A 71224-nucleotide genomic window follows, 5' to 3' on the forward strand; every position below is an offset into this window, starting at 1 on the left:
CTGAGTGAGCGGGGTGTCTCATGTGACATATATAGCAGGATGACACCTGAGTCACCTCACTTCAACTGCAGAAGCAAAAGCAAAACCAGTTGGGAACAGACTTGCCTTACCACACCCACGTTTCTTTCCTCCTCCTTTACCCAATGGCAACTGTTCTACAGTTCATTCCAAATAACAATTACAAAATGTCCACATTTTCTTATCTCCTGATTGGCTAGAGTTGCAACCAATCACAATGCTAGAATTCTCCACTTGAGCCGTTGCATGGGCAACGTCTCCATCACTTGCAGCGTGCCTGACATGTCTTGATAGCAAAAAATTTCATTACACCTCAATATCACTGTAATATTTGTATGCAATATTATATATATATATATATATATATATATTATATATATATATATATATATATATATATATATATATATATATATATATATATATATATATATATATATATATATATATATAATTTGCATGATATTCAATAGATATGTTCCTTAAATTGTGGCATGCTGTGTGCTTACAATGATAATTTGTCTCATCCTGGTACTTGAGTTAAATTCCTAAAAATGTTGCTGTGATATTGCATGTCAAGTAATATTTCACAGAAATACTGTGGTGTGACAAACTTGCTTACTATGTCAAGTGTGCTGCAATAAACAGATGCTACCCAAGTGATCTCTGGAGTAAAGTGAATGATTCCAGCATTGTGATTGGCTGCTACTCTCACCAATCAGGATTGAGCAAAAGAGTTGTGGGCATAGCATGTTACAATTCTTATTCAGAAAATACTACATATTATGATACAAACTATCTCCTAGTCTGGCAACAGCAAACATACTATTCTTTCAAGCGGAATTTTTTTTGCCCTAATGACTCCAATTCCAAGCCTTCTTTTAAACAAAATTGGGTGTGCTGGGAACTGGTGTCACTTCTGGGAGGTTGTAGCTATATGAATTTTTTTACATTATAGTAGTATGGCAAATATCAGTCCTTTCCCCATCCTCAGGGTATAACTTCAACTGATAATTAATATTATCAGAAAAGCACACAATTACAAACACTATTGTCTCAATGAGCAGTTCCTGTTGAGGATTTTCATGCTTATTTAAATTTCCCCCAAAATGTGATAGATTATCTATTACCATATTCATCTATATTTGATTCTTCCAGTGGACAGAATGGGTAATGGGAACCACTTACAGGCATAGTTGAGATGAGGAACCACATGGCATGCCTATTGATGATAATGACTACAATCAGTCCAGTGGCAATAACCATCACATCACTTATTTCTCCAAATCAAGGCTGCTTCCCACACAGCAATGAACGTTCATTCAAAGGCACCCAGATGCCCAGGTAAGATGTTAAATGTATAACCCTTGTTTCCACCACACAAAGCTGGCATTTCATGACTGACTATGAGCATCAACTCATTCCAGTGTCAGGCATTAACAAAATCTAAAACAGGTCGATGAGCCAGTGAGCCACACTTCTGTCATGTTCCTCCACCAGAGGCCAGGAGATAGAAACAGATTAACAGGATAACAGCATAAATGTTCCTTAAGAACACAGAATGGAGGCCTTTAAGAATATAACTTCATCTTTTTATCTATTAATTTAACTTCTTGCCAAAATCAGTTCATGACCTACTTGCTACTAGAATTTTTTGCATCCCTAAACTATTTACTTGACAGTTTTTGTTGAAACACTATGCCAAAAAACTTGCTGCACTGCTTCTCTTCTTTGCATCACCTTAATGAATATAAATGCTTTATATATCCAGTGCTGTTAATAGTGATGGGTTTCGAGTCTCTTGCCACTGCTGGACTTGAACCCATGTGCTTCAGGGTTGAAGGAGATTGTGGATTTCCGTGCACGTGGGCAGTGCTGATAAATCCAGTAAATCCAATTGCCAGTTCCTGTCACCCGAAGCACATGGGTTAAGTATTCCATCACTTTAAAAGTACTTGACCTGTTTATTTCTACCATCTGAGTCATGTGACCACATTGCATATTATTTATTTTGTCATTCTGTACATTATCACATTTTCATCACCACTGTCCTTTGCCTCAAGCTAAGACTATATGCGCCAGTGTTTTAACTCTACAATTCATTCCGCTCATGCTTGACCATCTCAATAACAGCTGCAATGACTCCTCCATATTTGTATTCTGGCCATGTCAAGAAAATGGAGAGCACAAGGGTTGATAAGTGATAGAATGTTGATGGGAGCAGGCAAAGGTGATCTTGAGGATGAAGACCGACGTGAAATGAAAATGGAAGCATATGAATGGTGATGCTGATGGGGAAAACCAAGTATGAGCTACAGGGTGAAAGATATGATGGGAATGACAGACACTGAGGAGCTGGACACTGTCAGACTGAGGTAAGGGGTTGTATAATATAAAATTAACCTGATTTACCCTCCTCTTTGCTCTTGGCTGCTTCAAGCCACTGATTGGGCCCTAACAGCTGAATGTGTGGGGCTACTCAATAACTTTGTTTCTTTTGGGTTTTAGGTTAGGGTTAAGTTAGATTTTCCCCTGTCTATGAATCATTATTAACAGCTGAATTCAAACCCAGTATTGATAGAGCATTAGGAAATGAATGAAGTCTAGCATTCTGGGTTTTAATTACTGGAATGGACCAAGCCAAATCCTGTAAAACATGAGCAGATGGGAGCAAGATGACTGCATCCTCAGCAAGAGCCAAACCCAAAGAATACTTGCATTGTGACCACACAAGCCAGCATGTGAAGGATTTTCCTTCAGTTCCTTTGTCTAAAACAGATCCATGGAGGATGGATGTATGTTCAAATACTACACAGGAAATAGATAAAATAATAATGAAACAAACCTTTCCTCATTTTAAACATTATGGTAAAAAATGAGTATACATAAAGTATACTAAATAGAAATGCAATAATCTCAAAATAGTTTTCCATTCTATGCTGCTCTTAGACCAAACCTAACACTGGCGCTTTCAGCTTCACACCTTATGAGAGGAAGGTTGCTGTAAATTCTTCCCTTACTCAAAAAAATTTAATACTCTGGACTAATCTACATTGTAGTAGGTCAGTGAAAAATTAGAATAACTATCACTTATAAAACTTTACACTTGCATTCTTTGAGGGTGAGCAACCATACCTGAACATCACAATCACACTGTACTTGTACCCTAAACTTGAAAAATAGTGTGTGAACTGTACACATATACTTAATAACAGCTTTGGTCACACAGTATTGACTTAATTTCTGCAAGACTTAACTCTCAGTGAATAAAATCAATAAGGATGTACTGCAGAGATGAAGGTGGTTCTCTAAAAGTTATCACAGTGCTTTCTGGAGGGTTGAACCATCATTGCCAGCTCAGTACTGACCATAAACATTTTACTCCTTCATAAGTTTATAAAAAAACAATAACAATAATACTCAACAATCCCACTTCTTCAAAAAATCTGTTAATGATAATAAATAATAATAATGTCAATATAGTGTTCCAAAGTAAAGTATTGGCCAAGGAACCTACTATAACATTTACATTAACCCTTTTCATCCGTGACGCAGACGTCGGCGTCACAGTATGGAAAGGGTCAAGAGGAAATGGAAGAGGATTAATCCTCTTCTAAACCTCTCAATCTTCCTCTAAATTCCTCTTCCATTTCCTCTTGAGAGGTTTAGAAGAGGACTAACCCTTTCCACACGGTGACGCCGTCGGACGTCGGCGTCGCCGGAGTGAAGGGGTTAAGGAGACCACCATTGTAAAGACCTGAAAATAGTATGTACAGTTATCTCAGTGAAATAATGACTCAATGTGAGTGAATTATACCCCCAGTTACTGTATACTGCTGGACTTGTTCAAAATACCTAGACTAAAAAATAGTGACAAGTATCATAATAGTGCAAATGGGGTTAAGATGGTTGTGTTAATAAAATACTTGTGTATATGCACTTCTTCATTACCTAAATCATTTGCACCCCCACCAGCCTCGAGTATCAATCTGTCTTGTCGTGTAGGACAGCAAAATGATCCATTGGTATTGAGTTTAAAGCTATTTTTTGTCATATGTCACTTCCCTTAGTTACCTGCCCCAGTCAGTGCTGCCAGTAGCCTTTTATTTAAATTTTACTGAATGAATGCTTTGGATATTAGCTGAACCAAGGATCTCTTATAATCATTTGGCTGTTAACAATTTACTTTATGCTGGCAACTCTATAATTTGAAGGGATACTGTATGGTTTTCCAGATATATTCCAATGCACTTGCTACATATAAAACTCCCATATCAAAAGGATTTAACTATGCAACATTAACACACTACCCCAAACCTCCACCTCTCTCAATAGTCACAAAATCAATATACCTTTATAAAAATGAAAGCTGTTCTGAGCTCAGCACCATGAAAAGAAAGGACTCTTCTCTTGGAATGACTGTGTGAAAGTGTCGCTGAAGGACCTGAAGCGAGCGGTGGTCCCCACACGGCCCTTAGACCTGCAAACAAAAGGCAAAATAAACAATGCATCCCCACAAAGAATGAAACCTTACACTACAAGACTTGAGGTGGCTTGACTGAGAAGAGAGTTCCTTTTTGGAACATAGACGGACATCCTTGAAATCTCATTATCATTTCACAAGTTCCTTTCTAATATGATTAATAGTTATCCTTGAAATCTTAAAGGTGATTATTTCAGTGAGCCTCAGCTAATCATCTTGCTATCCCCCACCCCAGCCTCCCACCTTTCAACAATGACTGCAGGCATCTGGACCAGCTGCACAGGGCTCTTACTGTCCCTCAGGGCTTGGGTCAAGTTCAACACCTGCCCTCGCATGACTGACATCTGACGCTCGAATATGTGACGGTCAAATCCTTTGTCAGTCTGCAAGAAAAGGAAAATTTAGTAATATTCATCAGGTTCCTAAATTGCAAAGTATTATGTGAATATCAACAAAAATACATGTAATTACAAAAACATCTGACCTGAAACAAATTATACATGTCATCACAGAGCTCTTGGACAAAGTTCATATCAGACAAGGGAGGCAACACCAGTTCCCTTGTTTCTGCACTGAAGGGAATCTTGGCCCAGGGCAACCAAGCCCAGTGGTAGGGGTAGGCACGCCAAGAATCTGGATGCTTGAAGGGGAACGCCAGACCGTTGTCAATAGCTGCCACTCGCACCTCTGGAGGCTTCACCATTGACCAGTCCTGCAAGTAAATACCATAGAAATACATCAAACACCAAGAAATACAGTTAAAGAGCTGCTATAATTTGATGAACAATTCATTAGAACAAGTTGGTTTATTGCATCACTAAACTGCTCTCTACTCTGTAGCTTTAATATGCATCAAAGATATAGATGTATATAATATGTAACAGCAATAACAAATACATCCAGTGGAAATGAGCTATACAAGAAATGCATGTGGTGTGTCAGGATGGGGTGGAGAAAGTTATGGTGGATGAGAGGTTCGGTGCTCGGCCCACAGGTAATTGTACTGAATAGCATGAATTGTGTTAATAAAACAAATCAACCATTAGCATTATAGATTCCTTACCTCCCCTTCCCCTTCTTCTGCCAGGTCAGGCTTCTCATACTTGATCAGCCAGTTGTCATTGCCACGGTCAGTATTTCGGATGATGTAGTCGAGGATGACCAGCCTTTCAAACTGAAGCTGGAACTGCTTACTAGTGGACTCTCCCAATGGCTCTGCCTCAAAGCGCCGTAACCAGTAGTCTGCATCCTTGAAACCCTGAAATGGTACATGTAAGGTAGAGGTGGGATCCAATACTCTCATAAGAGTTTACAGTCTCTTTCTCCACCACCTTTTGACCTTACTAGCTTTTTAGTTATGGTAAACCAGCTATCCATCAAGTCTGTGTGGGCATGGAGGCTGGCCAGTGATCCAGAAACACATTGCAGTAATGAGTGGGCTGGGCCCCTTTGAGTTAGCATTGTATACATATATGGTCACAGCAGTCAAGAGAAAGCTTTTAAAACACAAAGTATTTCCTTACCTCAACAAATACTTGAAAGGATCCAACTTTGGGAGGCAGGCCAATCCTATGGAAGTGACGCCCCACCTTAGGAAACCTTTCCGACACCATCTTCTTTGCCCGGGACTTTTCTCTGTCTATTCTTGTGTAATTGAATGTTTCACTTGCTAGCTTTACTACCTGAAATGATGGAAATAGGTGTTGAAAATTCAAACAAAAACTTTTGAGGGTACAGAAAAATGAAATAGAACAACACAGCTCTGTGGGAAACATGAATAAGGACGCTATAGCAGAAGACAGCTACTATGCTCAAGCCACAGGAAAGTATTTTTTCCCTATCTGGCTTAAGTGCTGCTTAAATAGAACAAATTGCTTCTTTCCAGTGACATATCTATCAATAAAAAGAAGCCAAACAGCTATTCTAACACACTATGTTGAAAACTATGTCATGGAAGCCATCACTGTTGAGATCCTACAGAACCATATATAAGAACCTATTGAGATGACACAAGCACAAATGTAATGCTCATCCATCACAATTATGTAAACTGATACAGATACACACACTGGATTCCCTCATCACATTTCTTTTTTGTTATACATCATGATGATTCACCATGCATTTGTGAGAAAACTTTTACCTTAAAGAGCATTCAACTGATTATATCAACCTGACTAAAGCATCTCTACAAAATGCTAAATGCAAAACTGATTAAGAATATATGTAGTAATGATGATAAAGAACCCTCACTCCTACAAACCCTAGTTTTAGGAACAACGTTGAGCTGCAGCTTCTGGTCAACCAAGGATGCTCCAGCCTCTGACAGGTAACCCTGGTTGGGTACGAGACAGGAGCGGCCAAAGCAGCAGGGACAGCACACCTTGTGTAGCCACTTTGTCCACTTGGGGTTGAGTCGTCCATATGGCTCTTCATCTTTTGGCTTATACACAGCAATAACTTTCTGGAGAAGATGATACTTTATGAGGAAAAGATCCCATTGTATTTGGTAACTTATGGTAATATGAAGATTACTTAATGTAATTAAGATCATATACAGGATACCAAATAAGAAGTACCACTAATAATCAATACGGCTACTTTCAATTCTGTACTTTATGAAGTTTTTTACAATCCGCTCATCTTTTTGTCGACAACTTACCCCAGAACTGTTTTTTACAAAGTAGCTTCCACTGGAGCCTTGGTATATCCTCTCTGGGTAGATCCCTGTCTCTATGGATGTCTCCGCTTGCCTCACTAGGTCTGTGAAGTACGGGTCATCTGTGGAAAAATAAATATATTAGCACTTGAACAAAGAAACAAATCTGCCAGACTGGAGAACCTAATGGGCAAGCTGATAAAAATGATGTGCTTGTGACCATTAGCTACTGATGAAAAAAGATAGCCACAAACAACCTATCATACAAACGACCTAATGACAATGTTGAAAAAAGTTTTAATTGTTTAAGAAAACTCATACTCATACTAAGAACTCACAGCCTGATCATTAACCACTGACTCGTACAAAGAACTCGCATCCTGAACAATTTTATCAATAGCTTGAAAAAAAAGGACACTTAACACTACAAAAAACATTAGCACTACCAAGGCTGGAGTACTGCTGCCACCTGTGGCCTCCATTATCTGATCCTCAATACTAACACCTTGGAAGGTCCCAAGAGAACATTTACCAACAAGATCCTGGGTCTGTGACATCTTTTAGTTACTGGGAAAGGTTAAAAAATCTCCAAACCTACTCCCAACAATGGAAAGGGGAGATACCTATTAGTTTATACTCGGAAAATCCTTGAAGGTTTAGTACCATACATTGGGCAGTGGCTACAAGGAAATCCTAAGATCTTCAAGGCTGAATACAAGTACACTGCTTATGGAACACCCTTCCAGCCAACACAGTCACATGGTGCAGCTTTCCAAGTACGATACATCAACTTGTGTTCAGTGTGCCAGCAGTTTTCTGGTCCACCCAACCTGTCACTATAAATCCTTGTTTTGCTATAAGAAAGGATGGGCCAACCAAGTGAGTGAGCCAGAGAAAGGTTTATGCCACACGCAGGCTGTCAACGCTGAGGCACAACTCCTCACAGAGCGGAACACAACTCTCCGTCTGCTCGCATCGACAAATTCCAGGACAACCAAAATATCAGATGAGTGAATAGCCTGAGAAACCTACGCCAGGATAGCAAAGCTCCCTCCACGACACCCTCCCTGATGGCCCCCTGGGAGCAAGAGATGAGGAGACCTGGGAACTGTGGTGGCCAACCTCAGCTGTGCCAATGACAGGCAAAAACTACTTAACCTGGCCAGTGAGCAGTGCCAGCAGCAAGCAGTGCCTGGCCAGTGAGCAGTGCCAGCAGTGAGCAGTGCCAGCAGCAAGCAGTGCCTGGCAAGTGAGCAGTGCCAGCAGTGTCAGTACCTGGCCAATGGTTGAAGTCATCCACGTCGTGCCTGGTGCCGAGCAGTGGCTGGCTCTCACGGTTGCTCCTGGGCGAGCCCATGCCCGTGTGCCCCGCGGGGCCGAAGGTGACGTCAGGCAGAAGGGCGGCGGCGCTGTCCTCCGAGGCCTCCGAGGCGGTGGACAGGGAGCGGATCCTCTCGTCCACCACGCCAGCAGCAGCAGTCACGGCCGCCACGGGACTTATTTCCTCCGCGTCTGACGTCATTTAGCACATGAGTTCCCTCACCGTGAGTCAGCAGCCTCACTCAGCGGTCCATGAACGCCTCGAGGTGCGGCATTGTGCACAGGGTGATCAGCTGACTGCCCACCACAACACTGCACCAGCACCCGCAGCCATGACACTCCGCCCGTGACGTCACCAACAGATGACGACCACGAGGACTGACTGCGCACCCCCAACACACCCTAGCAAGGCATCACGGGGTACATTATCCTATTACAAAGCCCGATGAAAGAGCGAGGAATGAGCGGGTTGCCAACATCTCCGAGGGCAGGGGGATGACAACAACAACAACGCGAGGCACACCAAGAAGGAATGAGAACGTAAAACTTTTCCTCTAGTTTAGACAAGAGATGACGGAGGAGGAGTAATGGTCTTAATTAACTTACAAACTTAAGCAGGAAAGACAAAGAAAAAAAAAGACTAGGAAAGGGGAGACAGAATGGCAAGAAGAACGCAAATCGTACACACACACACACACACACACACACACAAACAGCGGGGAATACGTGTCGTACTGTAAATTAAGTGTTGTATAACTAAAAAATACAACATATAGCCTTTTCTTAAGAGGGTGTTCATCAGGAGCGAAAAACAACATCTCAAGACTTATAACATGGTAACATATAGTGCAATCAGTTAATTTGATGAGGTCATCCACAAAAAAATAACGTACCCATCACCAGGGGTCAATCTGAAGGCCTTCTAAGTGCTGCAGGCGCCATCGGCCATCACAGACTCAATAAAAGCATGAAAGCACGAGAGGAAGCACTATGACTATACAGTCTGACATAGTTAATACAATGAACCTCGGCCTGCTGCATAATGTATAACTCTTGTAGTTCAATATAACGTCACGTATGCCTAAGAGAAGCTGCTGTATTGCCCTGGCGATTACAATAGTCTCAAATTTGACGTGTATTTAACGCAGTGATCCTTTAAGCTGACATTGCTGTGGGAAGAACTCGTGACCGAGGAACGTGACTCAACCTTGTGCGAGATCACGGGGCGAGGCGCAGGGGACAGGAGCAGGCTATCATATGATGTGCTGCGACCTATACTCATCATGGACCTGCTATACCTCAAAAAAAGGGAAGCATACAGTAACACTTCCTTCTGTAAATGTTCCTATACTCTCCTATACTGTCCTATCTTTCTTCTTTAACTTCTTTCTCTTTTTTTTCTTTCATTCCTTCCTTACTTCCAAGAAAAATGAAGAATACAGTAACAATTTCCTCTGTAAATGTCTCTGTGATTTCCTACCTGACATCATTACTTTCCTTCCTTCCTTCCTTTCTTTCTTTCTCTTTCTTTCTTTTTCTATCTATCTATTTATCTATCTATCCATCTTTCTTCCTTCATGCATTGCCTTTGTTATTCACTATTTCCTCAGCATAACTCCTCTAATCTAATCTAATCTACCTATCTACATTAACTTATAGTTTCCAGTACTGTGGCAGACGTCGCAGGCTCGCAGCTGTATCAGTATATGCCAGTTTACTTTCCTATGAACGTAAATATCTGCGGGGTTGTCGGCATGCACTAATCGACCTCCGTCCTTGCCTGTAAATTGGTCTACAACCACCTACAGCTCTAGCAGTGGGTCGGTATATTTTCAGACGCTTCCGACTCTCACATCGACTATTTCCAAAGACCGAAAAGGAGATCAGGCGCGTTCTAATGAGAGTTTATGGAGGTTCGTGGCATAAAAGAATGATCAAACTACCCCTAAGGATCATATAAAACTACCTCCATCTGCAAATGGCCCAAACTCCTACGAAAGCCTTGTCAAACTTGGTCAAATGCATGGGTGTGGTTAGGTTCCTACGTGTGTATGAATATGGCCCCTGGACTTTAATTCACTCAGTGCCAAGCGGAGAACAGTTAACATTCAATCAGCGACTCGCGGGGCCGCCAGCCTTTTAATCAGCGACTCGCGGGGCCGGGCATCAGCGACGATTTGTACCCTCCTGCGCGGCGGGCATTTAACTCCCAAAAATCTCATTCATTTGAAGCAGCTTTTAACACTAACATTCCACTCCCTGCTCATTTAATTAACACTCAAAAGACATTCATATTAAAACTATTACACTGATTTATCACTTTACTTGGAAAAGACTTAGGGTATCATTTTCTTTGTGTTCTTCCCAAACTACATTGCCTAACGTGGGAGGATCGATTACCCCTGGGGGCGCCTAACAATATGGCTGTCACATCACACCGCGGGCCTTATCACTCCCAGCCTCCGTGGTGATTACCGGTGATACGTGCCCACACTGGCGACAATGTATACCTAGTAATTAACCCACATCTTTCATGCTTAGATATGTGCTGATATGCCGCGGTGAAATGATTGCCCTTGCTGGAGAACTTGCTGGCGGTATTTCCAACTGAACACTGGAAGCATAGTAATGACGGCTTAATTGATGTCGGTGACCTAGCTAGTGACCTAAGCTATAATATAATACTGAAGGCATGTTGCTGAAGGCTTAATGTAGGTGCAGTCAACTTTATCTGTCTACCTTGCGACCTAATTAATTAAGTTATAATCCAAGAATCATTCCCAAAGATGGAGAGCTTCCGGTTATTTCCGGTTAAACCCTAGGGGGATGTTACGTAAAGTTTAAAAATGCAGGTATAATAAGCTCATGCGGCGATAGTAAATATTTCAAGACTTTCTATATATTATATTCGTGGTGGGCAAATCACTCAGTACGCCTATGAAAGACAGTTGGTGGATATGTGATGGGACGGTTTCCATCTTAAGAAAATACAGCAAAGATATGCCCACCGAGCCACACCCTCATGCTCATCCCACACTCTTTCCTCGTATAACGCGTGTGACTTGGGTGTGCAATGGCCGGGGTGCGGGGGGAGCTAGAAAGCCATGATTGAGTTCGTCTTGCTCCCCAGCCACCAATCAGGCATCAGCTGTCGCCACGAAACTTTATACCAGTTAGGCTTACAACACACAAGTGGCTGCTGTCTAGTAGTCGGTCATACCCAAGTTTGTGCATCCGTCACACTTGTCCCTTATCAAGGTTTCATCGCTCACGCACGTTCTCTTACATTATTTTTTTACACTACGTTTTCTGTCCCTCCCGCTCTACTTTGCCCGGGTAGACGACGATATACTAGCGTCTCTGTAGGGGAAATACATGTGTTAAAGTGTGTGATACATGGAAGAGCAAGAAAAGAGCAAGATATCTTTTAAGGCGAAGTGTCGTCACATGAGTCACAAGAATGGCAGTGTAGCCCCTCAAGGCTCGATCCCTCCCTGGCTGGCGGGCGTACGACACACACACACACACACACACACACACACACACACACACACACACACACACACACACACACACAGAGAGAGAGAGAGAGAGAGAGAGAGAGAGAGAGAGAGAGAGAGAGAGAGAGAGAGAGACTTTTCCGTTTAATTAATCTGATAAGAATGTGTGTGTGTGTGTGTGTGTGTGTGTGTGTGTGTGTGTGTGTGTGTTCCATAACTACCAGATGAAAATTTCCTAACACCAAGCTCATTGATTTACACAGCTGATGCGGAAAGTTTTTTTTTTTTAACTGTAATGCGTGCTGAAGAGCTTAGGTGACACACACACACACACACACACACACACACACACACACACACACACATTGATAACCGATATACGTGTGACCTTCAGTTCCAGAGATGACAGGATGATATGGATACTAATTAAGCCTGCCTGCCATTGTTCAGGACTGTTAGTAGGGAGAAGCTCATAACATCAAGGCTAGGAAGAGTAACCAAGGGCAGTGTGGACGAGCTTGAGGCGTGGTTTTGAGGGATGGTTGAGTAGGTAAACGTCCATCACACTGTTATTATGGGACAAACTAGTTAAGCCTGCCACCTTTCAGGACTGCTCGTAGGGGGAAGCTCGGAACATCAAGGCTAGGAAGAGTAACCAAGGGCAGTGTGGACGAGCTTGAGGCGTGGTCTTGAGGGATGGTTGAGTAGGTAAACGTCCCTCCCACTGTTATTATGGGAGAAACTAATTAAGCCTGCCACCTTTCAGAACTGTTACTAGTAGTAGGGGGAAGCTCACAACATCAAGGCTAGGAAGAGTAACCAAGAGGAGTATGGAGAAGCTCGAGGTGTGTTCTTGAGGGACGGTTGAGTAAGAAATTGTCGCTCACACTGCAACTATGGGACAAACCAATTAAGCCTGCCACTATTCAGGACTGCTCGTAGGGGGAAGCTCGTAACATCAAGGCTAGAAGGCGTAACCAAGGGGAGTATGGAGAAGCTCGAGGCGTTGTCTTGAGGGGCGGTTGAGTAGGAAACTGTCCCTGTTACCCTGTTACCCTTGGCATAATGAACAAACTTGGGGGTGAAACTCGATCCAAGTCGTCATAAAGGAAGGCACTAATACTACAAGGTACAGTATCACATAAAGGCAAAAGGTAGTGGTTATTGGTTAATACTGTTGCTAAATTTGTGTTGATACTGCTAATATTTTTTTCAGGTAATAAAGTGGAAGGTACGGTGTGGTATCAGATAAAAAGCAACAGGTAATGATTTATATAGTTTGCAAATAAATTAACAACAGGTATAATGATTTATATAGTTTGCAAATAAATAAAAAAGATGTGTTAATTGATATGATAATGTTGTGAAAAGTTGGAAATGGTAATGCTTTTGATATCGTTGTTAAATGAAAATAATGAAAAAGCTAACTGATATTGAATGTTTTTTTTCTATAATGTGAAAAATATAAAATCAAATGCTACATAGGAATGATTTTCGGTAGGTTCATAAGGTATGCTAAATCCTATGTCGGGCCAGTAAAGGTTCGTCAAATATATAGAGAGTTTACTGTTATTCCATCGCGGCCTTCAGACACACAGGGTTTATGGGTGGTGGCGGCGGGCGAGGACTCCCGTGGTGGCTAATGGAGGATCGATGCTGGAGGGGCGTGACCGGAAGCTAAAAAAAGGTGATAGAGGATGCAAAGTGCGGCTTCCCCAACAGATGCATGAGTGTGTGGGGGACAGCGTGGAGGTGCGTGATGGTGCGGAGCATGACGTGAAACAGACGGGGGAACATGACTATCGAGTATCAAGACACCTCTCCACCCGAAACTGACCTCTCTTTTGGCCACTTATATCTATAGTTTCTTTTATAGGAGTACCTCTACGAAAGCCTTATCAAATGTGGGTAGAGGAGCCTTGTCGAACTATCACCTGGCTCAAAATAAACTATCCATGGGAATACTAACACAACCTCTACGAAAACCTTATTAGATTTGGATGTGTGAGCCCCGAATGGTTTGAGAATATTAACTGCAGGGAACCCAAAAGACTCACAACAGTGGAACTCTGACGACGATGATAATGATGAGGCCACATAGGCAGCAAGTGATACGCATAACCAGTATAGTCTTCAAACGGTTCTTCCTGCACCCAACCCTGTAATACTCTTAAGCACAGACTATTTCTCCCTTTGTTTAAACTAGCGCAAGTCCTGACCTACATCATAACAGGGCCGTGCATGACCAATGAAGCCTGCTGCTGGATCTCACGCACGGCACACAGACAGACAGACATGCGAGGGGGCCATTACCTCCACTTTCCCTCATTACATTACATAAGGTTTTCCCTTCTATGTTAATTTTCTTGTGTATATACTTGTGGTGCGTCTCTTTCCAGCTTGTAGGAGAAGAGGAGGAGGAGGAGGAGGAGGAGAAAAGGGGAAGAAGAAGAAGAGGCATGATGAAGAAGAAGGAGAAGAAGAAGAAGAAGAACAAACAAAAAAATAACACTACATTTTATAATTTTCCTCATACACGATTCATACCCAGAAATAAGATCTCTCACATCCTTAAGTTAGTTCTACGCACACGAACCGCCCTATTCCACTTCTAACTCTTCTTATAATCTTCACCAGAACATCTTCAACCTCTATAATACCAGTTCCCTAATCCTTTTCTACTCGCTTCCTCTCCCTTCATGTAATACCCATCAGTTTGCTCTCCAATACTGAACTTACTGCTACTACTACTACTACTACTACTACTACTACTACTACTATTGCTGCTACTACCACCACCATTACTCTATGTACTTCAGGTATTCTTCTCTAGACCTTCCATAACCAGTGCATCCTACCGACCTTCTTAACATACGACTGATCAACTTGGCAGCGCTCTAAGGATGTGACAAGCCGCCTTACCTCCCTTACACCCAGCCAAAGCAATGTTATCCTGACGGGACTGACACGTTGGCTTGGCTTTGGGACTTCACTCTATTAATACCTAGGAGTGTTACGAGATGGTTCCCCTCAGTCATGCTCCTTGTATTTCCGTTTTTGAAGTGGAGAACGTTGGGAAAGGCCTTTATCTTGGAGAGAGAGAGAGAGAGAGAGAGAGAGAGAGAGAGAGAGAGAGAGAGAGAGAGAGAGAGAGAGAGAGATGCCAAGTTTTCAATAGTAATCCCGTTCAAGCCGCACACAACAGTCGTCTGCAATAGAGGAGACGTTACGTGATACAGTGAGGCCGTTCTGTAACCCTTAGATAACGTGCCTGGGGGAAAGACTCCATTCAAAAACACACATTCAGCCGCTCGTCGTCCGCCAGTGCCGATTCTTGTGGCGTGTATCTTATGGGCAGTGTATTATAGAGTCTGACTAGTACTCTTGGGCGACACGAGTGCTCAGATAAGCCAGTGAGTGCCCCGGAAGCAGCATTGGGTGTATAAAGAAGTCCAAGCCAAGGGTTGTGTAGCTTTTGCCTCCCCGGTTCGCTGCGTGAGTATCTTTCAAATCCAGGTTGTATGTTTAAATTAAGAAGGAGAACCGGTTTGATAATGAGGGAAAAAAATCAGGTAATGTGTGATGAGAGGATATTGGAAGAGATGCTATTACTACTACTACTACTACTACTACTACTACTACTGCTACTGCTACCACCAATACTGTACCTATCTTTATTACCACTACTACTACTACTACTACTACTACTACTACTACCACCAATACTGTACATATCTCTATTACCACTACTACTACTTCTACTACTACTACTACTACTATTGCTACGGCTAAAAAAAAGTAGCAAGGATTTATTCCCATTAATTAAGACATTTAAAGCTCACAACTCACGGCTCGTAAACTACCTGTGATACTTGTACTCTCTCTCTCTCTCTCTCTCTCTCTCTCTCTCGGACCTTCACCTTGTCATCCTCGCATTGTAGGTCTTCCCCGAACACTATTCCTCCCTCACGTGGTTCACCTTGATCCTCTTTACCACCCTGTCCTCCCTCTCCCCTCCTCCCTCTCACTTCCTTACTCCGAGTACACTTTCTTTTCCTTCTTCCCTCTTCCGTGCTGCCTGGACTCCCATTATGTTACAGGAAACTATGGACCGTATTCCTATATGCTTTGGACTTTCACAACAAGTATTTCTAAAGGCCATAAAAGAGATACGTTGGGTTCTCATAAGTGTTTTTTTACGTTCATGGTGTGGAAGTCTTGTTAAGTTATCACCAGGCTCATAAAACTACCCATGGCTATACTAACACACAGCCTCTACGAAAGCCTCATCAAATATGGGTACATAAACCTTGTTAATCTATTACTTGGGTCATAAAACTAGTAAACTACCCATGGAAATACAAACACAACAACCCTTACGAAAGTCTTATCATAGGCGGGTATACAGAAGCCTTATCAAACTATCACTATAGGCTTAAAAAACTACCCATGGAAATACTAACACAACAACCCTTACGAAAGCCTTATCATATGTGGGTATACAAAAGCCTTATCAAACTATCACTAGGGTCATAAAACTACCCATGGAAATACTAACACAGCAGCCTCTACGCAAGCCTTACCAAATGTGGGTAAACACAAGCCTTGCCAAACAATCACTAGGCTCATAAAACTACCCATAGAAACAGCATATAACTAATTAAACTAACTAAAATGGTTACAAATTGGACCTAACAAACTAAAATGGTTACTGGTTAGACACGTGTATGTAATCCACCGCTGTTGACGCCATGAGTTGGGAGGGAAGAACTGCTCAACAGGAGACGGAAGAGCAGGCTTTGGCTCGTGTTGTGTCTGCTGTTGTGCACTTCCTGAACTTGTTGGTATTCGCTTGCAAGGGTCTTTCCGGTATAGCCTTCTGGTGATGCGTGACGCTTGATCGGTGTGTTTTCTTTGACGCTGGTGACGGAGTGTGTTGAAACGTGAGGATGCGGCGTGTATGGCGAAGGAAGAGGAGAGCAAAGAAAACAAGGAAGGAAGACAGGACAAGGAAGGAAGGAAGGCAAGGAGGGAAGACAAGACAAGGAAGACAAGGCAAAAAAAGGAAGGAAGGCAAGTAAGGAAGGCAAGTAAGGAAGGCTATATAAGGAAAGAAAAAAGGAACGAAGGAAGGAAGGAAGGAAGGAAGGCAAGGAGGGAAGACAAGGCAAAAAAGGAAGGAAGGCAAATAAGGAAGGCTATATAAGGAAAGAAAAAAGGAACGAAGGAAGGAAGGAAGGAAGGAAGGCAAGGAGGGAAGACAAGACAAGGGAGACAAGGCAAAAAAGGAAGGAAGGAAGGCAAGTAAGGAAGATAAGTTAAGGAAAGAAAGAAGAAAAGCAAGAAGGAAGGAAGGAAGGAAGGCAAGGAGGGAAGGAAGACAAGAAGACGGATCAAGATAGCATCAGTGCGTGGCGTCAGTGCACGGCAGGAGGGTTGGGTGGGTGGGGCAAGACCTCCCCGAGTGTGGATCCTCCACATCTTTGTACTATGCCTACCGATGTGCTGAACACTCTATTTGTTTACTGAGCTGACCTTCGCGACCTTGTACACCTCAGGGATTAACTTGGGTCATATTCTTGAACATTTCGGAGCCCAAGCATACCCCATTTGACAAGGCTTTCGTAGAGGCTGTGCTAGTATTTCCATGGGTAGATTTATGCCCCTGGTGGTTGGTAGTTGGGCAAAGCTCCTGTAGCTACCATGGACGTGATGAAAATATAAGTCATGGGGATGCGATTCATCTCCTTTTCGTCCTTTGGGAAGAGCTGTACTCGGTGGCGGAAGCGTCTTAGAATGCCGACCTCAGAACTGTTAGATACACTCGGCTAGGCTTTATCATTTATTCCTTTACGTCCTTCTAGCCCATTTTCGTTCCCGCCTAGTAATGTTCCGTCAAGAAAGAGAGTAAACTTAATATTTCACATAGCAGCCATAAGGGTATACGCGCTCCTCTTCTCCAGAATACTAATACTGTCAGCTTCTTGATAGTTTATTTTTATTTTTATTATTTTCATTTTTGTATTTCTTTATTTACGTTTCGCCTATTGCGTCGGTAGGGTTTCTTGGTGGCGCCTGTCGCTCGGCCCCAGCTCGTTATCTCCCAGGCAAGTGGTCTTAATGGTGTCATCTTGCTTGGCTCATGCTGCCCTCAGGAGCTCATCTTTGGTCCTCACTTGGGGAGAGAATCTAGAGTTCGGGTTTATGGCAGATGGTCTTCAGGACAGCATGTGGGTAGTCTTAGGCCAGGATGAAATAAAAGTGGCTACAAGACTTTAAGAGCAGGCTACCTCGGGGTATTCAGCATCTTATAACCAGGTGCTCAAAGCATCTTGGGAGACGTCATGCACAAGTGTCTACTACGTATATTAACAGTATACTGTCAACTGCTCTTCTCAAGCAAGACTACTTCTTCAGGTGATTGTCCTTCGGGTCATATTCTTAAACCTTTCGGGGCCCAAGTTCACCTATTTGACAAGGCTTTCGTAGGAGTTTTGAACATTTCCAGTAGTAGTTTTATGACCCCGGTGGTAGTCTAACCCTTCTTCTGTACCATGGGCCTAAAAAATACTCACTAGAACCTGACTTTTTTTTTTATAGCATCCTTTTTGGCCTTTGGATATAGTTGATGTAAGAGAAAGAAGCGTCTAAGAATACCGACCTTAGCTTCTCCCTTTCTAAAACACTGTTGCTGTTGCTTGAGAGTGTCTTCAGCTTCTAATGTGACATGCTGTTGCTTTACTTGCCTTCTGTTATCGCTGTTTTTATGCCCTCTGTTCTGAAATAGGTAACTGCATACACTTCTTCCACTCTTCCACGATCCCCTGCACATGATATTTCAGTCCCAGGGTATGATATGATATTTAGTTTCGTGGTAGTGTGAACAATTTGTGTGCTGGAGATGACATTGTATTCATGTTATTTCCTCATGTCTGTGATTGGAAAGAACTGTATAGGGTAACCTGTGATGGATGGCATACCGGGTGAGTTCAAGGTTGCGTGGTAGTGTGAAAAATCTATATGCTGGGGACAAGACAATTAAGCCTTCCACTCACCATTGAAGCTGTTGGAGATGATGAAATGGTCCTGTAGGATGTCTTGGTCCAAAAGTCCACTGGCAAGGTCGGCTGTCATTTTCATATCTTGCTGGGCGTGAGTGCACCCAGGTGTCGGCGGCGGGCGGCCAACAGAGCACACACACAGGTGGTGGGGCCGAGCATCTCACGGCTCCAGGCCTTCCACCATGGTTGATAGTTTGTTAGATTGCTTTACACACTGCTGGTTACTTGGGTCACTCGCTTGGTTGCTTGTCTATCTGTTACTTGGTTCTTGTTGTTCACTTTAGTTCAGATACGAAGATGTAGGGATCGAGTTTTGCACTTGTTTTTGTTTGTTTGTCTCTCTGTCTATCCCTTGGTTTGCCTGTTACTAATTGTGCTCGTTCTTGTTCTTGTTCCTAACTTTAGTTCAGACACGATAAAAATTGTAGGGGTCGAGTTCAGCACCTTTATTTTTGTTGGGTTTGTTTAACTTATCTGGTTGACTTTTTTTTTGCTTACTTGTTTGTTTGTTTATCACTTTCACTTTGGCCCTGGAGACGTATAGTAACGAATTTAGTATGCCGTAACTTTTTATTTGTTTGCTTGTTTGAATAATTGCATCGTTTTTCTATTTTTTTTAAACGGCGAGGGAGGCAGGTCAAGGCCAAATAACAGGATCAACAACAACTGCTCCGAAAAAAGAGAGAAAAAAAAAGAACGAGGTCAAAAGAGATGTCTATTTAGGGATTCTCAGTCGCTTTTCCTTGTAGTAACGAGTCCAACACAACGAGATTGACACATTATACTTTTTTTTTACTTATCTGTTTATTCAACTAAAGCACATCCTCTCCGAAACTCTTGCCCCATACCAGCTGACGGTGACTCGCAGTGTGCTCAGGAGCTTGATTAGATAATGACTCACACAACACCAGCACCGCGTCACACATTTCCCACTGTCGGCCGTAACTGAAGCTACACAATAATATTAACGAGACTATACACGAGGTCAACCATGCAGTGAGCTAGTTATTTTCGGGCGGAGGGGTGTCTTGATACTCTCCTCTTGAAAGCGATGAAGTTGTGGGCAGGAGGAAATACAGACGAAGGAGGAAAGACAGACGAAGGAGGAAAGACAGACAAAGGAGGAAATACAGACGAAGGAGGAAATACAGACGAAGGAGGAAATACAGACGAAGGAGGAAATACAGACGAAGGAGGAAATACAGACCTGACAGTTTCCCTTTATATAAAACGCTGCACCTTACGAAAGAGAGTAAAGAAAAAACAGTCACTCGGCCCTATAAACAACACCAGCACGTCAGACAGTTCTCTACCTCGACCCAAATTTAGGATACACAAGAAAAGTAACGAGACATACATAAACGAGACCAAATATGAAGCCAGCCAATTATTCGGCCCATAACACCAGCACGAGACATCGTTCACTGCCTTGACCTTAAAAATGAGCTACCCAAGAATACAAGAAGAGGAGGATACCCACGCAGCCTGTCAGTCCTTCGGCCCTACGGCCTACACGTGACAGTTTCCCTTCGTACAGAACGCTGGACCTTATGAAAGTGAGTAGCGATTAGCATATATTTGGAAATCGTGGTACCATCAAATCAGAGGAGTATATGGCGTTGTCGATACCTGTGTAGCAGGACAAAGATCCGGACCTTCATGTCCCTTGTCCTCCCTGTCTTACTCTTTGGCTGTGAGACACGGACACTAAATAGGGACTTGGAGAGGCGGATTGATACCTTTGGTAATAAATGTCTACGCCGAATCTTGGAATATCTCTGGAATGACTTTGTCAAACCGGCGACTACTCCGTGAGCCTGATTCGACGTATATTGCTTGCATAGTCCGTCAACGCCAACTCTAGCTATACGAGCACAGGGCACGTTACCCAAAAGCCCGTCGTGCTCATTGGGTTGTCTCTCTAAGAGATGTAAAAGTCTCTGTAAGAGACAACCCTGAGTGGAAGAGGCCAAGGGGACGCCCACAGAGTTCGTGGCTTGAGCAAGTCGATAGATCCTGCCAGGAAGTACTCAGGATATGAGAGGGTCCCGCATGGAGACTCGCCCGGAGGGACCCCCGGACTTGGCGTCGCAAAGTGGGCGAGGTAACGCACCCCCCGGCGTACGCTCCCACTGATTGATTGATTGATTGATTGATTGATCTAATCAGTTCCGGCAAAAGTGAACAGCTTAAGTCAAGGGGGGATTGGGGGGAGGGGGGAAGGGTAAAATTGCACACCTAAGGCAAGAGGGAGGGACTGGCAGGAGGGGGAAGGAGTGGAGGGGTGAAAGTTCACACCTGCAGTCAAGGGGGAAGAGCGGGGAGGGATAAAAGTGCACACCTGAAGTCAAGGGTGGGGGGTGGGGGGTAGGGGAGAGGGTATCTTTTTTTTCATGAAAGAGCGCACACACCACAAATGGGTTTTTACTTGCAGCTGCTTCACCCATTAAGAGGAGGAGGAGGAGGAGGACGACGACGACGAAGAGGAGATAATTGCAACCTATGTACTTCTCCTCCACCTTCAAATACCCTCCTTCCACCTTCAAATTGATGGATGCATATGGCGCCAAAACTCGTGCAAGAACATTAACATTACCGATAATAACACGTGCTAGTAACTATCAGCTACACCACTCACCGATACACATGATCTTGTTTTTAGTATATATAAGTGTATTTCTCAACATCTTAATTAATGAATCGCTAAATGTTGTAACTATATCGTGTTAATTAAAATGATGAGAGAGTTATGAGTCCGTGATTGAGGTGGCAAGAAATCATATGTATCTCAGCTCAAGGTAGGAAAAAAAAATGAAATGGACCTCTCTTTTTGGCCACTCTTCTAAACTCTTTTTTTTATTTTATATATAGGGCAGTGAAGAGCGTTTTCTTCTTCCTCATTGTTTCTTTTTTGTCCTCGAGTTGCTTCCTCCTCCTCCTCCTCCATCTGAATGACTGTAGTTGGAGAGCCTTGTAGATGGGTCCGGCGGGTAGGTTAATACTTTTCACATAGGGCAGGGACGCATCGAGAAAAGTTAGAGGACCACTGACTGCTCTGTACCAGGCTGCCTGACATCTGCTCTCCCGTATAAATTAATCCAGTGCGGTCATGCTGGTCTGACTAATAAAATCATTAATATGCATGATAAGTAATATAGACAACACATCCCTTTTTCTATTTATTCCTAGTTTCGTTCACCGTTTGCCTTTGCTTATACGATGCGTTTCTCTAATGTTCGAAGTGAGTTGTCGCAGCGCCGCCTCCAAAGTTTGTACTCTTTTTGAAATGTGATACAACTCCGGCCACTTGTAGGATGGCATAAACAACACTCTCTCTCTCTCTCTCTCTGCCTTGCTTAAAACAGTCTCAGGCCACAGTTGCAACAAAGCGCCGCTCACATAGCCTCCAATTATCAGGTGGCCTTATTAACCTCACGTGCTTCTTAACAAGCCTTGTTGGGGATCACAGCTTCCTTATAACAGGCTTCTATTCACCTAACGCGAGGAGACAGCTTCCTTCTAACAGGCCTCTATTCAGCTAACACGAGTAGACACCTTCCTTCCTTCCACCCGACCTATATATAAGATGAGAAAACAAGGTTGAAGATATTAGTGGTTGAGAGATGAAAGTAGAACCTCAGACTGATGACAACTTCCTTTTATAAGAGACCTCTTTACAACTAACACGAGTGGACACATTCCTTTCTTCCTTCCAACCGCCCTATATATAAGACGAGTAGACAAATGTTGAAGATAATTGGTAGTGGAGATGTGATAGTAAAACCTTAGACTGATGACAGCTTTATAACAAACATCTATACAACTAACACGAGTGGACACCCTCCTCCCCTCCTTCCTTCCAACCGATCTAAACATGAAACGAGAAGACAAAAGTTGAACATATCGGTGGAGAGATGAAATTAAAACCTTTGCCAGAGCAGGTCGGAGTACACTAACGTCATGTACGGAGATGAGGAGAACAGTGGGGTAGAGATTTGTCCTTATGATGATAAAGTTGAGGTAAAGAACATCACGACTGAGCAAGAAACGTACGTGGGGCTTGAGGATCCGTGAGGCCATGCAGGAAGTGAGATTCGGGGGACAAAACACGAGATAAAAACATTTTCCCGGAGTCATGAAACAAAGGAGTGAGGGAGGGAGGTAGGGAGAGCTGGGGACGGGGAAAAGCCTTGGCAGGAGGAGAAGGAGGAGGAAGGCTGAGATAGTGATTATTTTACCGGAACAATGACGTAGGTAATGCAAGCAGCTAATACGTCGTAGAGAGCCGTGTTGCATCAGACAGACGTGCCATGGGGCTGATGAGACGGGAAATTGGGTTTGCATAACTGAGGTTTGTTTATTACCGCGAGATTTATTGGAACACACCCACACACACGCACGACCACACCAGAGAGAGGGAGAGCGCTTCGTGGAGTGTAAACAACTAGTCCACTGAAGTTTATAAGCAGTTGGTCACCTCTTGAATGTGAGTCATTGAGGCTACAGACAGCAACCACCGTGACGGGTTAGGTAATGGTAACTGCGGAGGTAAGAGGGTCGAGTGTGGCTTCATACCTATACACTATCTCTATACTGCTATGATGCTTCTTACGTCGACTGTCTGAACGTGAATATCTTGGACAGGTTGCCGTGAAAGATTGGAAAGACTGGATATTGGAAACCGCAGCGCCAATGGTGATAACACAGTATATTATGGCTTCATATGTACACTGCCTCTACTTACTATGATGCTTCTTACGTACGTCGACTGTCTAAACGTGAATATCTTGGACAGGTTGCCGTGAAAGATTGGATATTGGAAACCGCAGCGCCAACGGTGATAAGAGAGTCTAGTGTGGTTTTATATATACATTGCCACTAGTTACTATGATGCTTCTAACATCGACTGCCTGAACGTGAATATATTAGACAGGTTGCCTTGAAAGATTGGATATTGTAAGCCGCAGCGCCAACGGAGTTAAGATAATACAGTGTGGCTTCATATGTACACTGCCTGTACCTACTATGATGCTTCTACCGTTGACTGTGTGAACGTGACTGCACTTACTAACTTCCACACCAAAAATACCAGAAAACAGCCAAAAGACCAAAATGAAAGCAGCGTTAACCTATATCCTTAAAAATCAATGCCCGCAGTTTTTGGATCCTCTTCGGCATCATCTGCAATTTTTTTATATACATCCCCGCCTATAGCGCCGGTAGGCTTTCTTCAGAGGCCAGATGGTCGACTCAAGCCCGTCGTGGTGCAGGCAATTTTTTTTTTATAGTGGCGCCAGTTATGCTTGGCTCATGCTTTCCCCCCGGAACTCAATCTTCATTGACTGGACGGTTTCTTCTAGAGTCCGGGTTGATGGTGGTCTTCTGGACAACATGTGGGTAGTCTTAGGCTACTCGGCGGTGACTGAAAAATCCCAGGTGGTAGCGTGGGGATTTGAACCGACGTTGTCCATCGCGTGGTGAATGTGAGCCCAGCAGGCTAACCACTCAGCCACCGCCTACTTCAGAACAAAAGTGCCTTTCCTAACGTCTTCTGATGATGATGCAAAAAGATTAGCTGTTGGATTCTTTGCTAATGTCTTAGAAGTCGTGTGAAGACTTGGCATCAATTATAACAGAACAAAATAATCTAGGAATACCTATTACTACAAATCGACTGTACTGAGTATCTGGAAATACGGTTGATGGGAGTTACTCCGTTATCTATTATTATTTTACACGCCATGTACTGTAATTACCTCTGACGCGAACGGAGAGAGAGAGAGAGAGAGAGAGAGAGAGAGAGAGAGTTTCCCCTCAAGCGAGAAGGCAACACCTACGTAATTCCGCCAAAGCACTGTATCATCTCTTAATAATGGTTGCCGAAGCACACAACCAACCACCGAGTTTCTCTTCTCTCTCTCTCTCTCTCTCTCTCTCTCTCTCTCTCTCACATGAGCACGTGCGGTAGGCTATACGGCGCGGTGTGGGCTGCTGCATTCCACGTGTTCATGCAGTGTAGCCAGTGACTCATCGGTCGGAGAACCTGTTACGTGCTGGTTTGCTTTTCCCGGCGATTACGTGCGAATGGAAAAAACATGTGCGGGGTAATACACGGCTCTACTTATTCCTCCTTCTCTACTGCTCTGGGTGCTTGTCGAGCGAAGACCAAGACGATTCCATAAGGTCAATGAGACCGTCTGCTGCATCCAAGTGACATAGGACTTGCTGACATAAGTTGTGCATGTAGGCTTGACTTCCTACCAATATGAGGCTGTTCATCGGGTACTAAAGTCAAACTAGGTGAGGTAGGACTGACAACTATCGACTCCTTTTGGCATTTTTCCAGGAGGTTGAGGGTGACGTAACCTGTATATATAATCTCGCCTATAAAGCATGACATGAATACCCCCCATAAGATAACGGCCTTTCCGTGTATTCGTGTTGACTTTCCTGTGTTATCCTCATTCATCATATTTAAAGCAATAGAATCAGCTCAAGGACTAAAAATATTACAAAAAAGCCAGCAAAGCGCAAACCTAATACGATTGAATAAAGGAATGCTTTAAAAAAAAAAAAAAAAACTTATCTATCACATACACGTCCGGAGATAAGAGATATTAACCCGATGAGACTTATTTTGTAACATCCTTCTCCCCGTCCTGTAAGGGATAAGAGGTTAACTTCAAGACTCAAACGTAGTGTCAACTACGAAGAACGTTGATAAGATTCACGTAGTTTCTGACTCCTTTATCACCGTTCTTTGACGAAATTGACGAGGTTGGATCTGAGTGAGAGTTTGAAAGGCTAACGTGAACTATGAGAAGGCCTGGAATAGTTCTTGATAACGCGACCGTGTAATTCTGTCTTCGTATTTCTCGTGTTCAGAATATACCCACCTCGACTGAAGAACAGAGACAACACTAAATAACATAAACCTCATTACGGTCTCTTATTTCTCGTGTTCAGAATATACCAGCCTCGACTGAACAGCAGGAATAATATTAAATAACATGACCGCATTACTGCCTCCTTATTTCTCGTGTTCAGAAAATACCAACCCAGAATGAGGGACTGGAAAATACTAAATAACATGACCACCTTACTGTCTCCTTATTTCCCCTGACTGAACAGGAGGGAAAAAACTAAATAATAGGACCACATTATTGTCTCCTTCTTTCTCGTCCTTAAAAGCTATCAACACGGACAGCCTAACACAACCTAGGGGGTGGATACCTAGGCCCCACGTAACGAGTAGCTTGCCCGGTAACCTTGCCCCACTAAAGGGAGGTTGGCCCAGGTTGGCGCGCCTTACCACGATGGAGTCCTATTATTTAGCATCACCAGGACAAGGATAGGATTAATATGTCAATTTTATGCTTGGCTTACCATGGGAGTGTACGGATGGTCATACTTGTCCTACCTGATAATCACCTGTACTATTAGGTATTTATCTACCTATGTCCTTTGAGCAAGTGTACAAGGCTGGCACAAACTTTCAATAGCTAACATCAAGTATTAAGAAGTGGGATGCAAATAACTTTCCCTAAGTGTGTTTTCCTCACCATGGAGATGTGCACAGATGTTTAACAGCAATCCCTCATTACTATTGGTGTTCTTCAGTCGAGTATGTGTGGTATAGGCTTTGAAATTTTCAGTGGCTAACGCCTGTAAAGGGCAAGGTTGAGATTCACTTGTCAGCTTTTTGCTCAGCTCAGCACGGAAGACGGACTATGCGGATGGTCAGTCACGATCACCTTGTACTATTAGCTCAAGGACCGTCTGTTGATAGAGCCCATCCCACCCAGCTCCCTTCCCCTCCTGGACCGTCAAGGCGAAGTCTGCCAGTGAAAGCGTCCACAACTTCCAGGCCGAGACACTGAGTCATTCTACACACACACACACACACACACACACACACACACACTAGGCCTCTAATGCCCATACAGGTCCATATCTCTTATCAGTGGCTAGTCTATGTACACTTTGCACGATAAGTTTTGGCCGCGGTATCCTTGACTTTCAACAAATACATTTACACTTCAGCTTTTTTATCTCCCTCTTCTACCCCACACACTATAAGCCTATAGGCCTCAAATACACAGAGGCCCATGTATCTTCACTCCGTATTGCACTGTTAACACGCGGACAAAGTTTTGACAGCTGTATTCTTGACACTTGCTCGAGAAATATGTTTACACTCCAGGTTTTCGATCACACGTATCCGTCATCCCGGTAACTTGTTGCACTGCACTATACACACATAGTAAGTTCGTTCATAGCCACCTTTCTTGTGAGGAATATACACTGAAGGCAACACGCCGGGGCTGCAGATCTCGATTCTCGTCTTCACCACCACCGCCGCAGCACCAGCCAACGTCAACTAACTCCGGAGTAAGCGGCGGAGCCTGAGCGCGGCGCGAGCAGTGGCTGGGAGCTCGGTGCATCACCTTCCTCCACCTTGCTCATTGGCCAACTCTTATTTCCGCGTTGCCATCAACCTTCAGTAACTGGATGCACACTGAGCAGATTACATGGACGTCGATACTATTATTTGGAATTCCAAACTGAACGAGAAAAGTGCTGAGGGAAAGCTCCATCTCCGAGGCTGGCCCGTGAAAGTAAGAAGCAGCAAATATTGCCTCGTGATATCTTTCACCTGCTGCCCAGCTGGCTCGTTAGCGATGCACGTTGTTACAACACTCCTGAATATCGCTTTCCTGGCGCTACATTTATCGCTAGCATCGACAAGCAACACTAAAGACTTCAGTAATGAAACAAGAATAACTTTATGTAAGATCATCACAGGAATAGCTTTTGCTCGTTAATTATGTAAGTAAACGTGCGCGCATGCATACGTCAGTCAAGGTGGATGATTCATTTGAGGCCAAAATAAACCGTCCTACGCATTCCCTCGTCCTTTTCCATGAAGACAGATCGATGCGGGCCTGCTCCCGCGGCCTGGCGCCTTCCCTCTCCGCCAAGGACCTTGCACGCTCTGGGCTCCCGAACCACGACCGGAAGTGAACGACTAGATATGAATATTATTCCGAGTACACTCCCACCTGCCGCCTTGGCATTACAGAGCACGGGGCGCCTAAACACGAGGATAACTTCTGCCTCCCTTCCCCTCGTCTGCGTGCTCAGCTTCATGAATCATTCAGTGTGTGTGTCTTGCGTTGTCTTAAAGGACGAGAGTTTAATACACGGTAAGATAAGGAGGGAGAGGACACGCGTTTCCTCTTATTCGTGAAGGGGTTCTTGCCTTTATTTTCAGTCATTACACACACACACACACACACACCATCTGGCATTAAGGCTACGCTCCCTCGATCCCTCCCGCGTGTTTATCTTACCGAGTATAGATTATTTTATAAAACTAGAACCTTTGCTGGTGCAGGATGGAGTGAATAGACAAACACCAGGCAAGATAAGGCTGGAAAACACTGGGAAATGCCTTTGTCCTGCAGTAAACTGATAATGTCTGATAATGATGCTGATGATACTGATGATGCATTCGAATTTTACACTATGAAGACCTGGGATAGTTCTTGATAACGCGACCGTGTAATTCTGTCTTCGTATTTCTCGTGTTCAAAATATACCCACCTCGATTGAAGAACAGAGACAATACTAAATAACATAACCTCATTATACTGTCTCCTTATTTCTTGCGTTCAGAATATAACAACCTCAATTGAAGAGCAGGGATAATACTAAATAACATGACCGCATTACTGTTCTTATTCTCCTGAGTGTAGCCTAATAGAACGTACAGATATTGTTTTCGAATGTTCTCTTCTCATTATGGCAAGATAAAAATGGCGAGAAGTACTAAAGCAATATAAAATGAAAAAAGAAATAAGTATTACTATAAACATTTGGAAATATTATTAAGAAAAGCCTCGAAAGTACTTGGTGATAGGTGTATAAATAGCCTAACAGAAATCAACTTGTAATGAACGCATAGTTTCCCCCAGCGACACACATAATGATTGCCTTTCTAAGTGTATGCTGGTATGGGGCAGCGGTAAAGGTTAATGTCCCATATTCCCAAGAGCGCAAGGGAGGATAAGTAGGTTCGCCCATATAGAGTGGGTCGACCAGTTCCTTTCTCCGTCTCCTTTACCTTTCCTAGTTAAATTATTCCGTATTACCGAACACATAAACCACGAGAAAGGGTTCCAAGGTCACCTTCTTGAATAGGTCAGCACCACACATATTTGACAAGGCTTTCGTCGGAGTTGTGGGCATTTCCAGAGGTAGTTTTATGACCCTGGTGGTAGACTGATCATTCTTCTGTACCACGAACCTAAAAGATCACTCATTAGAACCCGATTAATCCCCTTTTTGTCCTTTGGAAGCTTTTGAGAATACCGACCCTGTTCATATTAGCCGAAGAAGGAAAATAAACAACATCGTACGTGACTCCTTCCAACACGTCTAGCGCCTCCCTCACAATCAATACTGGACGCGATAGACGTGCACGAATGTTTCCCGCTATCATTAATTTGCATGCACGGCAGGCAATGACCCGTGGTGTGTGTGTGTGTGTGTCACTTCTTTAATACTGAGTTTGAAATATGTCGACTTAATTCTGTGAAAATCTATATAACAATTCTAACTTTCTCCGCCTCCAAAATAGAATTAAAATTAAAAGCCAAACCAGCCACATAACTGTTAATCAAATACTAATATGACGTTTAAAAAATCTGGCGACTTTCTGTGTGTGTGTGTGTGTGTGTGTGTTAACTTCGTCGTATTTATATGTTGGTAGCAAACACACAGGATTTGAAATAAGTTTGTGTCCCCACGTCTCCGTATCGCCTTTTACTCAGAGCTCTTCTTAAACACACTGAGCGCCCTTCCACAAGTACAGATTTAAAGTCGTTTATCATAACCTCACTTCAGTATATAAGTACGTAGGCTGGACAACACGCAACCAATATATGAGGCAAACAATCCTGATGTCTGCATGCTAATATTCTTGGTAGATGAATATATAGGGAGAGGTAAGGAACGTTATGAATAAGCTACATAATCATCAAGTACTTACCTTCGAATTCCTCGTTCCAAGAGAGCTCCATTTCCTCATCTATCTCCATCCTCCGGGTTATGTAGACTCGTTTGTTTGTTTTGTTGAGTAACTTTCTTCTTTAACCTTTTTTTTTAATCTTTCACAGTTGTTGTGTGTTGCTATATCCTCAACCTCCTTTCGTCATCTGTAAGAAAAAAAAATATATATGGATACCAATGCAACAAACCCACGTAGACGCTTCGGAGTAAACTATACACACATTTTTTTTCTTCTGATAATTTCATGTCTTTACAGTCAGCCACTTTGTTGTGTTATGATAGTCGTTTTGTGATGTTAGAGATATATAGGCCTACTCTCGTCATCTGCAGGTAACCATAGGCATCCTTTGTACTTCCGAATCAACATATGACTCACTATACAACTCGGTACAAACAAAACAGTTACTCACGATAGCAGTCACATTACACTTTTCAACCACGTAGCCACAGAAAATATGATGAGCACTTGCCGAGCAGCTTGAAACGAAAACCACAACTTAATACATACAAAACAACTTGCAATAGAAGTCACATTATAGTGTCCAGCCACGTAGCCACAAAAAACACTAGGAGCACTTTAATCCCGAACAGCTGGCCGGATTCTTTGGTCTTTCCCTTGCTCGCTCGCTGCTCTCACGCCCTTGACTGGCTGGTGGCTGCCTTGAAGAAGAGTCACGCTGGCTTCACATTCACAACTTGGGAGTGACTTCGAATAAAACAAAGTATAATGTGCCGGCTATTGAAGGTTATGTGGCACCGTGGTAAGATGAAAAGGGGGATGTGACGTAATACGTGTGGGAAGATGTGATAATTATATGGAAGGGGAGTGGGTTGCAAGGATTCGTTTATTAAAAGCCGGAAATTACACAACACTAGAAATTTGGGGATTCTGTAATGAGAGCAGCCGTAAAGCATTCTTAATTAGCATTCAATGATCACGCCGCTGGTTTGTATATATTTCCAATTTAAAAAATGGACAGCATAATGAGTGGGCTAGGCTATTGGGTCATAAAGCTAATTGAATATCACGTAATTTTTTCTTCTACTGATTTCTTGTAGCTTGTATCTTTTCATTTATTCAGATCTTATTTATATTCGGTATCTTATTAGCTATTTTACCTTTTACTTATTTCCTTTATCCTTGATTATCCATCCTATTATGTATGTCGATTAATTGCGGTTATATACAGACTTCGGAACTCATAATATTTGCACTCTTCCGGCTATATTCTTCTATTGTACTGCGTTGAATAATGATAATAATGATACAATGATACTATACTGCTACTACTACTAGTACTACTACTACTATCATAAACTTGCTTACCGTTATAACTCTTTAGATAAATTTCAATGTCTAATTTGTGTCTTATTCAATGGTTAGCGTCCAGCCCAAGTATTTCTTATTATTAACTCCACATCCTTCGTTTTAATTCCCTTCGTTCACTGCACTCACTCTACCTCACACTTCCTCCCCTCACACCTTAATTTCCTTCACTCTTATCTGCATTATTACCTGCATGGGCATATTCACACTGATTAAGCTCCTCACACCACTTCGCTCGTTCGCATTCTACCACTGTAAGGTTCTTCTACTCCTCTACAATATGGTTCTATACTCTACTAATGTAACTAAAGTTCTACTCAACTGTAAGGTTCTACCCTTCTACCCTTCTACTGTAAAGTTCTTCTACTCTTCTATTCTACTGTAAGGTTCTTCTACTCTTCTACTGTAAGGTTCTTCTACTGTAAGGTTCTTTTACTCACTGGAAGAGTCAAAATAAAGTGGTCCTCGGTTTCTGGGACACCAACGTTCTCTGTCTCAACGTTTTCTATCTCTCCGCTGCACTGAGACCTCGCTAAAGCAACCAGTGCATGTGTGAGTGAGTGCTTGTCCCAGTGGGTGTGCCGGAGGTATTACGTCAGCTCTCCGTCAGTAGTTGTGAGAGTGATCCTCTCGGTGCTGCTGCTTGGCCTAAGAAAGTGAGGGCCGGTGAGGACTGTTAACTGTGCGGCGAAGTCACTATACCGGGTCGCCGGCCAGCTACTTTTTTTTTTTTTTTAACCGTGGCTATGAAACTTTACATCCAGGGTGAATGGCCATCAGCCGGTTTTTAGTTCTTAAAGTACACGTGAAGGATGAATGGCCATCAGTCGGTCCTGTGCGTACATGTAACCTACTGTGACTACCTCTGTGTAGGCTAGCTGACTCGTGACAAGTGGCCTGCAGGGCGAGTCGTCTGCACATAATAGTAATTCGTTAGGACCCCATTGCATCAGCTTAAAAGGTCCACTCGTCCTGGCCCATTACCATAAGCTCGTCACTAACTGCATGTCTGGTGATTGAGTCAGGCACCATCACCAAGCCATCACCAAGTGTCTACAGCTTGGAGGAAGAATTATTATTCCTCCAAGGTCTACAGCACAAGGAAATCTTTCTCACCACCCGTCAAAATAACTTTGCCGAGACATCATTAGGTCTATGCTTTACTCAGTTTACTGCACAATAGATCTTTATCTTAATCGTGGCGTCTTTAAAATACACTACTCGAACTTAATATAATTTTATAGTAACTTATATTAATTCTAGAGGTAACCCATTTCAACTTATGCAGGCATTCGTAAAACATCTCACTTTATATTATAACATTTAAATACTGCAGTATATTTCAATATATCATGTATTTGTACTTAGAGTTAGGAATCTATCACAATATTACGAATCTAACACCATATGCATGCGTGATATAATAATCTTTATGTCTGTCTGGCTGTGTCTAATGCTTCATTCCCTCCAGAGCTCTCACCAGGAAGGTGGTAAGAAATTGCTTTGGCTTCCTTTGCCAGACTTGCGCATATATACCTTGATAAAGGGATCCCTGCCATTCCTACCATGCCCTCACAAGGGCTGTGCCATTAGGGCAGCTTCTTTATAACTACCCAGCCAGCACACCTGACTCATCAATTCTCATCCCTTCCCCATGCCTGAACCCATCAAGTGTTTGTCACCTCTTCCACTCACACAAGACAATCACATTCCATCCATACATGTAATCTTTGCTGAGTACTTCTATTTTACCTTGTAGTATGTATATTACCCAAGGAACTCAATAATTTGAATTATTTTTTTTGTTTGCATCCCAAATATGAGTTTGTGGATGAAGTAGTACCTACATGATAGAGGTGCAGGTTCCTGAGATGCTGGCTGGTGCAGTTTTGCTAGCTAGATAATCATCTTATTGGTACATAGAGTTGTAAGCCTTTTTTAACTTTTACACTCCTGCTATGATTTCACAAACCTGTTACAATCAATCACAAGATTTAAGGAGTGCCAAAATAATTAGCTTTTAGTAAATTATGTTGCCACTAAAAGCTTCCATATTTCTCTATTTGTTTTCAGTCTATTGATCTTATACAATTTCTTTCAGAATGTGCTCCATTCTGCATCACGTGGAGATCTGTGTGAGGGAAGAAAAGAGGCTAATCAGTTTACTGATTAGAGGCTTTGGATTTACAATTATAGGGCAACGATTGACCCCCCTAGCCTTGAAGTGGGTTCTTAAGCATGGCTCTGCTATCTTTGTTATCACAAAGAGACAGAAAGATTGCAAACTTCAAGACAAATCAACAGATGACCTCCATGTTAACCCTCACCATGAAAAGGAATGTGTTCACAGCAATGGTGACACTACTGATCCTGAGCACTGGACAGTGTTTTGTTGCCAAGATCAGACATCTCATGCCATTGACTCTGTGTTTAATGCTGCCCTGGAGGTGAAGGACGTAGATGAAGTGACCAGGAGAGTGAAAGAAAGAGGTGGTCATGTACTAAGGGAACCAACAAACATAAATGACAGCCATGGCCAGGTCAGGTACTCTATTGTGACTTCCTGCCTTGGTAATGTTGTTCACACACTAATTGACAAGAAAAATTACTCAGGTGAATTTCTTCCTGGATTCAGGATTCTTGGAACAAATAATTGTGAATCTTCTTTAGTGAACTCTAAGTCAGAAAATGGATGTCACACAAAAGAATTTGTATCAAACCCCTGTGATATTAGATCATACTTGGAAGAATCTACAAGAAATGGTGAGGTCTTGGAGGAAACAGCCACACAAGTTGGGGGCCCTGTGTTCACACATGTGGATCACATAGCATGTGTATGTGAGGTTGGAAAATCAAAGGAATTAATGGCATGGTATGAATACTGTTTTGGTATGAAGAGGTTCATGACAAACCGGTAAGTAAGACAGCTAACTGTTTTGATGCCAGAGTGGGTTACTTGTGTATCTGAGGCAGTGTAAATGATCATTGGAGGAAAATTCAGATGATCTTATGCATGCAAAGTTTGAATAAAGATTATTTTCAGTCTCAAAAGAAATGTAAAAAAATGTATATATATAAGAATGAGCTCATCCATTTCTTACAGTTACTTTAGTTGAGGTATATAGAGCCAGTAACAACATAAATTATTCAATAATGAATTCAATCATCAGTAATGAAAGTGGAGAACCTAATATTTCAAAACACAGAATCAATTGAAACAAAATTCAAAGTGAAAAAGAAATCAAGCAAGATGAGATATATGGAGATCAGTGATGGAGACAAATTCATGATGGCAAGCTTTCTGTGATAAATGACACATAATTGTACGTGCTTCTGTGCTGCAGCGTGACACACTTATGCCTACAGGGAGGAGAGTGAAGAGGAGGGCTTGGTGCTTGGGGAAGAGATTGGCATGCGCCTCAAGGCAATGGAGTACTGGCGGTGTGCCGAGGTGGGCCTAGCAGTCCCGTCAGCCACCCTTGAAGACTCAGAGCTGAAGATGGTCATTGCTGAACCTCTCAGTGGATTTGGTAATTTTTTTTTTTTTATCAATTTTGTCCAAGTGTCAGGAAGTGCAATATTTGACCCACTAATGAAAATAACATACTTGGAGGGATCAGATTTTGCTAGAGATGGTTTTACACAATTATATATGGTAAGTTTCCATTTGTTGTGTTCTGGCTCCATGTTGCATTGCTGCTTAACTAAATGTTTTCCAGAGAATAGCCAGATTAACACCTTCCTGAATGCTCACAAGGGCCCTGGGATCCAGCACATTGCCCTGCACACCCCAAGCATGGCACCCACTGTCAAGTATGTGTCCCAGCAAGGAGTTGTCTTCAGAAAAGCTCCTCCTACCTATTATCAAAAGGTAAAGGACTTATTCTTGAATCGATGGACTTTTGTTTGTGGGTGACATTGTTAAAGTGTCAAGTTTGAATGTTATATAATTTATATTAGCCTGGAAGTGACAATTTAAAAGGTAATAAAGAACTTTGGAAAGCTCAAATGAAGAGTGGGTAGTCTCAAATAAGCAACAAAGGGTCAGCAGTTTATGAGTCTTGCTATTAACCTGGTAGCTGCGGGGATCATGTTTCTTAAAGGCTCCTCTAAGCGAATTAATGAGAAAAAATCATCACTCACATAAATCAATATATAATAAATATCAACACATTTGTGATCAGTTTATGCATCCTCTATTTTGGAGGGTTTATGTCAATATAAAAATTTGTCCCGTCGCTGGTACACGGTAAAGCCACAAATTTGGCCCGTTGCTGCTACCGGGTTAAGCAGCTGTAGTTGCTGTGCTGTGTATGGTACAGCCATCCTATTTTTTTTCAAGCCTTTCACAAATTATTATCTTTTTATACCAATATTTACCACTTAAATAGATGTTTCAGCTACTGATCAAATGATATAATACCTAACACTGCATGTTCATCAGTAAATGCAAGAGTTCCATTTCTATGCATTTACTCAGATATAATTTTATGTTTAGGGCGTAAAGCTGGAGGAGATCACAGCAACCGGCCATGAAGTTGAGCTTGATCTGTTTCAAGAATTGGGTATCCTATTGGACACGGAGGATGACATTTTCTCGGACATGAAAGATGGCCAAGGGAAACAGAGGTAAGTGTTGTGTGTTAAAAATAAAGTAAAATTACAAATGAACATTTAGACTTTGTTTCCATTAACAAAATGGTGGAATATAAATGTATATGAATGAATTTTCCTGTAAAGAAAGAATCTTTTTCATATTCTAATGCTTCAAAAGATTTTTATTTTTTATTTTTTTAATATTCACAACCATTTAAATGATCCTATCTGCTAAGGATGATTGTATTACTCTCATGCTGGGAAATATTTGTTGATGACTTGCAGAGAAATCAGTGACTCACTAACACATATTTCCACTTCAAGGTACCTCATGCAGGTGTTCACGACTCCTATCTTTCAAGAGGACACCTTCTTCATGGAGGTGATCCAGCGGTGTGGAGCGCGAGGCTTTGGTGTTGGCAACATCAGTGCACTCGCCCGCTCCATCATTCTCTACCAGCAGCAGCAGCAGCAAAACAAACTCAGGTCACCTTCCACAACATAAGTTATACAAGTACAGTAAGCTGGTCAGTTATTATTTCTCCTTTCTTGTTTTCTTAATAATAAATATTTAAATGTGCTAGGTGCAATCTCATTTATATGCCAGTATCTGCAGTACATGGGCTCAAAATATATGCACAAATGCAGGGGAAGCTGTGGCTGAGCATTCAGCTTGCAGCTGTGGTGTCTTGAAAGACTCAGGTTCAAGTCTTGCCTGCTGTTACAAGCTGACAATTTTCACTTATTGCGGAGTTGCCAAAGACAGCCTACATGCTGTCCTGATGACCACCTATCAACTTGGACTCTAGTGAAACTCCCTAAAAGAGGATCAAGTGGAGCTCAGGGGGCACCATAAGCCAAGCAAGAATGGGGTCACTTGCCTGCACTACTGACGGGCTGGGGCCAGCCAACAGGCTCCATCATGAAAACCTACCGTCACTATAGGCTGATTGTAAATAAAAAGTACACTCTCAATTTAACAAACTTTTTGAGGCGAGCCCCAAAGTTGATATATTCAATAGTTTGTTACAATGGAAGGTATCAATGTGAAGGTATAGGTGAAGGGCACTGTATCATATAAAAGCAATAGGTATCGTTTACAGTAGTTGATGTTATTTTGTCAAATAAAAATTTTGTTGTTAAATTTGTTTAACTTCTCCCACCACAGTGTCATCAGGGCATGTAGACTCTAGACTTCTGTGCTTCTCAAATTCAAAGTGCTATTTTGGGATTTTTTTGTTAAAAAAAAAGCTGCTTTCATCCTCGGATATTCTCCCAGGAACCCAAGACATGCAGAGCACGCCTTGGGGTACTTTCCCAATAACCGAGAACACACACAGTCTAATCCAGCCGAAGACAGAAGTGGAGTCCCACAAATATCAGAGTATTGGGACCTTTGTTATTCCTTGTATATTTAGAAATGACTTTATGAAAGTCTAAAGTCCAAATGCAAAATGTGTGCAGAAGATGTAATAATCTACAACCCTGCAGCAAACCAGACAAACAACAGCAAATACAAGAAAATAGAAACGATGGGAAGATGAACAAACATAACTAATGAAGTTCAACTGTGATAAATGAAAACTCATGTAGGGAGGTAGAACAGATTTGGTGAAAATGATATCTTAGAAGAGATAGTAAAAAATGATTTGGCCTAACTCTTTAGTAACAACCTAAATTTTGATAAACATTTAGATGCAATAGTTTCCAGACATATAACTATACTCAGACTTGTCAGTGTAAAAAATAAAAAAAATTGGACCTACCTAAGAATTGCTGGGTAACAGGGTAACAAAAGCTAGGGAGGATGTGTAGGATAGAATCACTTCTCCAGGATGCTGCCAACAACAACACCAGAGTTAATTTGTGAATGTGTGTTGCACTTGTTTGGCATAAATAGACGATATTTTATCATATGTGTGGGAAAAACTTGAAGTATAGCATGAATGTGTAAATATGCAGTAAATTTTCGTGCCAAAGGCAAAATAAAAGAGTGGGACTGTAGATGTGGACTTTAATTACCTTACAAATAATAATTCACACAGTCTGTAGAAGAGATTGCAGAGTGGAAAAAGTTACAATAAAAGAGAGAGGAAAATAATACAACAAAAGTTTTGCTCCTCTTGACCAACAAGCAACAGACTGAACATGGCAGGGCTCCACATTTTCATTCATTTCAAACCTCTGCCATCTTCCTCTCCCTCCCCTTCCATGGAGATTGTTTGTTATGCATAAATAATGAAATCCCAACTGCCCTTACATCATCATCCCTCTACTTTTGTTTCATCCAACTCTTCTCCCCTTCCTTTCTTTGAGCCAAATACCCTCCTCTACCACTTCCTCCTCCTTCCCCATTTCATCTTACTCCCTTTCATGACACTTTCTTCCCCTCATCCCTTCCTCTCTCCTTTTCAGCAACCGTCAATGGCCACCAGTGCCTGCTTCTTCACCTCCTCCACCGTTTCCCTCAGACTCTCACTCACTTCCTGCAGTCGTTCGCTCTCCTCGGCCAGCCGCTTGGCACACCTCAGCAGTTCATCGTTACGCTCCACAAACTCTGTTGCTCTGAGGAATATTTCGTCTTCCCCGGCATCCTTCCCTCCTGCTCCAGTTGTTGCTTCCGTTGTCTCGATGTTATTTGTGCTTCCCCGTCGATCAACTGAACTTCCCTTGTCATCTGGAAATGGTAAACATGAACCTCATTACTTGCCACCCAGAATGGTTATTAGACACGTTTATGGCAGGTGAGAGGGGGAGGGGGTGTGCAGCCATGAATTATATAAAATTTTCAATTTTTTTTCTTATGGTTCTTAAGAGATTTGGAAATTAAGTAAATGGGATTGCTTAATATCATTATAAAAATTTTATGAAAAACCTAAAGATGCTGGTATTAGGAGAGACACAACATCAGACTTATCCTTTAAACCAGCAAACCAGCTATAACAATTACAATCTAATCACATCAGGTAGACCCTGGGTGACTGCAGCAAAGAAGTTAAAGAAGCAGTGTACACAGCCTTGATCAGACCACGTCTGGAATATGCTAGTAGTGCCTGGAACCTGTACACAGAAACAAAAATAATCCTAGAGAGTGTTCGACAACACACAGCACGTTTTGTCCAGCAAGAATACAACCGAGTTTAAAGTGTAACAGACATTGTCACTAAACTGGGCTGCAACACCCTACAGACTAGGCATACTTTCCACTCTATGGAGTTGTTCTACAGTGAGCACTGGGGCACTATGAATATTGGCATGCCCCGGGACATTGCCAGGGCATCAAGACCTGCCACTAGATAACAGGGCCACCAGGAGTCACACAGGTAACCAAGTACAAAAGATGACTGCTACCTGGACAGTGTGTTTCCAAGAGCTTTGCACATGTGGGAAAGGCTGCCATTCGGATTGCCACCATGAGTTCAGAAAAATATGGAATGCAACATTTCACTTTCCAATACAGAACAAATCTGTATTTTAAGGGAGGGGCGGCAACCCTAAAATTTTTCTACCTGCCCTGACTGACAGCCGCTGCCTGCTGGTGGAGGCAGGAGGAAGGGATATCATGTTGCATACTCTACATGTATTTTAGGATGACCCTTGACAAATACATAATTTTAGGAAATGGCTTTTTGATTGATCAAAAAATGTGCTCACTACAGTTTAAAAATACAGAATTTTATCTGCTTGACCATTCAGACAGCCAAATGTGGAACAAATGGCATTCTGTATTGGTTCAAAATGAAATCCAACATCTCACTCATCAATACAGAAAGAATCTGTACTTTAACCATTAAACCGCAGGCTTGTTTTGCCGTGCCTGTCCTCCCATACAGGCATATTCAGGCAAAAAACATACCTCACTTCAACCTTTCATACCTTCACTCCTATTTAACGTCACATGACTGAATGAAATATCATTGTAAAGTACATATAATTAACTGTCCTTTGACGTTACGTTAAAGACTATGTGACCATTGGGAGAGCGAGTACGGAATATTGAATTAGGCTGAAAGCACATATTTATAGATAGTTTTCCACTCCTAGTGGATTTCCCTTCTATAATTTAGTAATAAAAAGCATAACTTTTATACAGTTTGTGAAACACACCCCAAAAAACAACTTCCAAGCCTTCTTGATGCCCTTGATGGGTGTTGAGGTCAAAGGGCCTCTATCTTGTGGATGAAATTCACTGGAAGGTGAGAAGGTGGGATGTCTAGCATACATCTTGTCAAAGCTAACACAAGGCATACACTAACCAATTATTAGTCAAGGGAGCATGTTTGGGTATTGTTTCAAAGAAAACGACATGCTTACCTTACTTCACCACAAACAAATTAAATTTGATGGTGCGCTAAGTCAAAAATTGCCTTGTCGACTATTATCAACACCCGCAGTTTGAGCCCAGGCACCAGCTGTCGACGCCCGCGCTTTAAGGGTTAAGGAGTGGGAGGCAACCCTAGTTGCCATACGCAGCTGTCACAGCACAGAATCTACAGGGCTTTAGGCTGGTAGCAAGGCCAGCCATAAGTCAGATCTGGATCTGGATAATAATGCGCAGGGCACTTTTCAGGTGCATAACACGCATATTTGGGTTGGCTGTTGGGGGGACGGGCATCTCCTCCTGCCCTGAGGTACCTGTAATCAATAATACCAAGCCAAGCAATGTCACACCTGCATCCCGGAATGTCAGCAAACTCTTTTAAGGATTTCTACACTCAATATTCGAAATAATATCAGACTTTTCCCTTTGACCAACCAACAAACTTCAATAACTATCAGACTCTTCCCTTAAACCAACCAACCAACTAAACCAGGCGAATCCTAAGGTGAGCTGCTGTACCTAATATTGACTTGGCGAGGGAGAACACGACATCGGCCTTGGTGGAGTTGGTGAGGTCCTCCTCCATCTCCTCCCAGGACGGCCGCTGCGGGCACGGTGGCAGCTGCGCCGCCTTGCTCCTGCCGAAGACCATGGCGAGGGAGGGCTCTTGGGACCGCCTCAGAGGGACAGACAACGGCGATCAGGGCCTCCTCGGAACACCACAGCAGCCATTTACCAGTCTCCTTCACTCCTGTCTATAGTTGTTGAGTTTCTTTTTATTGTTCAGTGGGTTCAGGGTCTAGTTAGGCCAAGGGAGCACTTAGGTGTTTTTATTTTAAAAAGCACGGCCTCGAGCGCCCCAGCAGGGGTTTGTTTTGATGAGGCTGCTCTTGCTGTACAGGTGACCCGTTGGAAGTTGGGAGTCACTCGGTACTCACTGTCGATGATGCCTTTGGATCAGCGTTCTCCCGTGCGATTCTGCCGACGTGTAACAAAATGGCGCGATATGGGATTGATAGTATACCTTTACTTTCTCACCAGAATGTGGAGTCCTGCAATGTTCAGTCTGTCGCTTGTTGGTCAAGAAGAGCAGACCTTTTTTATTACTTTTTTTTTTCCATTCTGCATTCTCCCTTGTTTACCTGCAACAATAAACTATCAATCAATCTCTCCTTTAGACTGTTAATCGTTTGTTAGATTAATAATTAAAGTCCACAACTACCCCATTAATTTATTTTGCTTTCGGTACAAAATTTTACTGCATATTTACAACAGCAAATACAAGAATAGAAACAAGATGAAAGTTAACAAACATGACTAAGTTAAACTGTGATAAATGAAATCATGGAAGTGACATCTTACAAGAATTTGGCCAAAAGTAAAAAAAAGATTTGGCCAAACTTAGTAACCAACCTAAATTTTCATAAACATTTTGATGCAATAGTTTCCAGGCATATAACTATACTCACTTGTTAAAAATGAAAAATTGGACCTACCTAAGAACTGCTGGGTAACATGGTAACAAAAGTAAGGATTTGTAGGATTGAGTCACTTCCCCAGGATGTTGCCAAACCACAACACCAGAGTTAATTTGTGAATGAGAGTTTCACTTCTTTGGCGTAAATAGACGATATTTTATTATTTGTGTGGAAGGCGTAAATAGACGATATTTTATTATTTGTGTGGAAAAAACTAAAGTATAACATGAATGTGAGTGAACGAGAATGTGAGCAAGTCAGTGAGTAACAGAGTGAGTAAGTGTAAGTGAGTGCATGAATGAGTGAATGAGAATGTGAGTAGTCAGCGAGTGACAGTAAGCGTGAATGAGTGAAAGTGAAAGAGTGAGCGTGAATGAGTGAGGGAGTGAATGGGTGGCTAAGGAATGTAAGTGCGTAAAAGGTTACGAGAAGATAACACTGCGAGCGAATGAGTAAATATCATGAACGTTCGAGAGTTACTGAAATTCCACCGCAAAAGCCACCATATGTAGCGTGGAAAGAAAATAAAGCTAAATCCCTTTTTGACGACCACTATGGTCGTGATGGTATGTGTCAACGTGGTAGTCGTCGAGCGCTGGTCCCGGATGGTAAGGCCTCGGGACAAGTGAACACTCGTTCCGAGGTTTGTGACCAGAAGGGTGTTACTTATGTGATTAATTTTGGAAGGTGGGAGGACTTCCGTGTGACCCACTTGAGACAGCATTAAGAAACTGGATGGTGATAATGTACCATGGGGGGGGGGGGGGGATGTGTAAGGGTTCAGTAATCTCAAATGAGCAGCAATACAGGTTCCAAATGAAAACACAGTAAGGTTGTACGTATATATGTATTTGGTTTCCTTTTTCAAAGGTTAGCGGAGTACTAAAAAAAATGACTGACAGGCTGTATGCCTCAAATCTAACTAGCTACCGGCACAAGGGAGATTTGGGGAATACACAGAATGCTTAGCTCTGGTTGCTGGAGGAGAAGCCGAAGCTGGCGTGAGTGTCAGGCTCGGCAGGGGACGTCCACGATGGGAATGGGCGGTCCTGGTGATGGACAGACGGGCGCCGCTTGATGTGGAGATGGAGCGGCTCGGGTGGTGTGAAGAGGCGGGCGCCGTTTGATGTAGGGAACAGCTTGGGCTGTGGTATATCGGCCCCCAGGGCAGTCGAGGGGCAGGTTACCCCGCCATACAAGTTCCCATCCTGTAGTCAGTCTCACACAGCAGGCAGTGGGTAGTTTTTCGGGGTGTGGGGAGGGGGGGGGTCGGGGGCCGAGTGGAGAGATAAGACACCTCTAACCAGCCCGCTTCTCGGCGTTTTCTCGCTGCCGCTCCGTGCTGTCGGGGTATTCGTCTCCTTGCGTCTCTCAAGCAATTGTCTCTTGCTGCAGTGGTGCTTATCTCCTCACTGACCAGTGGGTCTCCTTGCCCTCGCCTTCTCGCCTCTGCTCCTCGCTAAGCTCCTCCCCCTTCTTCACGTGACTCCCTCTCGGCATTACAATCAAACCCTACCTACCTAACTAGTTATTGGTTTCTTAGGAGGGGTTCGAGGCTTTGAAATGAGGGATTTCAGTAACTCTCGTTCATGATATTTACTCATTCGCTCGCCGTGTTATCTTCTCATAACCTTTTACGCACTTACATTCCTTAGCCACCCATTCACTCCCTCACTCATTCACGCTCCCACTCATTCACTCTTTCACTCATTCACGCTTACTCTGTCACTCACTGACTTACTCACATTCTCATTCACTCATTCATGCACTCACACTTACTCACTCTGTTACTCACTGACTTACTCACATTCTCGTTCACTCATACGAATTCGGACCGTTACAAATGTGTAAATATGCAGTAAATTTTCATGCCAAAGGCAAAATAAAAGAGAGGGACTGTAGGTGTGGGCTTTAATTACCTTACAAATAATTCACACAGTCTGTAGAAGAGATTGCAGAGTGGAAAAAGTTATCATAAAAGAAAGATGATAATAATACAACAAAAGTTCTGCTCCTCTTGACCAACATATTGTTATGCATATTAATCCCAACTGCCATTACATCTACTTTTGTTTCATCCCACTCTTCTCCCCTTCTTTTCTTTGAGCCAAATACCCTCCTCTAACACTTTCTTCTTCTCCATCTCATCTTACTCTCTTCCATAACACTTTCCTTCCCTCATCCCTCTCTCTTTCCTTTGCAGCACCCGTCAATTTTCTGCATCAGTCTATCTGTCATTTTCCGCAGTCGTTCAGTTTCCTCGGCCTGCCGCTTGGCACCCCTCAGCAGCCCACCGACACGCTCCACAAACTCACTCACTTTCAGCCTCAGTCTATCTATCATTTCCTGCAGTCTTTTGCTCTCCTCGGCCAGCAGCTTGGCACCCCTCGGCAGCCCATCGATGCGCTCCACAAACGCAGTTGGTCTGAGGAATATTTCGTCTTCCCCGGCATCCTTCCCATCTGCTCCGGTTGTTGCTTCCGTAGTCTCTGTGCCATTTATGCTTCCCTGTCGATCGACTAAACTTCCCTCGACAGATTTCAGATATTTTTCCCAGTTTTCTGAAGAGATATGGAAAGTATTCAAAGTAAATGGGATTGCTTAATATCCTAATTAAACCTTTATAAAAACCCTAAAGCTAATCTGCTGGTATTAAGCAAGACAATATTGGATTCTTCTCTTAAACCAGTGTAACAGTCCGAATGTGAGTGAACGATAATGTAAGTCAGTGAGTAACAGAGTGAGTAAGTGTAAGCGAGTGCATGAATGAACGAGAGAATGTGAGTAAGTCGGTGAGTGACAGAGTGAGTAAGTGTGAGCGAGTGGGAGCGTGAATGAGTGAGAGTGAATGAGTGAAAGAGTGAATGGGTGACTGAGGAATGTAAGTGCGTAAAAGGTTATGAGAAGATAACACGGCGAGCGAATGAGCGAATATATGAACGAGAGTTATTGAAATCCCTCATCTCAAAGCCTCGAACCCCTCCAAGAAACCAATAACTAGTTAGGTAGGTAGGGTTTGATTGTAATGCCGAGAGGGAGTCACGTGAAGAAGGGGGAGGAGCTTAGTGAGGAGCAGAGGCGAGAAGGCGAGGGCAAGGAGACCCACGGGTCAGTGAGGAGACAAGCACCACTGCAGCAAGAGACAAGCTTGAGAGACGCGAGGAGACGAACATCCCAACAGCAAGGAGCGGCAGCGAGAAAACACCGAGAAGCGGGCTGGTCAGAGAAGCAGAAGCAGCCCCCCCCCCCCCCCCCCACCCCACGGACTAAAGGATGGGAGCTTATATGGCGGGGTAACCTGCCCCTCGACTCCCCTGGGGGCCGAAATACCACTGCCCAAGCTGCTTCCTACATCAAACGGCGCCCGCCTCTTCACACCACCCGAGCCGCTCCATCTCTACATCAAGCGGCGCCAGTCTGTCCATCACCAGGACCGCCCATTCCCATCGTGGGCGTCCCCTGCCGAGCCCGACACTCGCGCAAGCTCCTGCTTCTCCTCTTCCAGCAAACAGAGCTAAGCATTCTGTGTATTCCCCAAATCTCCCTTGTGCCGGTAGCTAGATAGATTAGAGGCATACAGCCTGTCTTTTTTTTTTTTAGCACTCTGCTAACCTTTGAAAAAGGAAACGAAATACATATTTATATACAACCTTACTGTGAGTGTTATCATTTGGAGCCTGTTTTGCTGATCATTTGAGATTACTGAACCCTTACACACATCCCCCCACCCCCCCCATAGTACATTATCACCATCCAGTTTCTTAATGCTGTCTCACAAGTGGTTCACACTGAAATCCTCCCACCTTCCATAATTAATCACACAAGTAACGCCCTTCTGGTCACAAACCTCGGAACGAGTGTTCACTTGTCCTGAGGCCTTACCATCCGGGACCAGCGCTCGAAGACTACCACGCTACCACATACCCTAACAACCATAGTGGTCGTCAAAAAAGGGATGTAGCTTTTAATTTTCATTCCACGCTACACCAGCATACCAGCTATAACAATTACAATGTAATCACATCAGGCAGACCCTGGGTGACTGAAGCAGAGAAGTTAAAGAAGCAGTAGGAGGTAGTGTCTTATATAATTGTATTTCGTAAAGAATCATTATAACCAAAAAGTAACTAAAATGAGTTCTTTTTCTTGAACACAATATTAAATAAACAGAACAATAGTATGAAAATACGTATAGCCTCCGTTGCCAGATTGTCTTACTCAGAGCATGGTATTTACCTGTTTCTGACTACTAACTATTGCCAGGAAACCTCAGGATCTAACATTTTTAACGATAACTGAGTTTCGTTATTTAAGCCCAGAAGACAGTTTAGGGGTAGGAAATAGAGAAATATAATCGACTGAGTAAGACAGTCTGGCAACGTTGGGTCTGTGATCCGAGGCCTGAGGCAGCGTCCACGCCATTTTGCGGGTATCACCGAATCAGATACCAGAAATAGCATATTTTTACTGCGCAAAGCAGATGGTGTCACTTATTGTGACTTTGTGAGATTTCATATTAATCTATTTGAGTATATTTCATGGTGGCTAATAGTTGGATAATAATTTGTTCTGTTTTACTGACGTTCGCAAAAATTTCACAGCCCCCAGTATCAATAAGAGTACTAACAGGAAAGCCATTTATTTTCGAAGGCCTTACAGATATCTCTAGACACTTACGAGGTGCAGCTCCAGCTATAGCAGCCAGCAGCATGGCAGCAGAATACTTTGGGCTAGAGGGCCGCTGCTTCACTGTTTCTCTGACAGACACACTTTGCATAATGCCCTTGCTTTTTACTCTTCAAACACACAGCTTCTTTACCACGGACATTGGTTTCGTGGATGCCAGTTGTAGCATCGCCTTTATTTTCACCACAGGCTAAATCCTCCACCTAGCTCTAGAGTCGGCACTGCAGCGTTGATAGGTTCTGCCGTAGAATAAGAGGTAGAATGCCTCTGGGCCATTTCCAGGGTGAGGGCTGTTCGTAAGCAGTCCTTATAAGTATGATAAACTAATAGTGATCGCTATTCTTAAAGCCATTCTTTTAGAACACAAACCTCCATCGCCCCTGCAGTTGTCAAATCTCTCTCTCTCTCTCTCTCTCTCTCTCTCTCTCTCTCTCTCTCTCTCTCGGGGGCTTCGTGGTGCAGTGGTTAGCACACTCGGCTCATAACCGAGAGAGCACGGGTTCGATTCCCGGGCGGAGTGGAAAAATTTGGGCGGCTTTTCCGATACCCTACGCCCCTGTCCACCCAGCAGTGAATGGGTACCAGGTATTAATCGGGGGTTGTGTCCCGTCTCCTGGGGTCTGTTCTCTTCTATAATTCCTTTCCCTTCTGTCTATCTCCGGCATATGACCTCAGATGTTGCGCCGACTAAGCGAAACTTTCCAACTTTCTCTCTCTCTCTCTCTCTCTCTCTCTCTCTCTCTCTCTCTGTGTGTGTGAATAATAGCCATTGCAGTAGAACATACGCATCGTAGCCGGGTACAGAACATATTGCTGCACTAAATTCTAACATAATCCCCCACGGCAGTGTCTGTTGCTTTCTTCTTCGCTCTGAGAGCAGAGTTCTTGAAACACCACACTTTGTCATTTTATTATTTTTGTTCATAATTTTATTTATTTATCACATATACATATACATTTGGTCTACATCTACCCTTTTATTCTTATTTCTATATATGGTTTCTTAAGGTATTAATGGACCTCTCTGCTGGGAAAGCACAATCAGGCAAATCTTGGATCCATATTCTTAAACGTATCGGGCTCCCACTACGATTATTTACCAAGGTCACAGAGAAGATTAACCTGTTTTTATGGGCGTTTTACCCGTTCAAGGTGCAGAGGTCGGGTAAAACTGTCACTGGTATCACAACACCGCTCATGAAAATCCTAGCAACTTCCACGAGAGGCTTTTCAAACAGGCGAACTGAGGAGCAGAGACGTTTAAAAATCCGGTGTTTGGTCTGATAAAGCAGCCGTGCAAGAGGAGGGGTTTGGGTGGGTATGACTTAGCATAGTGAGTGTGTGGGTTAGAATTTTGTAAGAAGTGTGCAAGAGGAGGTACACACGATCAAAAAGTACCGCGCTTCTAGGTCTGATGGTTTCGGTAACAGTTAGTACAGCTCGTGATGTCCCTGGGCTGCCAACGGCGTGAAGGATCAAGAGTCATTTTTCAGTATCTATCGTCTGCGGATTCAGTAGTTTATACACGAGACATGCACCGATAGTTTTAGTTTTTGGTCGTGTGTATCTAATGGCAGGTAATAAAAGCAGGAGAATAAAAAATCGTCCAAAACTCGCGGCAGAACCTGCGGCTGAGCTTCGAACAAAGTCTTGCCATGGAGGGCAGCCGCTTACTTGCTCTCCAACTCTATGGGGGCAGAACTTCTGAAATGGTACAGACATTGGAATTAAGTAAGGAATCGATGATGACTTGTATGACCCCTTAACCAAACTGTTCGTATGAATGTCATGTTAACCCGGTAGCTGCGGGGATCATGTTTCTTAAAGGCCCCTCTAAGCGAATTAATGAGAAAAAATCATTACTCACGAAAATCATTTCATAATAAATATAAACGCATTTGTGATCAGTTTATGCATCATCTATTTTTTTTGGGTTTATATCATGGCAAAAATTTGGCCCGTCGCTGCTACCGGGTTAAACTTTGCCTGTTTATAGTGTATTAGACGAACTGAATCGATATAAACCTACTATCCATATCTGAAAGCAACTGAAGACCAGTATCTTGAAAGCAGTAAAACCAAACAAAACATAACAAACAAACTGGGGCATTAAATATAGAAGTGTCTTCAAAACAGTAAAAAAAAAAGTAGTAGTTTTGGGTCCACTGTATGTCAGCACCTTGGCCCCGTTCCGTTTCCTTCGTCACTGATTCCTTGCCCTCTGACACTCACATGAGCACGGACGCTGAGCTTTGAAAACATCTACCATCATCCCACTTATAGGCCAAAATAACGGATGACTGCACGAGGAAATAAAATACCCAAAGACATTCATTCCCTGAGACTAATAGTCTTGCAGTATCCGGATGACTTTCGAATTCCAACTGATCACATTTTTGGCATCCTTCTCTGTTCTTCTTGTATAGGAGAAGCGTTATGAAGATTTTTTTTTTCATTTATCCCTTTAGTTTTTGATCCTGGCCTGCCTCCTGTACCGTGAAAAATAAAGAAAATACCTATATCTTGAAAGGCGACAAGGTCTTCTTCCTGGAACTCTTGAAACCGTGACTATACGACCAAGAAAACTTACAAAGTACAAACTACTGGAACGTCAACATGCTGGAACTCCTGGAATAGTGACTACGAGATCGGTGAAGACTACAGGACACGAATCTCTTGAAATGGTGACTTCACGACCAAGAAAACTATAGGATACAAACTAATGCAACGTCAACATGGTGGAGCTCCTTGGATAGTGATACGAGACCAAGGGAGACTATAGGATACAAACTAATGTAACGTCAACATGGTGGAGCTCCTTGGATAGTGATACGAGACCAAGGGAGACTACAGGACGCAAACTAATGTAATGTCAACTTGCTGGAGCTCCTGGGATAGTAATTACGAGACCAAGGGAGACTACAGGACGCAAACTAATGTAACGTCAACTTGCTGGAGCTCTTGGGATAGTGAGTACGAGACCAAGGGAGACTACAGGACGCAAACTATTGTAATGTCAACTTTCTGGAGCTCCTGAGATAGTGTTTTATGAGATGACTGAAGACTACAAGACACATTTAGCGGCAACATGCTCTCTACACTCTACACTGAAGGCAGGGACATAGTGCACGGCCGCATATAAACAAACTACGAGGAAATCATTAAAGGTACGCCATGCATTACAGGAAACTCGTCTTACGCCTCTTTTTTTTCCTTTTCTCTTCTCTTTACGTTTCACTGTCCTCTCCTTTTCTAACATTCCCCTTTCCTTTTTCAAATACGCTCTTCTCTTTACTCTTTTCCTCTCTACTCCTTTCTTCTCATATCTCCTCTTTCCTCTCTCTCTTTCCTCTTTACACTCCTCTCCACTCCTCCGTGGCAAGTGAAGGTGGCGTAATTTAATCTTTTTCCTTCTCCTATGAATGTAAGGCAGGTCAAGGGTTTCCGTTTTCGTTAATATAAGTAAACCAATTAAATCAAAGAGAGATTGAGTGATGTGATTTTTTAGTGTAATTTGAACATGAATCTCTCCTCGTAAGAAGCCACGCGAAGTGAAGGTGTCTAGTTCATGATAATACAATATAGCATGTATGATAAGATGTATAGACGGGATTATATACGTTACACTCTATATAAAGCATAAGCGGAGTAGACCTCTCTTTTGACCTCGCGCTATTTTTTTCTTTTGCCAGAGCAGGGTTTAGTGGGATCTTTTTTGTTGATTCTGTGTTTTTTCCCTTGAACTACCTCCCTTGCCGTAAATAAACAAATAAACACGAACGTAAGACGAGGTTCCTATAGGAGTAGCTACCAAACCGAGGCTACAAAGGCATCAACCATCGCTCACTTCTTCTTCTGCTTCTTGCCCGCGAATACTAGGAAGACGGCACCACAGGCAGCCACGGCGAAGGCGACCACGAAGACGATCATGACGGTGAGGTAAGTGTCTCGCTCGTACATGAGGTCGTCGTATTCATCCCGAGTTGGCTGCCACGGTAGGTTTCCATCCTCCTCCAGGGCGATATGCCATCTGTTGGGGGAGAGAGAGACAGATGGTTGTGTTTCAGTGCGTTACAGTAAATGTATGATAATGTAATGATACGGAACGGAACAGTACGAGAGAGAGAGAGAGAGAGAGAGAGAGAGAGAGAGAGAGAGAGAGAGAGAGAGAGAGAGAGAGAGAGAGAGAGAGAGAGAGAGAGAGAGAGAGAGAGAGAGAGAGAGAGAGAGAGAGAGAGAGAGAGAGAGAGAGAATGCATTTTTGTGTCAGATGGTCGGAAATGCTTTGATGTGCGGGAGCGGGAGGAGTCGCAAGCCTTTGGAGGGGTCGCATATAAAAAAAAAAGCTGGAGAAACTCTGCTCTATCCAAAAGGGTCATGCAAGAGGAGGGGCAGCAGAAAGTCACTCACCTCTGCGGAAACTCCAACTCCACCGTACACTCATCCTGGATCAGCATGAAGTGGTGTTCCGTCGCCGTCACTGGCAGCCACTCCGGGATGCCGAGGTCCTTCCACCCTGACTCCTCCGGCGGGGTGGGGTTACTGAACGGGGGAGGGAAGGCGGGTGTGAGATGGGCATACAGGGTCGTGATGGGTGATTTGTGTGTGTGTGTGTGTGTGTGTGTGTGTGTGTGTGTGTGTGTGTGTGTGAGATCTTAAACTTATGAAACTGATTTTTATTCCACTTATATAGGTCTTGTACACACACACACACACACACACACACACACACACACACACACACACACACACACACACACACACACACCTCCCTAAACCCACATCCTCACCCCTATAACAAACACACAAACACACACACCCGTAAATGGCAAAGTTGGTCCACATTTTCGTCATGCGGTCCATAACTGTTATCTGGTGTCCCTCCATCACCCCGGGGAAGGAGAAGATGTACAGCAGCTCGTCCGCGTGGGTCACACCTGCGAGAGATTAAAGCCACAACACATTCAGTCCAGTGGGGGTCTTACAGGACTGGACGGTACAGTGTTGTGAGGCGTTCTGTTTCCCTCATCTCTGTTCTCTTCCCCTGTTCATTTTCTCGTCTAACTTAAGTTTGTATTGAGGTATATGAATGAGTTAAAGGGAATGATATAAGTGATGTAGCTGGTGAAGGACTTATAGCAACGAAATAAAAGTGTTAGGGCTGTAATAATGGATATAATGGGAGTGATTCAGGTTCAGGCACGTAGATGATGAGTGGAAGAAATCATGAGGTCGTATATAGTTGATGAGTATTCGCTTGGGACTCGTTTCAGATGGATGATTGATAGACTTATGAATAGAGAGGGAAGATGTGATAAAAGAGATAACCTGCACCCCTTGTATGTCGGTAAATGTGATAAAAGAGATAACCTGCACCCCTTGTATGTCCGTAAATGTGATAAAAGAGTCAATTATGTGTGTATATGGTGGTTGACCTCTCATAGTCTCCTTACGCCCTGCTTTATCGTTTTGTAGAGTGTAGAGGTGTCAGCAGGGGGAAGAGGGAAGACTAGTGTACAGCAACGGTGCCAGATTATCGTACTCAGCCTCCCATGTTTGTCGATTTCCGACCCAGAAACTGCCTCCTCAACCCCAATAACTGCCTTCATATATAGTTATCGTTAAAAGGGTTAATTATTGGTGTTTTTTTGGCAATAGCAATGGCTCAGAAACCGGTAAATACGAGGCTCTGAGTACGATAATCCGGCATAGGTGGTGTACAGACGTGTGGTGTAGGTTTGTTAATTTTTCTGATGCAGTTGTTTACAGGGCACCTTATCTGTGTACCCGCGGCGTGCTGGGGGATTGCGTGTTTGGTTTGTTTGTGTTTAGAGTGCTCAGTGATAACACGGCCACTAGCGCCTCACCCACCTGGTCTGAAGGGCACGCCGGTGAGGCCCATGAAGAGCCACCTGTACATGGTGTCGTCTGATTCGAAGTCGAAGCTGTAGTGGAAGGTGTTGGAATCCCCGTGTTTGGCGTGCAGCTTTGCCGTCTGCCACCCGCCCGCCTTCAGGAAGAGCACACCGGCCGCCTAAATAAAGGAGATCAGATGACGTGTTTTATTTGTCCGTTATTATGTTTGAAGTGTTACTACTGTTAACATGTAGACAACAATGCTGGTGAAGAAAAATGGTGCAGTCTGAAGTCATTTGTTCGCGTTTAAAGAAGGTAATTCATGGTGTGGGACTAAAATCAGACGCCTCTGGAAAATGCAGATAAACATTGTCCAGTGAGTTAGTTGTGTCGTAACATTGATTTGGTTATTAACGAGAGAGAGAGAGAGAGAGAGAGAGAGAGAGAGAGAGAGAGAGAGAGAGAGAGAGAGAGAGAGAGAGAGAGAGAGAGAGAGAGAGAGAGAGAGAGAGAGAGAGAGAGAGAGAGAGAGAGAGAGAGTGTGTGTCTGTGTGTGTGTGTGTGTGTGTGTGTGTGTGTGTGTGTGTGTGTGTGTGTGTGTGTGTGTGTGCTGTGGCTTACATCAACGTAGCCTGGAGCACATTCCGTAAAGTTGCCCCGGTCGAGCTCCCCCACGAAGGAGTCCATGATCGCCTCCGAGACGGCGTTGGTGTAGTCGTGGACACCTGGTGAAGGAAGCAAGGAGCAGAAGCTACAGTGATACATGGGGGCTGTTTTCACGAGGGGTCTAAGTTGCTTTATTTGCCTGAAGAGGAGGCAAACCTATGTAAAGGTAGAGTTAGGGGGCGTTTGCTAAAGATCTTTGATGCCTCTCTAATTGGGTTAGCGGTGGCAGTATGGTTAGCGTGAGGGCCCCGCATTCACTTCATCCTGGACGACGCGGGTTCGAATCTCCCGCTACCATTTGGGATTTTTCAGTCACCACCGAGTGGCCTAAGACTACCCACATGGTGTCCTGAAGACCACCCATCAACCCGGACTCTAGAAGAACCGTCCAAGTGAATCAAGAATGAGTTCCGAAGGACAGCATGAGCCAAAAATAGATGGTGTCATATAAACACTTGCCTGCGCCGTAACGGGCCATAACCAGGCCCCTGAAGTAAGGCTACCACCACTATAGGCTGGCACGTAAATAAAAAAAACAAATGAATAAGTAAACCTGGCCGGCGCTGGGTCTGGCCAAGCAGTGGATGACTTACCGAAGCAGTTGAGCAAGTCGATCATCATGTCATCTTTGAGGTACACGGAGTCGTTCAGTTTCCCGTTGGGCTTCAGGAACTCTGTGTACATGACTGGCGGGGAGAGAGGAGACTGACGTTGGCGTGGGAAGCAGAAAACACGTCAATTGTAAGAGAAACTCACTAATTATAGTTTGCATAGTATAGTGTTTGTGTTCTTACGGCTCTCCCTACTGAACTATGTTTAATAATGTTCATTAAATAATGCTGTTTCCAAATTCATACACTGCTCTTGCGAAGCAACGTGTCATGCACTTATCGTCAGGATCAGCCGTCTTACATTTTTTTCCCTCAAAGTTCTGATCTACCTCATCCACACCTTCCTACAGAGCAACCCTCAGTGGCTGTCCCGTCCTAGTAAAACCCCTTCCCCCGCCTCTTACTAGTTAGAACGAAGGATCCCTCATGCTTGTTGGTGCCGATCATCAGAGGTACGTCGCTGAAGTTCCCGGAAGTGAGGTAATCAATGGGCTGGTACAGCAGCAGACGCTGCGAGTCACTCACAGCCGGTCCCTGCGTGACTGGCGCCGCGCCCCTGAAACCCATCTGCCCATTCTTGCGGTCCTCGCCCTGTCAGGAAATATAAGAAACCCAAATAGAGAGAGGAAAGGGAAAGAGTTAAGGAGAAGATAGGGTACAGATTATATAGCTGACATCTTTCTCCCTCACACGGGGCGCGTAGCTTCGACTAGCGCGAAGAACGCCGTGTACAACAAGCTTTGGTGGCAGGATGCTCCTCCGTGTGAATGTTGGTGTCTGCTTCCTGTGGCCACTCAACTTGTTAATGGTTGACAGGCAAGTTCAAACTCACCTACTGAAACACGCTCATAAATATGTATATCTGGCTGCATATAAAGAAAGTTTTCCTTATTTTACCTCAGTGTTCAGCTCTTCGGCAAATACGATACAATGATGGCTTACTTGATTGGTTTTCAACATCCTGGCTATTTCTCATGCAATCTATTCAGAGCATTCTCCTTTCCATTCCTCTCTGCGCACACCACCACCACCTTACCACGAAATGACTCATGGTCATGCTGAGGATGTCGGCGTCCAAATCCCTCATGCATACATAAAGCTCTGTGAGGTCCTCCGTCTCGCAGCCGTTGTAATCGCCGATGGCTATGGCTGAGCCGATGGGGTCAGGGTCGTGCGCCCAGTGCTCCAACGCTGATCCGCTCTCTCCGATCACCCCATGGAAGAGGCCTGGCATGAGACCGTGGAGGGGGGTAAGAAGGGTTGTTGGTGGGGTGAGAGCATGTCGTTGTTATGGTGATTCTTATTGTTAGATTAATATTATCATATATTATCATCATTCCTATTGTTATTATTGCCATTCTTCTTCTTATTATCATTATCATTATTTTTTCCCTTCCTTTGCCGTAAGAAATAGACCTCTCCCTTTCTTTTTACAGTAAAGGAAGCAGCTCAAGGGGAAAAAAAGGAGAGAAAGAGCCCGCTAATCACTGCCCCTATGAAAGAGTGTCTAGACAGCCTTGCTCGGCTCGGTTAGGAGGAGCGCCTCACCTTCGGCATCGGGGAGAATCATCATGTAGTTGACGGAGGCGGATCCGGCGCTCTCCCCGAAGATGGTGACCCGGTCCTTGTCTCCGCCGAAGCACTCGATGTTTTCCTGGACCTGCGGAAAAATCAGGAAAGATTCTCTGGTGCAATAAGGTAGGTAAGGGTTGGAAGGGTCAGTTTATCCGAGGATATTACAAAGGGGTGTGTGGAGTCGGAGTTGAATATTTCTGACTCCGATTCCGACTCCGACTCCAGGAAATTTTAAGGCTGCGACTCCGACTCCGACTCAATCCCCCCCCCCTCTTTTCCACTCTTCTGTAGCACAGTGTTGGGCAAATCAAACCCAGCCACACCATACACCACAGCCCACCTTGCCCCACAGCATCACACGTATCGTAAAGGTGTCAGAGTCGGAGATATTTTTACCGACTCCGACTCCGACTCCACACCCCCAACTTTACAAGGGAACCTAGAGTAGCATGTGACTGGGGCTCTTACAGGAAAATTATGTGGAAGATGTAACATAGATAATAGATTTACATATACAAATAATGCACATAAAAAAAAGTACACAAAAGCTATGCCCAAAATTACAGAAAAAAATAGTTGCAAACACACACACACACACACACACAAAAAAAAAAAAAATCACATACGTACGAAAAGAAAAGAAAAAAGGATAGAAAATGAAAAGGAGAATCACGGAACAAAGCAGCTAAATGTGAACTGTGTGTGAAACGTTTATAAGACACACACACACACACACACACACACACACACACACACACACACACACACACACGTACCCATTCCAAGGCAGTAATCTGATCCCATAAACCAGCGTTGCCGGGTGCGTTGTCGTTGTCTAAGCTGAAGAAACCTGACAAAGGGAGAGGTTATTATTATTATTATTATTATTATTATTATTATTATTATTATTATTATTATTATTATTATTATTATTATTATTATTATTATTATTATTATTACGTCATTCGTCCTCCAAAAGTTTGTATTTGGTAGCAAAACAACATTTCAGTTCTCTTCGCAAAGTCCCAAACAGTAACAAGTTTTTTTTTTATATTTATTATACTAAAAGGTTAACATTTAGTTCAACATCACAGAGGTCGGTGTTGTCGAACGCTGCCGCGTCTCACATCAACTATTTCCAAAGTCCATAAAGGAGATCAATCAGGTTCTCGTGAGTGTCTCTTTAGGTTCACGGTAGAGAAGAAGGTTCAGACTACCACTAGGGTCATGAAACTACCCTGGAAATGCCCCAAAGCCCTACGAAAGCCTTGTCAAATAGGTGTGCTTGGGCGCCATAATGTTGAGAAATACGACCTAACGTCTCAGGATACCTTTTAATATATCCATCTCCAGCAGACTGATCAGCATAAGGTTAGTCAACAAGATTTTCACCAGACTGCCGCCAACTTTCCAATGCCTACAAGACAAATAGTGTGTTGCGTACGGAGCGGCAGAGGGAAAAGTCTATGGACGCAGCAACCGCGTTTACATTACTCAACAGCTTTCATGATGGGCAATGAGAACACTCCGAGACGTCAGCACATGCCAGAACCCATCCTCATGCAAGTACTATCTAATTTTCTGCATCAAGAAGAAAATTTTAACAGTTACACCTCCTCCACTCCTTAGTCCTCCACCCCCCCCTCCCCTCACAGCTCACCCAGGTTGCCGAGGCGGTAGTGGATAACGACCAGGATCACGTCGTGGTCTAGCAGCTTGGTGGGCAGGTACAGCGAGGAGTCGCCCGAGATGAAGGCGCCGCCGTGGATGAAGAACATTACGGGGAGCAGCCTGCCATCCTCAAGTTCACTGGGGAGCTGTGGACAGTCACATGCACTAACAGGACTTTTCTTTTAAGGTTGTGGAGCCGGAAGAGTGCACATACCATCAGTTATATATCTGTAACTCCTACAAACCTATATCACAGAGGAGTCAGGATAGAGAGGATTAAGTAAGAAAGTAGATAATTGAAAGGATTAATGTCTGGGAGGTCAACTGTGAAAGGATTAAACATTCAACACTAAAAATGAACTGATGAGAAAAGTAAGGTGAAGTATTTAGCCTGACTGAAATTTTTACGAAAGAGAAATACGAACTGAGGGTTAATAAAAACAAAATGAAGCGCATATTTACTTGGACACAAATAATCAAGGAAGAGAAATACGAACTGAGGGTTAAGGAAAACAAACTGAAGCGCATATTTACTTGAACAAAAATAATCAAGGAAGAGAAATAGGAACTGAGGGTTAAGGAAAACAAACTGAAGTGCATATTTACTTGGACACAAATAATCAAGGAAGAGAAATAGGAACTGAGGGTTAAGGAAAACAAACTGAAGTGCATATTTACTTGAACAAAAATAATCAAGGAAGAGAAATAGGAACTGAGGGTTAAGGAAAACAAACTGAAGTGCATATTTACTTGAACAAAAATAATCAAGGAAGAGAAATAGGAACTGAGGGTTAAGGAAAACAAACTGAAGTGCATATTTACTTGGACACAAATAATCAAGGAAGAGAAATAGGAACTGAGGGTTAAGGAAAACTAACTGAAGTGCATATTTACTTGAACAAAAATAATCAAGGAAGAGAAATAGGAACTGAGGGTTAAGGAAAACAAACTGAAGCGCATATTTACTTGGACACAAATAATCAAGAAAGAGAAATAGGAACTGAGGGTCAAAGAAAAAAGTGAAGAATTATTTTTTTTAGACAGATATGATTATGAAAGATAAATAGCCTAGTAAGGGTCACCGTACACTAAACTGGCCCAGCAGCCCCGCTCCTCTTCCATAGCCACGGGAGCTGACTGGTTGAATGAGAGGAGGCTGGAGTTGGGAGTCAATGTTACCTCTGAGGGCGGGTGAGGGAGAGGGAGGGGGCGGGGCTGATGGGTTGGTAATCCCAGACGCTTCCACCCCTCACATCATCTATATTTCTAAAGGCCGAGAAAGAGATCAGTTGCGTTCTAATGAGTGTTTTTGTAGGTTCATGCCACAAAAGAAATAATCAGACTACCAGAAGGGTCATACAACTAAACCTGGAAATGCCAGAAACACCTACGAAAGCCAAGTCAATTATTGTGTGCTTGGGAGCTGAATTGCTTTGAGAATATGACGCCTGGACCATGCTAGTGTACGGTGACCAAAGCAACCGGAGGGTACTCACGATAGGGACGTACACGTTGAGGTTGAGGCAGTCTTCATCGCCTGAAGGCACACCGCCGATCATGGACTTCTGGGGACACTTCTCGCCCAGGTGCGTGGCGTCGATCGTGTCGTTGACCCAGTACGGTTCCTTCTTGATCGTCCGCTGCGGGAGTATTGCAAGGTCGGCATTGTAAGACGCTTCCGCCTCCCACATTAACTATTTCCAAAGTCCACAAAGGAGGTCATCGGGTTCTCATGAGTGTTTTTTTAGGTTCATGGTACAGAAAAAGGGTCAGACTATCACCAGGGTCATAAGACTACCCCAGTAAATGCCCCAAACTCAGACGAAAAGCGTGTCAAATATGTGTGCCTGGGATCCAAAAGGTTCAAGAATACGGGCCCATATGGCCTCGGGAATCAGGATCGTTTCAAAGTGCTGGGCAAGGCGTTTGTTTGTGTGGACACCCGCAGGAAGGAATTATTAATGAAAGGAAACATGGCCACCTTAAAGTACGAAGAGAAATGAAAAAAAAAACCCAGTAATGACGATGGCGAAAATAATGATAAGATGATAATAATAGAAATAATAATAACAGTGATGATAATAGTAATAAATGATGACAGTACTAATTAAAATAACAGTAAGAGTCGTAATATTATCTAACGAAAAGAATATTAAAATAACTCTCTCTCTCTCTCTCTCTCTCTCTCTCTCTCTCTCTCTCTCTCTCTCTCTCTCTCACACACCTTGAATCTGCGTTCGCCGGTGGGAGGCTCGCCGTACATGAGGCCCTGGAAGGCGTAGATGGAACGATCCTTAATGGTCTTCATGTTCTTCCCTATAATCGTCACAGGGTCACTGGCCCCCATGAGGTTGCATTTCTCGATGGTGGGATTCGTGGCGTCGTCGTTTTCAGAGTACACGGTGAACCTGCAGGGTGACGAGGGAGAGTGCTGGCCATGGTTGTTTGCAGTCGTTAGGAAGAGGTCATGCAGTGTTAGGAAGTGGTAGTTTTTTTGATGAGGTGTTCACAGGAAGGAATTGGTCAAGCGTGTTTGAAGTCGTAAGGATGGGTCAGTGCAATGTAAGGAAGTGGTAGGGTTTTCCATGAGAGAGAAAGGGATTGGGCGAGGGTGTTTGAAGTCGTAAGGAGGAGTCAGTGCAATGTAAGGAAGTGGAAGGGTTTTCCATGAAAGAGAAAGGGATTGGGCAAGGGTGTTTGAAGTCGTAATGAGGAGGCAATGGAAGGCTTTTCATGAGGTGTTCCCAGGACATACCAAAGACACAGAGAATTAAGGATAAAGGGATAAAGTAGAAAAAGACACTTCAGATGAATGAGGTCCGGCACACTGACATGACAAACCAACCAGAAACAAGTATGAGGCAATAACGGCAAAGTAAAAGATGGAAGAATGAAGATGCTGGAAACCTCTTGCATTATGGTGTGACATACATGGCGGTTGAACTTCAGTAGAAGGATTTCAGAGTAAGACAAATATGATCCCTCTTCCACGCATTTCGCTTGTGGATGAATGCCCAGGAGATTACGACACAACTTAATACCTCCTCCTCCTCCTCCTCCTTCTCCTCCTCCTCCTCCACCTCCTTCAGACCAGTAGAGACGCACCGAAGCGGCACCGTTTAAGCCATTATCTAAAAAGTCTCGTTACCTGATTACTGAACAAGGGCAGCTGATATGAGAGAGAGAGAGAGAGAGAGAGAGAGAGAGAGAGAGAGAGAGAGAGAGAGAGAGAGAGAGAGAGAGAGAGAGAGAGAGAGAGAGAGAGAGAGAGAGAGAGAGAGAGAGAGAGAGAGAGAGAGAGAGAGAGAGAGAGAGAGAGAGAGAGAGAGAGAGAGAGAGAGAGAGAGAGTTTTATTTTTCATTTTTATTTCTTATTTTATCTGTTTATTTATTAATTCTTTATTTGTGTGTGTGTGTGTGTGTGTGTGTGTGTTTTCCTTGGAGGAGGAAGAGGAGGAGGAGGAGGAGGAGGAGGAGGCGGAGGAGGAGGAGGAGGAGGTGAGGGGAAGGAGGTGAGAGTGGAGGGGAGGAAAGGCTGGGGCTGTAGCTGATGCATTTGGTGACCTTTACGATAAGACCCGAGCAGGATAAGATGCACGAACACTCATCCTCATCATCATTACTAGCAATTTACGCTATTATTGGGGCATGCCCTTTCCCAACGTTCTCTCTCTCTCTCTCTCTCTCTCTCTCTCTCTCTCTCTCTCTTCTCTTTCTTTCTTCTCTCTCTTTCTTCTTCTCTTTCCTCCCTCTTTTCCTCCTCCTCTGTTCCTTCCATTCCTCTGCCTTGCTTCCCCTTCCTTTTTCTTTCCTTCCCCACATCTTTCTTTTTTTCTCCCTCGTTCTCTCTTCTCCATCTTATCTTATTTTTTTTTTTTAGCGCTAAAAGGATGAAGAGAAAAAAGAAAACAGTATGGAGAATGGCCATGACTGTAGAGAGAGGTTAAGAGGAAAAAAAAAGTAATGAATGGAAGGGTAATGAAAGGTCAGAATGTTAACATGTACTTACTGGTCCCATAGTTCCTCCGTGTTTATACTTGACAAGCCCCAGTCAAGCCTATGTTCTACAGGCTGGCCATATATGTAGGAGGCCAAGGGAGGTGTTTGGGCCCCCAGCGCACCGGCGGCCCCCACCACGAGGACCACGAGGAGGCAACGCATCTGGGGAGGAGAGAAACATGCTTCAGGCTAAGCTTCGAGTCACTACACAAAGCCAGGAGTACCGGAGTGGATGGCTCTGGAGTCGTTGCCACGTCATGCAGTGTCTTAAAGTTCTGAAACTATTATACGTTTTTACAAGCATCCAGAGAGAGAAGATGAATTAATTGATGTTGAGATTTTTTTTACAGTAAAGCAAGCAGCTCAAGGGAAAACAAAAAGGAAAAAAGTCCGCTAATCACTGCCCCTATCAAAGAGTGCTTATATAAAGATGAGTGGCCAAACAGAGAGATCAGTTTCGGGTGACTCCTTCAAAGTATCCCTTATAGTACCCTTACAGTAATTCGATTAACGATAAAGAGCATTTAAGGACGAGTTGACAGTTACACGAAAATAGAAATTGATAACTTTTATGAGAGATTTTCGAAAGAGTTTTACGTTTGAATTTTTTCCCTGACAATCATCTTTTTTTGTCTTCTTGTGATCCAACTGTTAACTCTATCATTACTCCGGCACTGGAAGCCATGATGCACACTTGAGTAGACTATCCGAATGCACTTAAACAAGACGTTTTTTTTTGATGGATTCGTCTCTCTCTCTCTCTCTCTCTCTCTCTCTCTCTCTCAGCAACCTTTACGTGACCCTGACGTCTTTAAACAGCAGAGAGGCAGTGACAGCCACAAGTAGCAATCGGAGTAAGGCACCGCGTTATCTAACATCGCTTGATTGATCTGTCTAATGTATGCCGAGATAACACCAGCGTGAGTTTGCCCGGAGAACCACTCTGTAGCCTCCTCATCCCTGGCATCAGCTCATTTTAACAGCAACAAACAACCAAGAGTGCAACAAGACGAGGCCATTTGAAGATACACCGCGGCTAAAACGAGTAAAACACTAACTCGTGAATCAGATATTTGATAACGTTCGTAAATTCATTCCAGCCTCGCACGAAGAAGGTCCTCCAACCACTGTGAGTCGTTAATTGTGGTTTCGGTTAACTAGACCAGCGATTTGCGGAAAAGATTATTCAAGAAAGAAGGAGAAGCATAAACAAAGAAGCCGGAGAAGCAGGACAGCAAGCAAGCTGTTCAATCTCTTTCCGACCTCGCCTCCGTGGTGCAGTGGTTAGCATGCCTTGCTACGTAGCCGCGGCCCCGGGTTCGAATGCATGCCCGGGCAGTCGGCGTGCAGCTCATTCAGCTGTTCATCCTACCTTTTTGGCAAGTCGATATAGTGGGTACCTGGAGGAACCCCGGGAAGGTAAACTGTGGTAACCTGTGGTCAAATGGGTAGGCGGTGGTCGAAGTGATAGCGTACTGGACCCACATTCGCCGCGTGATGGACGACGCGGGTTCGAATCCTCACGCTACCACTCGGATTTTTCAGTCACCGCCGAGTGGCTTAAAACTACCCACATGCTGTCCTGAAGACCACCCATCAACCCGGACTCTAGAGGAAGCCGTCCAAGCGAATCAAGAACGAGTTCCGGGGGGCAACATGAGCCAATGCAAGATGGCGCCACTATAAACACTCGCCTGCGCCAGAACGGGATGGGCCGACCATCAGGCCCCACCTGGAAGAAGCCTTGGGCCGACCATCAGGCCCCACCGGGAAGATGCCTACCGGCGCAATAGGCAACAACGTAAAAAAAAAAAAAAAAAAAAAAAAAAAAAAAAAAAACCCGGATGCCACACTGGCCCTGTGTCCCGGGGTGATGGGTTCCTGCCACCACAGGCTTAGGGACCATTACGGAGATGAGCACTGTGGCCACGCTCAGCTATAATGTATGCTCCCAACTTTACTTCACAACACAACCTCGATTGACGATGGCCCGCCGGCCTTTGTGATTCTTCGAGGTCTATCTTTACCAGAGGAACGACGAAAGCGAAGATGATCATAATATTCCCGAACAAAAGCACAAAACGAACAGAAAAAACAGAAAACCTAACACGATACTCAAACTCATCCCAACCTCACTTTAAGAAGATCCACCGGCCTTTGCAATTCTTCGAGGTCTTTACTTAGCCAGAACATAGTTACTGCAGAGACGATCATCATGTCCCCCGAACAAAAGTACACAATGAGCCCGGAAGAGCAGGAAAGCGAGCAAGCAGAGTACTCAAACTCATTCTAACCTCGCCTTAAGAAGATCCACCGGCCGATGTGATCCGTCGAGGTCTTGCTGGGCCAAAAGAACGACGATCTACAGGAGGCGCGGTGTGCTCGGGAGGCCGGCGACAAGAGGAGTGAGATGACTGAGCCGGTAGCCGAGTTGGGGGCCTCCTCCCTCTCTAGGCGTAACCCTGGAGCAAGGAATGGATAAGGAAGGTGGGTGGAATGTAGGGCCAGAGATATTGGGTTACGAAGAGGCTACACCACAGGTTACGGCCAAGAAAGAAACCAAGATATACTTTTCAAGACACAGGAGGCAGTTACGACTAAAACAAGCGAAGGGTTTGTGTATGAAGATGGCCCGCAACACGTTGCTACTGCTTCCCTCATAAAAAAACAAAGATAAGGAGATTCCGAAAGAATAATCAGTATCGAGGTTCGAGTGGCGCCTTCATATGATTCATACTTCCATCTTGAAAAAAATGAAGTCGAAGAAAGGAGGAATTACAGACGGACAACATGAGGAAAATATAAAAGAGAAAGTAAATAATGTGCATCGCATAATATAGAAGAAAAATAAAATGATAAATAAGACAACTGAAATAGAGTATAAATATAGAGGGTATCGCACTACTGGTAACAGAGTAGGTATATAGTTGAGGCAAACACAGTTGAAAGCTTTAAATGGAGGTAAGATGCACTTATGGAGGGAAAGGGAATTTGGTGAACAGTCCATCTTCAGGAGCTGTCATGTGTGGGCCGTCTAGCCTCTTGTAGTCTCCTTAAAACCTTGTGTATCCTTGCGGTAAACCCTGGAACAGCCTCCCTGCGTCTGTATTTCCTCCCTCCGTTGCGTGATTCGAGAGTCTATGCAAATGATCTCTCGCTCCACGGGCATATCACAGTGACATCATACTTCAACATATTATCATTAAAGTATGTGTAAAGCATCCATACCCTTTCAAAATCCTCCTCAGTCAGTCACATACCCCCTAGATCTGCTGTAAATATCTACTGCCTGTCGCAGCCCACGTAGTTACGTACCACCACCTAAAAACCTACAGTCAGTACTACATACCCCTCAAAGTCTACTATAAGACATCCACAGCCTGTCACATCCCACATACAGTCACATAGTTCCAAAGTCAGCTATTAAACACCTACAATGAATCACATACTCCTCAAAATCTGCTATAAGACATCCATTGCCTGTCACAACCCACCAATAGTCAATCATGTACTATCCATCTTTTGAAAGGCTGTGGATGCATACATATACTTCAAGTCTGACCGAGTGCTCTCTCTCTCTCTCTTAGCCAATGAAATCGCTGCTGTGGATCGCCTGTTAGTTAGTCTCTGTATCTGGCCCAGGATTAGTTAAAGGTTCTTATCAATCGGGCCAAAGAAAGAATGAGGTTGGCACTTCATCACCTGAGAGGATTACACTGAAGGGGAGTTTTGTTTTTATTAGATTCATCATCTCGGTGAAGAGCTTAGTGAAGGTGATACTGCGATTTGATACGACTTGACGGGATCTGTTTATTTTTTATTTTTTCCGTGATGTTATGTTTTTGCAGCGCGGGAGACAGACAGAGGGTGGAAAACAGGGTAGCTAAATAATAATAATAATAATAATAATAATAATAATAATAATATGATGATGATGATGATGATGATGATGATGATGATGATGATGATGATGATGAAGAAGAAGTGGAAGAAAAGAAAGAGGAAGAAGACGAAAAAGAAGAAGAAGAAAAAAGATGATGAAGTTAAATAAAATAGGGGAACACATATTAATGATAAATATAATAAAATAATTCGATAGGACGTACAGGAGTAACATGCCCTATAACAAGCTGTTCCAATATAGTACACAAGCACCTCTCAGAACAGAACAATCATGGGATATAATACGGTCCCAATAGTAGTCCCCCCTGACCCACGACCAAGGAGATGGAAGGGGTGACAAAGAAGAACATACTCACACACACGAGTTATAAGGTAGGTCGTGCATACTTGAACGCTAGACAGGATGATACGAAAACAACCCGTCTCGTTCCTCCAAAACCAAGGAGATAGGGAAGGGGTGACGATATAGACTAGAGCATACACGCTTCATCAATAAAGGGGAACCACAGCTGCAGCCAGTAATCTATGTTCGAGTTCTGGCTGGTGCAGACGAATGCTAGACAGGATGACACCAAAACAACCATCTCATTGCCCCCCAAAAACAGAAGAGATACTAGATGGGGTGACGATACAGAGCATACACGCTTCATCAATAAAGGGGAATCACAGCTGCAGCCAGTAATCTATGTTCGAGTTCTGGCTGGTGCAGACGAATGCTAGACAGGATGACACCAAAACAACCATCTCGTTGCCCCCCCAAAACCGAAGAGATACTAGAAGGGGTGACAATACAAAACATACACGCTTCATCAACGAGTCGAAAGAAGGAGAAATTACGGAGGGACAATATAACTGAACGATGAAAGATGAAATAAATAAAGAACGCAGTTAAAATGGTGAACAAAGTAAACAGAGTATCTCAGCTGCAGCCATGGCTAGCAATCTCCGGTCAAAATCTGGGTGGTGCATATTTGAACAGGTTTATAAAAATGATAAATAAGTCAAACGGTCAAAACAGCGAATTATAAACGGACATTGCCTACTGTTGTTAAACACTTCAATGGTTTTCCATAGTGTTAATTACTGCAATGCTGTACTGGTGGGTCTTTAAAACGATATGCACCTAAAAACTCCCTACACTTCATTTATCGAGATCGAGATAAAATATGGAGTGCCTGCCCGACACATGCCGGCCACTGGACATGAACCTGCCTTCCTGTAGATAACCCGTCCCCTGTCCCTTCAAAGATATCGCAGAGATACGCGAGGGGGAAGACCACAGCAGCAGGGATCAGATGCTTCTTTTTTTATTTATTTTTACGTTTTATTAGGTGCTGCTTGTAGCGCCAGTAGGCTCTCTTGAGGGGCTTCTTGGATGGCTCCAGCCCGTTAGTGGTGCAGGCGAATTTATTTAAAGTGGCTGTCGTGATGCATGACTCTTGCTTGGCCCAAGCTGCCTCCCTGTGCTCCACTGGAACGAAGTCGTTGAAGTTAGGGTTGACTGAAGATCTGGGCAGCATGTGGTTAATCTTCCGCCATTCGGCGATGACTTGAAAAATCAGCGTTTCGGTGAGACTCGAACCTAGGTGCAAGGGTTCACCACGCCCGCACGCTGAACACTCGGCCACCGCCTCCGGCACGAGGAATGCATCACATGCCATTGCTTCTATCTCAAAGTTTTTCTCTCCCTTAATCTAGCTATTTTTACTCTCTACTTCCTTATAGCTACGTAACCTCCCTTTTATCTCTAAAACTGCCCACTCTTCTCTTCAATGAGGGGGAGGAGGAGGGGAAGGGGGGCGCCAGCAAGCCTCCGTCCACTCCATCTCTCTCTCTCTCTCTCTCTTATGCAAGGAAAGTTATTTATGGATCACATGAGAGTCGGTTGTGTCTTTTTCCTTATGGTCAACAAAATAAACAAAAAGCAAGAACAAATATATTATGGGCCTTATTCTTAAACATTTCGGCGCCCACGCACACACATCTGACAAGTCTTTCGTAGACGTTGTGGGTAGCCTTGCCAGGGGTAGTTTTTTGACCCTGGTGATGGTCTGACGAAGCTTCTGTACCATGGAGGCGAAAAAACACTCATGAGAACCCGATTAAGCTTCTTTTTGACCCCTGGAAATTGTTGATGTGAGAGGCGGAAGGGTTTGAAAAGACCGACCATTATGTTTACTTTTGACCTTGCTGACAATTATGAAGAACGACACCAAGACGCTCATGTGATCTTTAATTTTCTGAGCATAACATGTGTTCCCTATCTCCTCTTCAATGTGTGTATGTGTGTGTGTGTGTGTGTGTGTGTGTGTGTGTGTGTGTGTGTGTGTGTGTGTGTATAAGGAGGTGAAGGGGGGCGAGAAGGGGGAGAGGAAAGGAAAAGGTTTGCATCTTAAGGAGTGGCGCCAGATAAGTCTACAAGGAATCCAAGGCCATGTATAGATAAGACGTTATCGAGAGGGTGAAAACGATAATTAGTGTTTCTGTATCATCGTAATTGTGTGGCTGACAAAGAGAGAGACTGGGCCGTGGAGGAGTGAGATAAGGCCACCCACCAACGTGATCCGTGTTTGTGCTGAGGATTAACTGGCTAAGCAGGGGATTCGGACAACAGGAAAAAACACACAAAAATAAGAAAAAAAAACCATACGCACGTTGAAAAATATATATGGCAGGTTTTTTGCTCCTTTCTGATACTTATTTTCATCCTATACTGAAGACCGATGGCTGAAAGTGATATTTAGACGACAGGAAAACCCACACAAATAAACAAGCGAGAGTCATACGTACATCACGGCAGCAACTATAAATAAAATTCGCCAGCGCCACTAACTGGCTGGGGTCGTTGAAGAGACCCCAACCCGTTAGTTAGAGACCCTAAAACACACACATACACATACAGACACACTTACCCCTCACCCATCCACACACACTCACGCACGCACATCCCATTTCAAGGTCGATTGCTTAACCAGGTAGTAAACACACAGTGATAAGGAGGTTATTAAGTTCTTTAGGTAAGCGGACAGTGAATTAACGACCTCTAATTGACTTCCTTTCGTCCTCTCACGCGATAACCGTTTCATTGGCTGCCTGACCTTATGGCTCTTATCTGCTTTGACCTGCTATACTGATGCCGGGTAATTACCTGAATACCTATTGCCTAACACACACACACACACACACACACACACACACACACACACACAATATTATAAAAAATGCTTACGTACTTGGACATAGCTTCTATTATATCAAACACACACACACACACACACACACACACACACACACACACACACACACACACCACCTATAATACCCCCCCTCACATTCACACTAACAGTTTAAAGAATTACCTGAAGACTCCTTTGTATCATTTTTCATACTGATCTCGTTTTTCTTCCAATTCAAATACGTTTTAGCGAGAAAAAATATATATATATAGAGAAAAAAAATCTGCGGTGTAGCTCAACAATTTTCTAGTTTTCCTTTTTCTACCTTCTTGAATTTGCCTGCTGATCAGAATCCAAGACATTGCAATGACACATTCAATTGCTAACATTCTTCATTCTGTCTAAGCTTCATTCTTTCACTATTCTTTTGTGTACAGGAGCTCATTTTTACCTTTGCATACTTTACTATATAGCTTACCATTACTTAATCGAGTCTTCTTTTCCTGTGATTCAAATACGTTCAAGTGAGAAAAATAATACAAAATAAAAAGAAAAAAATTATCTGCGGTGTAGCTCGATAATTTTATAGTTTTTTTTTTTACGGCATTTTTTCCCCCTCGTGATCAACACCCACGACATTACAGTGACACTTTCAATTTTTCTCATTCCTCATTCTCTCAAATTTACGTTCTATCTCTGTTCTTTCGTTTACTGTGGCTAATTTTTTCTCTTGATGACTTTACGAGCTTACTTTTGCTTGCTCGAGTCTTCTTTTCCTATAGTTCAAATACGCTCTATATCTTTTCATTGTCGTTCTATATCTATGGATTCGTTTAATATGGTTTACTCTTCCTCGTACTTACTTTAATTACTTACATTTACTTAATCGAGTTTTCTGGAGGCAGCCGCGCGAGTGTCTACTTTACATAACTTAACGGGGCTCTTGAAGATTAGAATGGCCTGATACGGGGCGGCCTCGAGCGGGAGCCTCCCCAAGATAACAACTGGCCCAAACACGGAGCCGGCGATAAAGGAGTAAAGTGTTCATGTAAGTTTACTAAGAGAAGCGGCGGGGAGGATGATTCGCCGGGCTGTATCACGTGTGTTGTGTTTGGCCCGTACTCTAAGACGCTTTCGGCTCCCACAACAACTATTACCCAAGGACATGCACAAAGGAGATTAGTCGGGTTCTCATGAGGGTTTTTTCGCGTTCATGGTGCAGGAGCCTTGTCAGATTATCACTAGGCGTATAAAACTACCCGTGGAAATACTAAAACATCAACCTCTGCGAAAGCCTTATAAAATGTGGGTACAGTAGCCTCGTAAAACCATAACTGGCCTCATAAAACTACCAATGGAAATATTAACACAACAACCTCTGCGTAAACCTTATAAAATGTGAGTACAGTAGCCTTGTCAAACTATAACTGGCCTCATAAAACTACCCGTGGAAATACTTAAACAACAACCTCTACGAAAGCCTTAGGAAATGTAGGTACAGTAGCCTCGTCAAACTATAACTGGCCTCATAAAACTACCAATGGAAATATTAACACAACAACCTCTGCGAAATCCTTAATCAAATATGAGTGTGTGAGTCCCTAAATGTTTGAGAATATGGATCTTAGAAGTATTTTTAAGTGATGATGTAGAGTGAGATACACACGATACACATATAGAGAGAATGTCAATAACGATAATTCTGAGCTGATGATATTGTGTTTTTTTGCGCTGCTGAGAAAGAGAGGAGACGAGAGGAGAGGGAAGAAAGTTCATTAATACAAAAAATCCCATGAAACAAGAACAGCATACAAAACTAGAGTCCATATCACTCCCAGCTTGAACTCTGTGGCCTGTCTGCCCACCACGAGGGAAGCCTACTCCCCCCCACCCTCGTCTCCCTCGTTCTCCTCCTCTTTCATACTCGTCCTCGTCCTCCTCCTCCTTCTCCTTACCACGAGTTCAGTAAAAATCATAAAAACATTCGAGGGGTTTTGTCACTCAGCGTCTCTTCCTGACTTATGTGTACAGATAAGTGAGGTCCGCCGCTCTCCACCCCGCCACTCGACTCGACAGCCTCCACCTCCACCATACACGATAACTTTTTTTCCGCTCCACGCACCGCCATTGGAGAGCCCCGTCTGATATACTACTACTATTACTACTACTACTACTACTACTATACTCCTCCTCCTCCTACTACTACTACTACTACTACTACTACTACTGCTACTGCTACTACTACTACTACTACTACTGCTACTACTACTACTACTACTACTTCTACTACTACTTCTACTACTACGTCACGATCTCCTTTCTTTCCTGGTGTGATATGTTCTGTTCATTTTCGTGCAAGATGTTCCTCTTATCTTGCTATATCTGTAGTGTTGCTTTTTCCTTACTGCCCTGAAGGAGAACGGCTTCAGCTCTCATATTTCTTCCTGGAACAACACTCTAGAACGGGCTAAGGAGGCGATATAGACACATAGGGAAATAGAGTGAACAGTAGCATCCTTGGAAGGTAGAAATGCATCTGTATACTGTGCTTTCTGAGGCCGGTTTTAATTGTTGTTTTTTCTCCCTGGAATACAACACTTGCACAGACGGGATACAGAGAACACTAGACTAGAGAACAGCATCATTGGAATATATAAAGGTATCTGTATACTGTGCTTTCTGAGGCCGGTTTTAGTTCTTGTATTTTCTCCCTGGAATAATACACTTGCACAGACGGGATACAGAGAACACTAGACAAGAGAACAGCATCATTGGAATATATAAAGACATCTGTATACTGTGCTTTCTGAGGCTGGTTTTAGGTCTTGTTTGTCTCCCTGGAATGACACTCTTGCAGACGACGTACAGAGAATACTAGACTAGAGAACAACACCATTGGAATATAAAAACGCATCTGTCTCAAGCCTCTTTGCCAGGCAAGCTATGTATTGCCATCTTTACTGTAGTGTTATGTTATGCTCAGGGTATTATTATCTTGACTGCAGTTTTAGATTGAGCTCATTTTGGAGTGTTAATGACTTGTACAGTAGCAAGTGATTTTCAGCCCAGATGGGAGTTAGACAATGGGATGAATTGAAAAGAAGTCAAATATTCCCAGTGATGCCGTGGCCTAATGGTTTGTTTAGTAAAGGCAGGTTTAAGTTCTTATCAACCTAGAATAACACACACAGAAACTACATAGCTAACAACAACAATGCTCTCGAAATATACATAACCACCTCAAA

The 71224-nt window shown here is 43.4% G+C and overlaps 4 protein-coding genes across 18 annotated transcripts; 1 reads left to right on the top strand and 3 right to left on the bottom strand.

Annotated features, from left to right (window-relative positions):
- Nucleotides 1-425: 425 nt before the first annotated feature.
- Nucleotides 426-30763, bottom strand: LOC126998658 (phosphatidylinositol 4-kinase type 2-alpha-like). Of its 8 annotated transcripts, none has more exons than XM_050860633.1 (9): nucleotides 30525-30763; nucleotides 30095-30260; nucleotides 7164-7282; nucleotides 6765-6965; nucleotides 6025-6183; nucleotides 5565-5759; nucleotides 4986-5213; nucleotides 4745-4884; nucleotides 426-4498 (listed from the first exon to the last, which is right to left on the bottom strand). In XM_050860633.1, exons 2-9 carry the CDS (start codon nucleotides 30141-30143, stop codon nucleotides 4399-4401), a joined length of 1191 nt encoding a protein of 396 aa, XP_050716590.1. In that variant the 5' UTR covers nucleotides 30144-30260; nucleotides 30525-30763; the 3' UTR covers nucleotides 426-4398. The 8 variants fall into 8 exon arrangements, with proteins under 8 accessions (XP_050716590.1, XP_050716588.1, XP_050716587.1 ...); XM_050860631.1 differs by lacking the exon at nucleotides 30525-30763 and adding an exon at nucleotides 19036-19571 and having other exon boundaries at nucleotides 30095-30206; XM_050860630.1 differs by lacking the exons at nucleotides 30095-30260; nucleotides 30525-30763 and adding exons at nucleotides 19036-19571; nucleotides 27897-27913.
- Nucleotides 15164-36617, top strand: LOC126998656 (4-hydroxyphenylpyruvate dioxygenase-like protein). Of its 8 annotated transcripts, none has more exons than XM_050860618.1 (6): nucleotides 15164-15475; nucleotides 33543-34355; nucleotides 34808-34971; nucleotides 35161-35312; nucleotides 35940-36070; nucleotides 36362-36617. In XM_050860618.1, the coding sequence occupies exons 2-6, from the start codon at nucleotides 33544-33546 to the stop codon at nucleotides 36540-36542; spliced, it is 1440 nt and encodes a 479-aa protein (XP_050716575.1). In that variant the 5' UTR covers nucleotides 15164-15475; nucleotide 33543; the 3' UTR covers nucleotides 36543-36617. The 8 variants fall into 8 exon arrangements, with proteins under 8 accessions (XP_050716575.1, XP_050716579.1, XP_050716574.1 ...); XM_050860622.1 differs by lacking the exon at nucleotides 15164-15475 and adding an exon at nucleotides 31872-31993; XM_050860617.1 differs by lacking the exon at nucleotides 15164-15475 and adding an exon at nucleotides 31953-31997.
- Nucleotides 36618-38037: 1420 nt separating this feature from the next.
- On the bottom strand, nucleotides 38038-41286 carry LOC126998659 (uncharacterized). The gene is made up of 2 exons (XM_050860634.1): nucleotides 40878-41286; nucleotides 38038-38714 (listed from the first exon to the last, which is right to left on the bottom strand). Exons 1-2 carry the CDS (start codon nucleotides 41008-41010, stop codon nucleotides 38449-38451), a joined length of 399 nt encoding a protein of 132 aa, XP_050716591.1. The 5' UTR covers nucleotides 41011-41286; the 3' UTR covers nucleotides 38038-38448.
- Nucleotides 41287-47420: 6134 nt separating this feature from the next.
- LOC126998662 (juvenile hormone esterase-like) lies at nucleotides 47421-63464 on the bottom strand. The gene is made up of 16 exons (XM_050860637.1): nucleotides 63195-63464; nucleotides 60911-61062; nucleotides 59126-59309; nucleotides 58398-58541; nucleotides 56891-57047; nucleotides 56007-56080; nucleotides 55204-55315; nucleotides 54692-54882; nucleotides 54060-54246; nucleotides 53638-53730; nucleotides 53000-53103; nucleotides 52394-52556; nucleotides 51342-51459; nucleotides 50933-51064; nucleotides 50370-50552; nucleotides 47421-48226 (listed from the first exon to the last, which is right to left on the bottom strand). Exons 2-16 carry the CDS (start codon nucleotides 61060-61062, stop codon nucleotides 48193-48195), a joined length of 2028 nt encoding a protein of 675 aa, XP_050716594.1. The 5' UTR covers nucleotides 63195-63464; the 3' UTR covers nucleotides 47421-48192.
- Nucleotides 63465-71224: the final 7760 nt, after the last annotated feature.

Source organism: Eriocheir sinensis, chromosome 14 (assembly GCF_024679095.1).
Source record: "Eriocheir sinensis breed Jianghai 21 chromosome 14, ASM2467909v1, whole genome shotgun sequence".
Lineage (NCBI taxonomy): Eukaryota > Metazoa > Arthropoda > Malacostraca > Decapoda > Varunidae > Eriocheir > Eriocheir sinensis.

Bases quoted from the DNA above. Each gene is read 5' to 3' on its own strand.
- LOC126998658 (XM_050860628.1), bottom strand. From the start codon at position 8,682: ATGACGTCAGACGCGGAGGAAATAAGTCCCGTGGCGGCCGTGACTGCT. The intron at 7,283-8,435 runs GTACTGACACTG...ATTTTTCCACAG, and splicing joins TGACTTCAACCATTGGCCAG to ATGACCCGTACTTCACAGAC. The intron at 5,760-6,024 runs GTAAGGAAATAC...GTACCATTTCAG, and splicing joins CCTTTCAAGTATTTGTTGAG to GGTTTCAAGGATGCAGACTA.
- LOC126998656 (XM_050860617.1), top strand. The intron at 35,313-35,939 runs GTAAAGGACTTA...TTTTATGTTTAG, and splicing joins CTCCTACCTATTATCAAAAG to GGCGTAAAGCTGGAGGAGAT. The intron at 36,071-36,361 runs GTAAGTGTTGTG...TTCCACTTCAAG, and splicing joins GATGGCCAAGGGAAACAGAG to GTACCTCATGCAGGTGTTCA.
- LOC126998659 (XM_050860634.1), bottom strand. From the start codon at position 41,010: ATGGTCTTCGGCAGGAGCAAGGCGGCGCAGCTGCCACCGTGCCCGCAG. The intron at 38,715-40,877 runs GTACAGCAGCTC...TACCATTTCCAG, and splicing joins CCTCGCCAAGTCAATATTAG to ATGACAAGGGAAGTTCAGTT.
- LOC126998662 (XM_050860637.1), bottom strand. From the start codon at position 61,062: ATGCGTTGCCTCCTCGTGGTCCTCGTGGTGGGGGCCGCCGGTGCGCTG. The intron at 54,883-55,203 runs GTGAGGCGCTCC...GTCTCATGCCAG, and splicing joins GATTCTCCCCGATGCCGAAG to GCCTCTTCCATGGGGTGATC. The intron at 54,247-54,691 runs GTAAGGTGGTGG...ATTTCCTGACAG, and splicing joins TGACCATGAGTCATTTCGTG to GGCGAGGACCGCAAGAATGG.